Source organism: Patiria miniata, unplaced genomic scaffold (assembly GCF_015706575.1).
Source record: "Patiria miniata isolate m_02_andy unplaced genomic scaffold, ASM1570657v1 HiC_scaffold_20, whole genome shotgun sequence".
Lineage (NCBI taxonomy): Eukaryota > Metazoa > Echinodermata > Asteroidea > Valvatida > Asterinidae > Patiria > Patiria miniata.
The window spans coordinates 10,449,260-10,510,172 of record NW_024037059.1 but is presented as its reverse complement, the minus strand read 5'-3'; the positions used below and the strand labels follow the sequence as shown (position 1 = coordinate 10,510,172).

The following is a 60,913-nucleotide window of genomic DNA, read 5'->3' as shown; positions in this document are numbered from 1 at the left end:
CTTAAACAATTGCTAAGAAATCAACCGTGAGAGATATAATCAAGATGTGGCTATATACAGCAGAGTAAATATAGCTCTGGAGGTTTCTGGCGATGACGTCACAATGACATCATCACAATGACGTCATCACAATGACGTCATCAAGTGTCATATTACAAGCAAATAAATATTTCCATATTTAATCTTTGAAAATCAATATAAAATCAACTGCTACAGATTTGATTTTGTTTTTTATGGCAATCGATAAAATATTGCAGGGTCTTCATTTTTGGTTTGAATTGCAAAATCACGTGACCCTTCCTTCTGGTCAAAACCGGAAGTGCCTTATTAATTGAAATTGGCAGAAGATGCGAACTTGCTTTCAACGATTCGAGTGTCTGCCTAGGCAGTACTGTACAACAATTTTACAGGTGACGTCATCAAATGTTAGAGCGCCCTCTGGCGGCATGTTGAAAAGTCAAACATGGATTTAAACATGCATATTTTGAGTTGATGTGTGTGGCAAAGTTTGCGGTAATCCATGGCCCAACACCGTGTTGTTGTTCCTACAACCTCTAGTTTTTGTAAGATTTTACTGTTTGTATTCTTCTCAGCATATTCTCAGGAATTCGTTTCCGGAACTGTTTGGAGAAATGGAAACATATCTGAACTTCATTTGTCAATACATGAATGCCCAATCCACCGCAGATGGTCTTTTTTGTAATTACGTCATCATGACGTCATCATAGGTCACGTGACGTCACTCGAAAGTTTAATCAATTTAATCTTTGAAATTCCATATAAAATCAACCGTGAGAGACCGGAACCTGAAATTTGCAGGAATCGACATGGTAATACATGATCTTCATTTTATCCTGTGCGCGTAAAATCACGTGACCCTTCCTTCCGGTCGAAACCGGAAGTGCCTAATAATTTGAAAGTGGAAAAAGATATGAACTTGCTTTTAACGATTTAAGTGTCTGCCTGGATTGATCTTTCAAAAACAATAACGTGACGCCATGAAGTGTTGGAGCACCCTCTAGCGGCAGGTTAAAAAACGTCAAAAACGCATTTTCACTTGATGTCTGTGGCGAAGTTTGCGGTAATCGCTTCAAAATTAATGTTCATGATGCCCATAATGCAGACAACACCTGTGCGCGAAAAAAAATTGATTACGTCATCAAAACGGAAGTTACAATAAAAAGACCTTTAAACCTTAAAAAATTGCTAGAAAATACACCGTGATAGATATAATCAAGATTTGGCTGTATACAGCACAGTAAATATAGCTCTTAAGGTTTCTGGTAATGACGTCACAATGACGTCATCAAGTATCATATTACAAGCAATCAAAGATTTCTAGATTTAATCTTTGAAAAGCAATGTAAAATCAACTGCTACAGATTTGATTTTGTTTTTTATGGCAATCGATACAATATTGCAGGGTCTTCAGTTTTGGTATTAAGTGCAAAATCACGTGACCCTTCCTTCCGGTCGAAACCGGAAGTGCCTTATTATTTGAAATTGGCAGAAGATGCGCACTTGCTTTCAACGATGTGAGTGTCTGCCTAGGCAGTACTGTACAAACATATTACAGGTGACGTAATCAACTGTTAGAGCGCCCTCTAGCGGCAGTTTAAAAAACGTCGAAAACGCATTATCACTTGATGTATGTGACGAAATTTGCGGTGATCGCTTCCAATCTAACATACATGATGAACTTAATGCAGAAAAGACCTGTGCGGGAAAAAAATGGATGACGTCATCAGACCGGAACTTATAAAGAAAAGACCTTTAAACCTTAAACAATTGCTAAAACATCAACCGTGAGAGATATAATCAAGATGTGGCTATATATAGCAGAGTAAATTAGCTCTGGAGTTTTCTGGCGATGACGTCACAATCATCAAGTGTTATATTACAGGCAAATAAATATTTCCATATTTAATCTTTGAAAATCAATATGAAATCAACTGCTACAGATTTGAATTTGTTTTTTATGGCAATCGATACAATATTGCAGGGTCTTCAGTTTTGGTATTAAGTGCAAAATCACGTGACCCTTCCTGCCGGTCGAAACCGGAAGTGCCTTATTATTTAGATTGGCAGAAGATGCGCACTTGCTTTCAACGATGTGAGTGTCTGCCTAGGCAGTACTGTACAAACATATTACAGGTGACGTCATCAAATGTTAGAGCGCCCTCTAGCGGCAGTTTAAAAAACGTCGAAAACGCATTATCACTTGATGTATGTGACGAAATTTGCGGTGATCGCTTCCAACCTAACATACATGATGAACTTAATGCAGAAAAGACCTGTGCGGGAAAAAAATGGATGACGTCATCAGACCGGAACTTATAAAGAAAAGACCTTTAAACCTTAAACAATTGCTAAAACATCAACCGTGAGAGATATAATCAAGATGTGGCTATATATAGCAGGGTAAATTAGCTCTGGAGGTTTCTGGCGATGACGTCACAATCATCAAGTGTCATGTTACAGGCAAATAAATATTTCCATATTTAATCTTTGAAAATCAATATGAAATCAACTGCTACAGATTTGAATTTGTTTTTTATGGCAATCGATACAATATTGCAGGGTCTTCATTTTTGGTTTTAAGTGCAAAATCACGTGACCCTTCCTTCCGGTCAAAACCGGAAGTGCCTTATTAATTGAAATTGGCAGAAGATGCGAACTTGCTTTCAACGATGTGAGTGTCTGCCTAGGCAGTACTGTACAACAATTTTACAGGTGACGTCGTCAAATGTTAGAGTGCTCTCTGGCGGCATGTTGAAAAGTCAAACATGGATTTAAACATGCACATTTTGAGTTGATGTGTGTGGCAAAGTTTGCGGTAATCCATGGCCCAACACCGTGTGGTTGTTCCTACAACCTCTAGTTTTTAATGAATTTCTATGAATTTTTTTTTTGGACAGAACTTGGGGTTGACCCCCCTCCCCCCCCCTCCCCGATCCGCGCCTGCACTCGTGTCTATAAAGTCGTGTGGTCCTTGTGTTGCGTGTATGTATAAGTCTATCTAGTATAAAGCGTGTAAACGAAAAGCAAAATTGTATGTACATGTATACTGTATATGGAACAAGCACGGTATCACTTCGATGACGAATTTGATCTTGTACCATAATTTGGGGCAAAATCGGGGCCCCCTTTTTAAAGTGAGTTCTCAATAAAGGCAGACACTGCGTACAGCACCATCTTTTCCTTAAAAAAGATGGTCAAAGTGGTTAGAAATTGCCTCAGATCGCACCACAGAGCATCTACAATCCAAAAACTAAATTTGGACCCACTTTCTGGGGGATCTAAACTTTTTTAGCCCACCTCCACGGGCGCAGTAAACGGTTAGGCAGTGTAACTTGTACACGTGTGTATTACACGCGGATTATTGGTGTCAGGCTCGCAGCCTTCAATCGTGGAAAAAAGGCACTCGTGAAAAAAGAACACGCGTACAAAAAGGGCGAAGTAACTTAACTGTAGAATTCAATACGCCGCACCTATAACCAGTTGTATGAGGTCGGGTTAATGTTGACAAGAACGGACCAAGGCACGGGTTTAATCAGACGCATCCGTCAATGTGTTCGACTCCAAATCCCTTGATCTCCTTCGAAGTAGCGGGCAGACACTCAAGACACGAAAAGCTACTTCCAGAGTATTTGCCTACGGTATAAATACACCCCTACCAGTGCTAGGTGTTATCGAAGCCGAAGTAAGAGTCGGTCCCAACTCTTGCTCTACCGAGTTTCACATTGTCAACACGCACAGTTGCAACCTGCTATCTTTCGCAACTGCCACACAACTCGAGCTGATCTCCCTCAATGCGGACCATGTAACCTGCAACCTCCAACCAGATCAGCCACAGTGACCACCAACCGCGACTGCCATGACATATGATCAGATAATGCAACAGTATGGCGACTTGGTTTCTGGCATTGGGAAAATCAAAGATGTCAAGATCTCTCTCCACATCAACCCCGACGTGAAACCGAAGCAACAAAAGCATCGTCGTATACCCTTCCACACACGCAAAGATGTCGAGCGTGAGCTCCAGTGACTGGAAGATGCAGACATCATAGAGGGAATTGATGGTCCTACCCCATGGGTGAGCCCAATCCTTGTTGTTCCAAAGCCCTCAGGTGAAATCAGAATCTGCGTCGACATGAGAGAAGCCAAACGCGCAGTCCAACGAGAACGACACCCCATGCCTACCCTTGATGACATCATCACTGACCTCAATGGGTGTACAGTCTTCAGCACACTAGACATGATAGCATGCTACCACCAGTTTGAACTGGAAGAAGAATGCCGCAACATCACAACCTTCAGCACCCATGTCGGTCTCTTCCGCTACAAGCGTTTGATGTTTGGTATCAACGCTGCCTCTGAGATATTCCAGTCAGCCGTGGCACAACTTCTTACTGGCCTGAGTGGATGCAGGAATGTATCAGACGACATTATTGTCTACGGCAAAGATCAACAAAGAACACGATAGAAACCTGAAAGCTGTTCTTGACAGACTCCAGAGCCACAACGCCAGACTGAACAAGAGCAAATACAAGTTCGCACAACCCGAAGTTAAGTTCTACGGACACACGTTCAGCGGAGATGGCGTCGCACCAGACCCAAAGAAAATTGGCCCTCATCAATGCAACATCCCCAAGAATGCCAAAGAAGTCAAGTCTTTCCTCGGGCTAGCATCATATGTCTCACGATTCATCCCCAACTATGCAACGGTCACTAACCCCCTTCGCGCCCTTACCCATCAAGACTCCAAGTGGAAGTGGGAGAAAGAGAAAATCTCAGCATTCAACGAACTGAAAAGTATCCTGACAAACAACAAATGTCATGGTGTACTTTGACCCTCGCAAACCGACAGATATCATCGTGGATGCAAGTCCAGTTGGACTAGGCGCAATGCTGTCACAAGATGGAAAGATTGTCTCGTACCCCAGTCGTTCATTGTCAGATGTAGAATCAAGATATTCCCAAACAGAGCGTGAGATGCTAGGAGTGGTACGGGCCGTCGAGCGTTTTCATCTCTACGTCTTCGGTGCCCATTTCCGCATAATCACAGACCACAAGCCTCTCCTTGAAAGAGCAGCAAGCCAACTTTTGCCAGAATTGATCGCTGGCGACTGCGTACAATGTCATACAACTGTGACATTGTGTACAAGCCGGGAAAAGATGATGAAAACCCAGCTGATTTCATCAGTAGACACCCCGGATCCCAAGCTCCTAACAAGTCAGATGCAGAAGACTACATAAACTACATCTGTAACAGTGCAGTCCCAAAAGTTCTAACTCTAGAGGACGTCCGTGCAGAAACAGCAAAAGATGGCATCATGCAGAAACTGATGACAACCATCCAATCCGGAAAGTCACACGATTGGGATGATGTAGACATGCGTCCATACAAACCAGTTCGAAGCGAGCTTACAATCTGCAATGGTGCAATCCTGAGAGGAAACCGTTTAACGATTCCCACATCCCTGCAGCCCACCATTATCAAGTTGGCACATGCCAGTTACCAAGGAATCGTCAAGACTAAGAGCCTCATCAGAGAGAAGCTTTGGTTTCCAGGTATTGACAGAATGGTTGAAGACAAAGTGAAGCAATGCCTACCATGCCAAGCAACAACGACAAACAGCGCAGAACGTCCTGAGCCACTGAAGATGACACCGTTACCTTTCGCTCCATGAAAAGAAGTTGTTGTAGATTTCACTGGCCCATACGCATCCGGTGAATACTTACTTGTTGTCGTTGACGAGTATGGCAGATTCCCAGAAGTTTAGATTGTGAGTTCTACTTCAGCCAGAGCAACCATTCCGAAGCTGGATGCAATCTTTGCTCGGCAAGGGATTCCTGATATAGTCAAGACAGACAACGGGCCTCCATTTCATGGACATGAGTTTGCAAAATTCGCATCATATCTTGGTTTTACCCATCGACGAGTCACCCCACTATGGCCAAGAGCCAACGGAGAAGAAGAGCGACTAAACAGAACACTAGGAAAAGTCATACGCATCGCCGAGACTGAAGGTGTAAGCTGGAAACAACAGTTACACAAATTCCTTCGCCAGTACAGAGCGACTCCTCATTCCTCAACAAACCTATCCCCTAGCGAATCACTCAACTCTAGAAAGGTGAAATGTGAGATACCAGAGGTCCAGTCTCCCTTGCGCCCATACAGTCGCGATGACTCCTTGCGAGAACGAGATGCCCAGCAGAAATCGAAAATGAAAACACTTGCTGACACTCGCCTCTTTGCCAAACCGTCAAACATCCAAACAATCCAAACAATCCAAACACACCTCACCATTCAACCCCAAACCCTTCCAAGTCACGATGAGAAGAGGAAACATGGTGGAAGCCACAAGAGGAGACAAAGTAACCAGACGAAACGTCTTCCACTTCAAAAAGGTCCAAGCCCCACCCCTGACCCCCACACCCCAGAAGATGACAACAGTGATGACCCCACAGACGACATACCTGTAGTCACTGATCCACAGCCATCCCAAGGTCCTCAATCTCTCGTCAAACCTCCAGCAGTTCTTGAGGATAGTCCTAAACTGAAGTCCAGTCTTCGTCAATCCACACGAGTTCGCAGGCTTCCTGTGCGATTCAAGGACTATGTTCAGTGAACTCTATGCAGACCGCAATTTATTTGCTTATGCATCAAATATATACTAACTAGCCAATTACAATAATATAGCCAAATCACACTCTCAGTCAATTTTAGACAAAACCTTCTGAAGTTTCAAGGTTTCAAAGTTTGACAGTTTTAAAGTTCAAAATTTTAAAGTTAAAAGTTTCCAAGAAAAAAAAGGAATTTTGAGTTGTGTTTCAAAAAAAATAAAAAATAATAATAAGTTTGTTCGTGTTAAAAAAAAAGAACAAGAAGAGAAAGTTCCAAGTTCTACAAGTTTGTTAAAAAAAGAGAGAAAAGAAAACTTTATTTTGATCCTTTCAAGCACTCAAATTAAAGGAGACGACTTATTCTTATTTTGAAAATTTTATTTCATTTTATTTCTTCCAAACCTATCTCACTCGACCTTCAGTGCTCAACATAAAAACAATCTTAAATGTTTTAACAGACTCAGTTACTTCAAGCAGAAACCCTATTTTGCGACTTTTCATTTAAATCATCCACTGGCACACTTTTCCAAGTTTAAGTGTTATACCACTTATCTAAAGAAAGAGGGTAAATGTAGTGTAGTTGAACAGCGCCCTCTGTTGTTGTATGTCTTAGACCAGGCAACTGTATCACATGCGATCCTGAATAAAACAGTTACTCTCAAATCCGTGTCCATATTCCGTTCCAAACATCACAGAGGTAACTCCTAATTCGAGAGATTGATTTGGATCCAAATGAAAAAACAAAAAATGCCGATTATAATCAACCAATTAGTGAAACGTAACACACAACTTATAATGTATCTTATTAAATGACTCATCTTAAGTTTACTAATACATGTGCATACAAACCAGTAAGGATTGGAATAAAATAATCATTGACATCATAAATATAATTTAAAATTGTATGTCAATAAAAACTATCTGACTACATGCAAAATAAAATCAGAGTTGATTCCTCAAGTCAATAATCTTTATTAAAAAATACAAAAAGGGGTGGAAGTAAGTCAAACCACTGTTTATCTGGATACAGTGCTGAATACGCCCTTGGCATTTCAACATGAGCTAAAACTGAAATTAATTTACAACAAACCATCAAGAAACCATACAAAAGTTTGCAGTTAAACTTAAGCTCAAGACAAGCTAGACCGAATAAAAACCAAAAATGCACCGATTTACACCAATTTCAATCAATCTGTTTGCGCTTTCTGCAAGGCTACTCAATCGCATACAAATCAATGTATTTCCATAAAATAATATGACATTTAAGGGGAAATTAATTCAGACTAAACTTTTTCAAATTAATATCCAAACTGTTTCAATTTCAAAATGTAATTTCTTTTCCCATCATTGGGAATTTAATTGTGAATAATATGCATTTCTGGCCAATTAAACATTACGTGAAATCATTTGGAAAGAAAGACTTAGCATTATACACATGCATGATATATTCCACGTTTCAGTGATTTGGTGCAATTTTAATAAGGTTCTGAATTCATGGAGAGAATGACACGATTCACAGGTGAATTCGGCCAGTTCAGGATTGACATTTTTTCGTCGTATTTCGTGGAAAGAATTTCATTGTTATTAAATATAATTGTTAAAGGTCTAATATTTTGTTTTGATATATTTTTTTTGTAAACCGCGGCTGTGATGGATTTGCCTTAGCCTTTTTTTGGGGGGGGGGGGGGGGAATCATTGTTTGATGCGTTAAGTGTCTTCTGTGAGTGATGCCCGGACGGTGTTTGAGTTTTTGTCAGTGTTTCGATTGGGGTTTAGACTCGAGACTCCGGCATTCTGTCCCAGCTGCTTCGTCCTAGCTTGGGCCGTGTTACGCGCTGCTACCAAGCCCCACTGTGGATGCCTGGTCCGCTTACAAGGCATCGCGGCAACCTGGTGAGAGGCAAGAAATAAGAAAATCAGACCTGTTTAATTCGTTGTCTCCAGGCATAGCTTAAATGTCGTCTAAGAGGAAGGTATGACCAAACCAGTCCTTAAACAAGAAATCAATGCGCTGAGCACGCTGCAAAGGAAGATGTATAGAGACCTGCGCAATCAATATTGTAGGCCTACCACTTGCTCTGTGGTAAGTACATGTATATGCGAGACCGCGTCGTTGGGATGTTGGTTTGAGTATGTAAACACCGGCAATCGTGGACAAAATTGGGGCGCAAACAGTACGTACACGATTGACCGAACGTCCACGATCTCAAATCGTGTACAAAACCAATGAGAGCTGTCGCTAAAAAGTTAAGAGTACAAACAAAGGAAAGAGGATTAGGGACAATGGGGCGTCCACGATTGCCGGCATTTACACACGGGCGTGTGTGTGTTGGTGTAATATACCATTCCTCGTGTGCTTGGCCCAGGATGCAACCAGCCTGCAGCAATGCCTGCCTCATACCAGCGATCCTCTCTATATCAGCGCCCCTGACAGCGTCCTCAATCAACATAGTCCGGTAGCCAAGACTCTGAGCATCCGTAGCAGTCTGACCTACGCAGAAGTCGTAAGCCAGACCACAGACGTAAACGTCAGTGATGTCTCGCTTTGTCAAGTCAGCCATCAGTGCGGTGTTGATGCGTTTGGTTTCGTCCTTAAATATCGAATAGCTCTCTACCTCAGGATTAGTGCCTTTCAGGTGAATCAGATGGTTCTCTGCTATCTGTGGATGATAGACAGTTCAGAGGATTTTGTTAGTAGAATCTTAATTCGATAACAACTAAGTTTTGTAAGAAAGGAAAAGTGGATTTTTTTTTCTTTTTAATACTATTGTTTATAGGTACATTCCCGTAGGCCAACATGTAAAGTGGACACTGCCATTTTTTGCGTAGTTACGTTAGAAAATTACCCTCAATTAACTATGATTTACCTTTTCTGAAAAGTTTTCGAATTCACTTAAAGCGTCAGTGTTTTTTTGTATTGAGCACCCCGAAAAATCAGCTCTTTCACTGTGACGTCGCAGAGAAATCCCTCCCAGATCAGATCAGATCAGCAAATTTGTTTTCGAATTATGGCCGTCCCACTTCTCAATTCCAACGGTGTCAATGTGTATCATTTTTCTCACATACTCTTACTTTTCTCTGCGCAACACATGAAATAATGTGCTGACCTCGACATCTTGCTAATGATTGGTCAATACTGTGATATTAATATTCATGAGTAACAAAACTGGTCCCTCACATGGATTCCCCGAAACTGTCTTCATTCGAATAGGCTCTAAAGAATAATTTTTAAAACGATCATATGTCAAATAACCAGTGCAACAACGTGTAAAAAATTCCTGAAATAAAATGAGGAGGACTTAAATGAAAGTTGCAACTGGTAAATTTGCCCAAAAGGTTTGCGCACAAATTGCCTGGGTTGTTTGTCATCCAATCCCAAGATGCATTGCGAATATCGAAAAGGTTTCGACACGAGATCAAAATATTGCACACGACCAAACTATTGTGACAGAAAAACCCAGTTAAGCTAAAATGCTCACGTCAAATCTAATTAGAACCGGCCAGCCGACCCCAGCAAGCTCGGTGCCGGGTCCAGTGGTTTTATCACATCTGCACTAGTGAGTATAGAAGGTCATAGTTCGAATCCCACCCGAACAAGCATATCTATGAATGTTTGTCTTGAATTGATTCTACCATGGCTATGCATACATTCCAGCGATCATGTTCATGAGGAAGGCTGACATTTACCTTGGCCTTTGACCGTATATATAGTCGTTGCTATGCCGACAAAATATGGTATCAAGCCAGAGACATTCGCATTTACATACAATGAGCTGATCGGCGTTGCACAATGCATCCCTTATTATTTTACGTCAAAACACATGCAGGAAGGTTCCACACACTGACACAATAGCTTTGCCCTATAATATAATACAAATAACAACATCATCGCAATCGGTTAGGCTTTTCTGCAGGCCTATATGCACGTTCGCTGCAACGACAGGTCACGATATTTCTTTGTCAATGTAATTCAGTGTAATTCATTTAACCATCTTTAAGAGTTGTAAATTTTGAGGAGTCACTATTTCTGATATGTACTTTAATAAGTATACGTTTAGAGATAATCTTTAAATGTAAATCAGATTTGATTTTCTGAATCTTTAACTAATCCTGTTGTAATTTCAATGAGGAGGCTTTAATCAGATGCTATTGTATATTGTGTATTGATTGTTCACCCTTGTAAACTTCTAAAGCACCATCATGGGGCGTATGGTGTTAAAGTAGGGAACTTGTGGGGATCTGCCCCTTGTAGCTAATACGCTCTATAGTTTATTCTAGAGCACGTTGTCGCATAGCAACAGGAGTTGTCGGTTCACTCCGTACTTTTATGTAGTGTTCCCGCGCCTTTGCAGGGAGCTAGTTCTTGCAATTTTTGTAAGGTTAATATTATTCTGCACATTTGGGTGGGGATAATTATGTAGTATTATTCTACAAATTAGTTGGAATCTTTTTCATAATATTGATTAGATTAAAAAATCACCTTATTGAAATAATGATTATTTGTGCATTTTAACGCGCATTGATATGTAATGTAGTCTACCGTGCGATTGGGTTCCAAGGTGTCTGTCCTTTTCCATTTTGGAACGAATGAAGCTGCATTGGTGATACGATACTTCGCCAGAAAAATGTGTGTGGCCTGCGCACATGGTACAGTGGTGCCTGTAGCAATTTGTTCGCGCGTAGTGCGTGTGATTGCGAGGATGCTCGCAAGGCAGTCGTACGTGTTCTCAATATTCGAGCACTTGCGAAACACTCGCGAAACACTCGCGCTTGGACTCTCTGTATACATGTACTTTACATAATAGTGATTATTGTAGTTATTATTTTAATCATTGTAATTATTATTCTACGATAAAATATTGTATTTCTGTAATTTCTAAGGATTCTTATATTCTGTTTAATTACAGGGTGTTTGTTTTGTTCATCTAAACTGATAAATAAAGCCGAAGTGAAGCTAAGACAAAGCCTCTAGTCTGGTTACACCTGGCCTACCCCTTACCAGGGATTCACTTCCCAAGCCTACGAGGTCCAGGCCTTGTACCCCAAGGCGGCGTGCAAACGCCCCCACTACATTCATATTTACCACGTTTTACCATGGGCTAAGTTCTCTGCAAGTTACCGTCTGATGCTGCACTATAAAAAAAAATAGCACTATGTATATGCTCGAATCTATTTTTAATTGATAAGAGTCAGCCGAATGTAATGCAAAATAAAGGAACTCTCGCAAAAAAAACACACCAAAGATTGTTCAGAAAATTGTACAAACTTATAGTTTGCCTGTTGTTTTCACAACTGAGATTTCCAGTACTCGGCCTCTATCGTCTCATGTGTCATTTGCCATAAAATTATGGCCACATGAATTATAGACGAAACTGTTACACGAGAAGCACTGGGTGTGTTTTGTGTTACACCCAGTAGCGTAACTAGGGGAGGGGGGGGCACGTGCCCCCAGCCGCGGATGTTCAGCCCCCACCCCCTGGTGCCCCTCTCCCATTTGAAATCTTGCATTGAGCAAAACTTGCCTTCAGGGGCACCCCTTGAAAAATATTTCCACCCCGGATGCCCCCTCAGAATGTTAACCCTAGTTACGCCCTTGGCCACACCAAGCATTCTGACAATTAGACCATGCTTTTTGACACATAGACTAGTCGCGAGCAGATTTAAGACATGTACAGGCTCATGATGATTACGAGGCTTACCTGTCGCGGTCGAAGTGGTTAAAACAGGCATTTCTCTCATGATTATTCTGCAGATGATAATCTTCGAAGCTGTTCCAACGCGCCATGCATCCTGCAGGCGATTTGTGATCAAAGAGCAAACTTGATGTATGTTGCTGCCGGCCACAAGTCGACTTCCTTCGTCATTGCGAAAGCGTCAATAACAGCTGAGCATACGCATACACTAAGTTATGGTATTAAAAATGTAACCCAGTGCATTCTAATAACAAGACATATAGCCATGCAGGGGACCAAGTTGGTCAAGTCTGCGACTTCAGATTGCCACAGTAGTGCGCAAAGGCATAACAGGTAGCCATAGCCACGACTGCATGAGAGAAAGAGAGAGAGAGGGGGGGGGGGGGGGGGAGAGGCTTGGTCTTCCGCTCTCTGACTAATGCTACGTTCCCATACGCTTTTCAAACTTTCCAAGGCCAACACAAGCCCCCCTCAAAAAAAAAAAAAAAACATGTGCCAGTGAATGTTTTATTTGTTCAAACGTGAAAACAGTTCTATTGTGACAAGAAAGCTGCATTTTGTTCACAGAGTACAGCCAACTTGTCAAGGTTTTCCAATGCATTAAAATTTGAAAGAAAGTTTTCCAAAGAAGAGGACAAAGGTGAAATAGTTATTGTGTGACAAGCACGTATGCATGTAGACCGTGAAATAGTCGCCTGACACGCGAAGAAAAGGCACAATCTGTCAACTCATGTCTGCACGCGGAGTTCAAAGCCAATTGGTTTACCGGGCGCGTTTGGACTCGTAGTTTTCAGACCCGTAGAGAAAAACTGGGATGACACAAGTCCTGTATTGCTATTCTGGTAGCGAGTTTGAACCTCCTCAACTTCCACACTCTGTGTATAGGCTGTTCATGGCTGATGAGGCGAGACCTAATCTCCTTAGAGTGTCAGGCTCACCACATTCTGTGTTAGAGATCTTGCTGCCAAGGTAGATGAAGTCGTTGACAGCTTTAGTGGATTGTCCGTGCAGGACTATGTTTGCAGGTATGTTTTCCCCGGGTATGTCTTGGAGATTGGTTTTCTGCCATGAAATCTTGAGGCCAAGGTAGGATATCTCTTGCCGAAACAGATCGAGCGTGATGGAGTTGGTTGTATGGTCGGTTAGAGCAACGTCGTCTGCATAGGTGAGGTCATAGAAGTTGAACTGACCGATGGAGATTTCCGCATTTGCCGTTGCTCGCTCAAGGATCCTATCCATGGCACAGCAAAAGGGGGATGGAGCCAAGATACATCCCTGTCTTACCCTTGATCTTAAAGGAAACTCGGTGAGGTGCTACTTCCTTGGCGGACCTTCGCGGTGGTGTTATTATGGAGATCTTTAATGAGGTTAAGAAGATGTCCAGGAACCCCGTTGCCTTGAAGAGCTATCCAGAGGGCATTTCTGTCAACCAAGTCAAATGCTTCAGATCGACGTAAGCCACATACAGGGGTTGATTGAATTCCCGATGCAGTTCATACAACAAACGAAGGGCAAGAATGGCGTTGACCGTGGAGCGCCCAGCAGTGAAACCGGAGGGTGCTCACCTGTAAATAGGCCTAAACCCATCCGCCGAGCTCATGAATAAAAGTTATACCCTCCAAATATTCTAAATTAGAGAGTTCTGAGAGCCATAACATTGGGGTATTGAAGAGATATGGCAATGAACCTCTGGCCCGGACTCGGGACTTCCAATTCTGAGCATTTTGGATACAAATGGGCTCGAAAGTGGCGCTATTTTGCCATGTTGTGGAGGGATCGTTTTCAAGATGGCTACCGTTCCGCTTTGGGGAAAATAGGGGTCGTCTTCTTTGGGCGAGAATTTCTCGAAAAGTCAATGGTCAACCCACCAAAGAATGAAAAGAAATTGAAAGATGACATGTCGATCATCATTTTTCTGTGCAGCTTAAATACCTGTGAGAGTTCTGAGTATTTTAAAAAGAATTTTGAAGTATGGGCATTTGGCACTAGCGGCTATGGGAATTTTTTTTGCACTTCTGCACCCCGGACTGCCAAGGTCATCTGTGTTTTGTGAGCAGAGGGTCAAGCTAGACGTGCCAGTAATACATGAGCAAAGACTTTCTCGGGGACAGAGAGAAGTGTGATAGGTCTGTAGCTGCTGCATTCGGTGCGGTGGCCTTTCCCTTTATATAGGGTGATGATGTAATATTCTCGAACGTAATATTACTATAATCGATTCAGAAGATGTATGTATTCTTGAAGATATCTTCAAGTTGTCTTGACAAACCTCAGGTTTGATGAGCTTCAAATCCACGAAGTTGCTTACTGGCACAGTTACCCTATTAAAATGTTATGGAAAAATCATGTGAACAATGATAACGTTGTGATATTTAGCCCAGCAATTTCTTTTCAATAATTCTGGGAATTTCCTTGAACTTTTTCAAGTCTCCCACGTTAGGCAACCCTTCACTAATTAGGCCAATTAACAGACACCTCGTTTCCCCCGGTTTTTATTTGCTGGGCTAAATATCACAATGTTATCATTGTTCACATGATTTTCAATAAGGTTTCAATAGAGTAACTGTGCCAGTAAGCAACTTGGTGAATTTGAAGCTCATCAATTCTCAGGTTTGGCAAGACTACTTGATGATATCAGGAGACAAGGTAAATGCACCCAATTTTGGGGTAAAATAGTAGCCATTTTGGATCGTTAATATTTCCTCATAATTATTCGGTCACTTATGTACTGAAGAAAATCTTATTTAAGTAAAGGTGTGTAAGCAGAATCATCAAAATAAACTTTTCAAAAAATAAAGAAATAAAGAATATACCTTAAGATGGGAATAAATATATTACACGGCAGGAATTAACAAATATTAATGTGCCCCTCGAGCATAAAATGTGCCCCCTCGAGATGAAAACAAAACTGGCCCTAAAATTTCGGATAATTTGTTTTCAGTAATCATTTCCCTAAATGGTATAGAGAGTTCTGCTATGAACGAGGAATATGAAAACCAAGCCCCAAAACCCTTACAGTGTGCCCTGAAAATGGGCACATAATGCGTAGTTTGCATACTGGCCGGTTTTGAAGAGTGCCCCCTATTTTGGAAGATGGTAACCCCCCCCCCCCCCCCCCGCACGGATGCGCCAAAAAAAAAAAAAAAAAAAAAAGACTGGATACGCTGCTGGACTGACGGACGATGCCTTTTAGTGAGCAAGTGCCCCTTTTTGATGATGCCCCCCCCCCCCCCCGCTGCATTTCTCGGCTCTTACCCACCCAATATAGTCAGAAGTCCATCTCTTTAGAAAGGCGATCTTTCTCCCACTGTACCTCTACTCTGGAGAGATCAGCTAATCAAGAACAGAATACTTTAGAGGCTGTCAGAGAAGGGGCGCAGCCGAAAAGTGATAGTGAGGTTACCCCTAAGGGTAGGGATATATTATGTACGAGTTGGCCATTTTTGTCGAATTCCCTTTGTTAACTGTTGAATGGGATGGCGCCAGAATATTTATGCAGCCTATTTTACTGTCTTTTTTTTTTAAATCCGGCTTAAAACATTAGGGAATGTTTAATTACAAATTTTAAATTATTCATTGAAGCGGACTTGAATTAATTAGTAATTTACTTGCTTTCAGTTCTCTTCGCAAGTTCCGAAAATGAAGATTTTATCTCACTTTCAATTCAATATGACCGACTCGTGCAAAAGGCCCATAGTCGGACAGCAAGAACTCTCTATGCCAAATTTTTGGTTTTTTTTTTACTGACACATGCAGTTATTGTGGTTTTTTTTAGGGACATAGGGATATCGAGTTTGGCCATTTTCACTTTCCTTTAGGCGCTCCATGATATTAGCCCTAGTAGCCATCATTTGTGAGTGTAAGATCTGTGCAATATTCCTTTTCATTTTTACAAGGTCCCTAGTTTGGCTTGAATTTGAGCATCACATAAGGCCCTTGAATGTGCAATTTTTCCTAGCTATAACATGCTGTTATATCGGGCCATTTGTTTTGTTTTTTTAGAATTTTTTTCTCTCTTTTTTTCCTCCCGATGGTGGGGTTTTATGTGTTAATTGCTAGCATTCTGTGTATTTACATGTTAAATTTCTCCCTTTTTAATACATGTTCCACCCACATTGCCCTCTTTATAGCTTTTTCCTCCGTCCTGTTGGCTGAAATTTCCCTTTTTTTTTTTCTTTTTTTTTTACCTTGCCAGGCCCTTTCAGGTCTCCCCCTGTTCCTACGCCTGAGTCCTAGGTCCCCCTCCTTCCTCTTTACTACTGCAACATTGGTGTATGTAAATGTATGTGTTCGGAATGTGTACATGTTTGACATTTTCTGTGTGATAATGTAAAAAATTTAAATGTTTTATTAAGGGAATAAATGTGTGCTCGAGAAGTTTTAATTACTCTGTTTCAGACCGCTTAGAGTCTGGGTGCTGATAAATACCCGCGCCCGCAACTGTGTTGCGTACGCGCGCGTCAGTCTCACGCGATGGGGGTTGAGCGCATGTGCAGTGCTCAATTGTTAAAAGCTACCGCGGCAGCACCCGATTTCACCAAACTCTTCGTAACTAACGATGCATCGCAGCGCTGCGACGCGTCGTAACTCTACGATGCGTCGCAGCTGCGACGCGTCCTGCGATCCATTTCACTAAACACGTCGTAAGTGCGACGCGTCGTAGGTGTATTTATAGCACAACTCGGTGACTGTTTTATGTCTTTAGTCAGCGTACAGTAAATAGTCGTCTGATATTCAACAAAGAGTTGTCGGATCCCAGCTCTTTAGCTTCTTTGAAATTTCAACTCTAATATTCCGGTCTAATTCATAATTATTCAATGAATTTTCTATTTACAACTTTACACACACTGCCTCGGTATTATAATCTCGTTAATGTAATGTTTGTGGCATAAAACTGGCTTAGAAAAGCCTCTTTAAAATTTCGCGATGACCACTAGACACATCGTAACTTGCGACGTGTTTTAAGCCGTTGTCAAGGAACTTACGACGCGTTCAACACATCGCAACTTTCGTGAAATGGAAGATACGACGAGTTGCGACTCGTAACTCGAGTTGCGACTTGTCGCAGCGCTTCGTGAAATCGGGTGCAGGTCATAGGTCAAGACCGCCTGCCGTGTCTGTCAGACAGAGGCTCTATGCCCTATACCGAGGCTACCTTGATGGAGGTCTACCGGTACGGTGTATCAGCGCCGGTTGGATTACCCAAATCGACAACAAGGGACATGACCTTTCGTAAGTGAAACTACTCAATTCATGATTAAAAATGCAAAATGGTCGAAGGTTCCTGAAAGTTATTATTTAAATCTCGTCTTTTACATATTTTAGGTATGTAGCATTCACGAAGTCATTTCAGCGCCTATCGTTGTACGAATAAAGATACAACGATTTGTATTTGTTTAAATTGTTGACCTATTCCCTTTTCTTTTATCTTTTAGGCGGATTTAAGATCCCAAAGAATACCATGGTTATGGTCAACCAGTGGGCTGTTCATTACAACCAGGATCATTGGGACGAACCTTTCAAGATCAAACCAGGTGAGGAGTTTAAGTAGGCCTAAGACAGAGGCGGATTCCAGGTTTGGTTGAAGAGGGAGGTTTACCTGTCTGGGAAGGGGGGGGGGGGCGGGGGGGGGGGGTTAGCAGGCATGTGCTATTTAGTTCATTTTTATATCTTTTGGCACCAAAGGGGCTGGGTCAAACCTGTAAGAGTTGAGGTCAGGAGCCCTATACCTACTAGTCTTGATTCCATTCATACGCCCCTTTTCGAAAACGCCGTTTAAAAATAAATGCCCTCATTGTTGCTTTCTCACACCAAATTGTCACATGCTTTGTATGCATTGTATGTGGTGCTAGCTAGTCTGATTTCGACGGGCGTATATGCCTCCGAAATTAGTTCCCACGGAACACTATACAGGTTTTCATGGAAGAGTTGTGTGCACTCTTGAATATATACTCAGCCAAAAAGAAAGTCCCCCCTTAATACCCTTTTGTCTAACTCAAAAACTACTGGGAACATCTTGCTCAAATTACGACTGATCAGTACAGATATTCCTTAGCAATCCAGCCTTTATTTGGCCCAAAACAGTGATAATGTGTACAAAATTATGCAATTTATGACGAATAGTGCCAAAAAAAGTTGTACTTTTCTATATGTGCAGAGTGAGTGGGAACCACAAACTGCACGTAAACAAAAGTGCAGCTATTTTTGGTGTCATTTGTCATAAATATTGCATAAAATGTGTACACATTATCACTGTTTTGGGCCAAATAAAGAGTATGGCTGGATTGCTAAGGAATTTCTGTACTGATTACTTGTTATTTGAGCGAGATGTGCCCAGTATTCTTTTAATTAGATAAAAAAGTATTGGAGGGGGGGGGGAGGACTTTCTTTTTTGGTTGAGTGTAAGTGGGTTCTGAGCACCTGTGGTTTGTTTCATGAGGTCCTGATGGTGTTGACTGTGTCGCTAAGGATACTGCAAGAAGTCATGTTATTTTTTAATTATGTCTCAACAAACCAAATTCGTCCCGGATTGTAAGCAGAACGTTTCTTAGACGCCAGCGGTCTGCAGTTGATCAAGCCCACAGAGAGCTACATGCCCTTCGGCCTCGGTCGTCGCTCATGTCTTGGAGAGAACTTCGCCAAGGGTGAGATCTTCATTCTGTTCTGTTGGCTCTTCGGTCGCTACTCCTTCACCAAGGTGCCTGGCAGGGAGGGAGAGTCACTCATAAGGAAGGATGAGTCTCAAGGGCTGACACAATATCATCCATATCCCTATGAGGTTATAGTGCGGAAATTGTAAATATATGACGCAATACCAGATCTTGTCGCACGGTCCCGTTTTCCGATCATATTAAAAACAACTGACAGTACACGAAAAAGGTGTAATTTCTTCAGTCGGACATTATGGCAAACAAACAAAAATAAAGCGATTTCCCTTAAAATAAGTTTATAACATGATTTAGAGCAGGCTTAGTCCCCGAATTACAAATAATGCAATGTTGTGGAAATGTGGTGTATAATGCAACTGATGTATCTCAATAAACTGCTAGCCTATCTAGATAATAAAATATTCGTTTTTCGTGTGATTAAAGATGTACTCCTCATGCTATATCGAATTCTCCCCGAAAGATAGATTCGTTTTTAATTGCTTTTTTTACTTGCAATATAAATGTTATTTACTTTGAATGAGAAATGGAACGAAAAAAAATAACTAAAGATTAGTCATTGAATTATTTCTGTATTAAATTCGAATTATTTGCGGCCCAACAGCAAAAACAGGGTTCTTTTGCGCACAACATGAAAGCCTTTTTTTGGAGGCTTACAGACTCCCCAAATCAAAGAATTTTATTTTGTTAAAGCTATAGTCCATCATTTGCAGCCATCCGAAAAGTAACTGGCGTAATTATTGTTGAAAAACAAACTTGATTGAAAGATAGTAAGGGGACTAAACTCTCTGTGAAATTATTCTTTCTGGGAAGCTGTCATTTTGAAGTAATTAACGAAAGAAGGCATTTCCAACGGTGACTCTTAAGAAGCACCGTAGGAAAATTTAAATTAGTAGCTCGTTTTGTTATTCAGCGCAGCGCGCACAAGTATTGGAACGACGCACATCCGCGCGCGGTTGTTATAATTCGTCGGATCAGTGCGCTACGTCGCGTATAGCTGCAATTCAAAACATGATTCAGTAACTTTTTATTGGAAATTGAGATCTTAGAATGCTGTTTTTCTAGGAATGTACAGCTGAAGCTTAGCTGAAACGTCATCAGGTTAGTTGCTTAGTATCCTTCATTAGATTTTGAACTCTTTTGTTGCTTCAAACGAACAAAATGCACAAATTACAAATGATGGACTGTAGCTTTAAGACAAAACAAACACATTGGCAATGGACCGATTCAGTAAGCCCCGCCCACTGCGCACTGGGCAAATGAACAAGTGCTCCTCTCCAATGCCACGCTGCATTTTCCTGCCGCGTGCATCATACGCGCGTACGTGCACGCATGTCGGACTTTTGTGCACGCACGTCGGGCCTAAATCACGGCTGTGATTGGTCTAAACACCATGGGGCAGTGCTTACTGGATCGGTCTATTCATTGAGAGAAAACAAATGTGTTTGAAGAGCGCACCACTAAAAGGAGGAATTGTGAAACAGTTTGATTACAGAATAATTGTTTCTGTGAAGAAGAAAAAAATCGACCAAAATACAAAAGTGGTTAAAGACGTGTCCCCCGTCACCATGTTTATTTCCACAGGACCAATTATAATCAAACTGTTTCACAATGCCTCCTTTTAGTGGTGCGAAGAATTCTTTACAACTGTAAAAAAAATATATATATAGATGAAGATGTTTTTAATGTCTTAATAGGCTATGTTAAATAGATTTGTCATAGTGGTAGAGTTTAAGAAGAAAAAGAATATAGTTCTTGCTGCTGAGAGAATATTTTGGTAGAGGACTGAGAGAGATAAACAAGGAAAAGCGAAGAAAAATCCTGTGGTAGGAATTGTGGTCTTTTTTAGTGGAGTAGGAATTTTTCTGGACAGTGCCCCGGCGAAGTCTACGAAAATAATGTAATAAAATTGAACCTAGTGCAGCGGTAAATTTTGTAAAAACAAAACAAAACAATTGAAACAGTTTCATAAGGGGGGGGGGGTCAGTGGTGGTAATCCCCAATATACCTTTCCTTTTGGACTTCTTATTACAAACTAAACTAGAGATTCGCGTTTGTTGTTACAAACGCAGAGTGGTCGGGTAGACAACAATTTTATGAAACACTGTCCAGTTAAGTAATGAATATTTCTATCTCAGAAAAAAAATGAGTATCAGGAAATTCAATCCTTTCCAGGATAATCAATTTAATTTCAGTAAACATTCAATGTACACATACAAGTTATTTCTGGCTTGATAACGTCATTAGTCAAAAACGGGAAGGAAATACTGATTTAGTTCGGAGTGGATGTTCATTGTGAAGTTAAATAACGTGTGAACATTTGGAAAATGTAAATGTATGTATTTGTAACACCGAACTTCCGGTTTGATGACGTCACAGTTTTGAGAGCAAAAGGTGAACATTGTAATGGTATCGTTATTTGGGCTTACCAATAATATATATGTCTGTAGTAAAATGCTTCCGCTTTGAGTTATATTCAGTTTTTATTGCACTACCGGTAACACCGGAAGTAAAGGTCAAGCGGTTTTGTGTCTGGGACAAGAAATGTTTCTCATGGCATAGTCTACAACCTCACGAAAAAATGAACACGAAACTCTATTTAGTTCAAAAGATATAGCGCAAACTATTTTGTCAAATTTTGCCCTTAAATCACTTGTATTTTGATACCTGATGACGTCATGATGACGTAACAAAATTTATAAATCTTCGTAACATGGAACAAGTTCACAGTATGTTTTATGATCATACCATAAACCGTTCGGAAGAAATTTTGCTTTGTTTTGATTTTAAGCTAACGTCTTCATTTTGAATTCACCTTACTTTGACCTTCCGGTAGCCCCGAAAGGAAAGGTCAAACGACTTTGACTCAATCAAAAATGTTTATCAAGGTATTGTCCATCAGATCATAAAGTATGAACGTGATCGTTCATTTTGTTCATGAGTTATAATTGACAGAAAATTGTCATATTTTGACCAAAAATCGCTTGTAATTTGACACCCGGTGACGTCATCGTGACGTCAGAGTAATATGCACCACTTGGGATGAGAGTCGATATATATTGAAAGTTACAAGTTCATATCATAAACCGTCTAGGAAAAAACCCGCGGAGAAGTATTGTCCGGAAAAAAAAAGAAACAAAGATTAACCGGAACAACTCCAAAGAGTGGTCGGGTTGTGCCCGACCACTCAATGACAGTTTTTCTAAGATGGATGCGCCAAGACAAAGTACAGGTCGGGTTCCAACAATACACATGTTTTTTAATTTATATTTGCGACCATTCCTACAGGTTGTTAAGGCTACAGGTCAAAATGGCATCGTTCGAATTACCCGGGATTACCCCCAGATTACCTCTCACCTGCAGTTCTGAGGGTAATCCCGAACAGTAAAAGTAGCACCGATGAACATAAGAAAAAAAAAATTCTAATTTTTATTCTTGGTCTGACATATGCATTATTTCAACCGAAATATGTATTCTAAAATATTTTTTTATTTATTATTTATTCCTTATGTTATCTGGGTGGCCCATTCAGTGGAATCTACTGGTCTCCTTTGGAATGTTAAAAGTATTTAAAAGACAGTATGGGAACACCATGGGGCTATTCTGGACAACATGTGTATGCCATTGAAACCATAATAGACCCATTGCACTCCAACAAGATGGGATTTATTGTCTTAATCGGCCTTTACGATTTGATTAAATGCGTTATCATGATTAAATGGTTATCATGATTTTTTATGCTGACCACGGAAAACTCATGGGAACACTATTGCGACCACAAAAACACTATGCGGAATTTCACCAAGGGAACACCATGGGGGTAAACATTATTGGATACCATGGGAACACCATGAGAACACCATAGGATATTTTTCGAGGAAGGTGTTAATTATGAGTGTTCTAATTGCAATTTTTAATTTTTTCTCTGTTTATAAGTGAAGTCAAATGAAGCATAGGCCTACAGTGTTTTTTTTATGTGGAAAATATGCAGATTAAAGAAATGTGGATAATTTTAATTCAGTTGTTATTATGACTGGAAACATTTATGAAAATTGGGAACATGGTGATAATAAATGGTACAACTGAAAAGTGGTATAGGAGCAATAATGTTGACATTGGTCATTGAGTGCTTAAGAGTTAAGACACTTCCTACGTGAGACAATCCCCATCAAAGTCTCGTGATGGGCGCTGATCGATCCCATTAGGTGAATAGTATAAATCACATGGGCTAAAAATGTAATTAACAATTGTGGACTGCTGTGATATGTGAGATATGTGGTTTTAAACACCCGAGGGTGCTATGTGCCCCGAGGGTGTTAAAAACGTCATATTCCACATCACAACAGTCAACAATTGTTTTGTTATACCTTTTGGATTCTTTGGATTTTGATGTAAAAATCACGAAAGCAAACAGCAGTAAACACAACAAACATGACAATCGAAACTCACAATCATGTCGCGTGCTCGAAACAGATGATCGTCTGCTAGTTCACTGCTCCCACTCGTGTGAAAACATGGTGAAAATAGTGCGAGTGGGTACCAACGATAGAAGCGTTTCACACCGTACGTACCCTACACACAAAGTCATGGCACAGTGTGCCATGACTGTTTATAAACTTAACACGTGATTGTTCTAGGCCAATGAAAATACTGTAGTAAAGACAGAGGTATAACAATTGTAAATATCTTATAGGAAAGTTGCTAAGGAAAAGCACAGTGGGAAAGTTTTTGAATCCTTTGGGCAATGACGTGGGATTCTGAAACCTTTCATGGGTCCCATGTGAAAAAAAGGCCATTGAAAAAATCATAGAAAAAAATCCCATGCTACGAGGTGGCCAATTCACCATGAAATTCCCATGGGCTCCCATGGGAATATATCCCGTGGGAAGTACATGGAAGATTTTTGCAAGGGAATGTACTCTGTGAGAACCACGAGGCAGGGACCTTCATAGAGGGGTATTTTGATATCGTTAAATTTGAAATGTGAAATGTCGTATTGTCTTTCTGATCGATTATTTGTGAGGTGTCCCCATCAAACATCAGTCTGTACAGGCAGATAGCCTGACAAGTTACTAGTTTCCGCCTGTATAGGCAACCAGAATGGTGCTGGTCGGTGCACAATGAATCAAGGACATCAAGGTGGCTTCCGTGCAGGCATTGTGTGGTTGATTATTTATATCCAAACTGCAGGGATTCGCTCGTATACCCATCGTACCAACCGAGGGTGCATTGAATGGACCTTTTTACTAATACACTGTACATGTACATTTAAGGAGCGAAAGCGGTCCCGTGCGCACGAGGGCGAGGAAATCAGCTGTAGCCCGAAGCACACGGTTATTTTTTCCACTCGTGTGGGAAGGAGCCCAGTGCTGATTTCCTTAGCCCTCCTCCTGCGCACGGGACGAAAGCAATTTTTAAAGTTTTTATTTGTGTGCCCCAAAAAATCCACTTGGGCCAGAAAGTAATGCCTATGACGATTTAAGGGGCTTTTCCCAAGCAAAAACAGCGAAACAAATCCTGGCGAAATGGAGAGAAAATGACCCGAATATGTGGACCCCTTACATGACATGCCGCTTTCGCGTCTTGCCGCCAGACCCATTTATGTGCAGGCTCACAGTTTTGAATTTGTTAGTGAAAAAAGGTCCATTATAGTTGAAAAAGTTACATGAAGAAAACGCGAAGTTACGCAAATGTAATTCTTTTGAATACAATCATTGAAGTGCATCCTAATGTGTTCAATTAACTTTTAAGGCAGATGCTTCAGTATTACAGATGCCTCAGCACCAAAAGTGTCCAGAGTTGTTTCTGTGGCCATCTTTCCGTTTTGGAGTGTCATAGTTTATCCATAGTCTAACAGTCAGTTGTTATTGAATTCTCGATACAATGTTCCATAATTATGCCTACTTTGTTATAGGTTTTCCCTGTTATTTTAACACTTACGTCTCGATAGTCCTTAGTACCATTGGTCCGAAATCCCATTGGTCCGACTTCCCATTGGTCCGCAGTCCCATTGGTCCGACGAAACATAATACTGTGAAGTTCCACTGGTTCAGGTTGACTGACCCTAACCCCAACCCTAACCTTTACCCTAACCCTAATCATGTGGGGTGTAGGACCAATGGGACTTCGGACCAATGGGACGTCGGACCAATGGGATGTTTATACCAATGGAACGCATCTACAGCAATTGGCCGTCGAACCAATGGGACGTCGGACCAGTGGGACGTCGGACCAGTGGGACGTCGGACCAGTGGGACGTCGGACCAGTGGGACGTCGGACCAGTGGGACGTCGGACCAATGAGACTTCGGACTTCAGAGACGTCCCCCATGCACAAACGGGTATCCTGTCTTCTGAGGCACTCCCTGTACCCCCAGCCTTGTCTTCTGTGATGTACCTGCATCGCAGGATCCGCAATCTTTTGGTGAACTGTTCTTGTCCCCGTCGCCTTCACCAATGGTCTGAAAGTCAATGTCACTGCCTGGGGCTGCTTTCGCCGGGAGATAGTGCCGCTCCGGCTCGGTTGCCACCACCTGAACATGAAGGTCAGTGTCTTGCAGTCGATTGTTCGTGGTCTGAGTTGCTGTCCCGGCAGTACGGCGGTCCATGCTCCGGCTGATCGGAATGTTCATTTTGAATGTTTTAACGTGTATACTGTAAGTTTATATATTTAACTTTCTGTATTGTAGGTATTTGGAATTTTATGTGCAAAGCGAGAAGGAGAATTTCATGCTGACATGATGAATAAATTGAATTGCATTGAATTGAATTATACCGGCGGAGCAGTCAACGACGATGAAGCAGAACACATCGATGGCGATGTCCGCAATGATGGAGCTTTCGATGTACAGCTGGTGTTCTCAATCGCAGTTGGATCAGGACTGGAAAAACACCCCCAGGACAGCCGCCATGCTCGGCGGTATCACAGGACGGGGCTCCACATCAACAGTAGGGCTATCATCGCTTGCAGCGGCCTCCCTGCTTGCGGGTCGCCCCATTCACGCAACAACCCGGCCTTACATCAACTTCTGTCCCCGGACCACTGAAACGGGCTTGCTCGTTGTTCAAGGCTTCATCATGATTCGCACTGGTAGGTAAAGGTCGAGTAAAACGCAAGAAAAGGGGACATACCGACGGTATTTCTAACTCTGTATGAAGATGTCGAACGTCATGGTCCAGTGATTACGTTGTTTGCCTCATGTACAAAGGTGCGTGGGTTCGAAACCTGCCGGGAACATGGTATTTGTGCCCTTGGGCAAGACACTTAAGGCAAATAAAAAAAAAACATGTTTAGCGTCCTGCCTCTTTGACAAAAAGGAAGGAGGAGGCCCTTTTTTTTTTTTTTTTTTTTTCAAAATGGCCGCCCGACACATTTTTCAAGACAACGCGGCCGGGCTATTTTTCAAGATGGTTACCAGCTTTTTTCAAAATGGCCGCCACTTGGACTCATTGACTATTTCCAAAGCTTTCTACATGGTATAAAAGTCTAAAAATATGATTTTTTTCGTCAGAGATCGTTAAAATGTATCAATTTTTGTCTTTAAAAAAAAAAAAAAAAAAAAAAAAAAAGGAGGCGGCCTCTAAAAAGGAAGCGGGCGGGGACGCTAAACATGTTTTTTTTTTTACTTCGCCTAACTACAATTGCCTCTCTCCACCCAGGTGTATAAATGGGTACCTGTGAGGGTCGAGGACCGATTGAGCGCTGATATCGGCTGCCCCGTGGTCCCATGGCCTGATGAACGGGGCAATAATTGTAAAGCGCTTTGAGATTGTTTATAAGATGGAAAGCGCTATATAAGCACAATTATTATTTATTTATTATTATGTCTGGAGCCACATCAAAAGTTCTACACAAACTGTCCGTTACAATATGTAGCACCTAAAATTATAATGACTGGAAAGCCAATTTCATAAGCTACGTTTAGATGAAAATATATTGAAATTGCTCAATCCGTTCATAGAACATCGCCATTTTAAACACAATGACCCTAAAACCTCAATGACCCTAAAATCGTCGTCACAACAGTCTATAAACATCTCCAGCGATTAAAACTCAGTTTTAAAAGTTAAAAATATTCAACAAGTCCTTTTGAAGGCCCTTCTTTTTAAAAACAGATGGATTTTATAAATCATATTGTTTGCCTATTTTAAACCAGGGTTGTCAATAAAAATATTGTGTACTACTGTTGATTACAGTTGATGAAACAAGTATTCTGTGTCATTCTCTTTGTTGTTCCGAACAGTCAGAATACATAGTAAATTGATTTTTTTTTAACGAAACAGGTTATAGTGTCAGTGCGTTTAAATGGTGACTGAACAGATTGAGCAATTTCAGTAATTTGTTCATCTAAAGGTAGCTTATGAAATTCGCTTTCCAGACAATACTTTTGGTGCTACCTATTTTTTTTTTAATATGAAATATATTTTGGGGGGTTTGGGTTCCGCTTTTTTTGACTCACCCTGTACGTCATGTCGTCGCGGAATTGTCAGGTGTGGGAACCAGACTACACTAACATATCAAAATACATGAAATCCATCTTGGACTGACACATGAGGGCGCGCGTCATAAAGAGTGTATTCTGATGATAGTTGTTGCGTATACATACGGCACAGACCGATCACCGAACCCGACTTGAGCCCTAAACGCATACAGGAATGGGGCCTAGGTCTCTGTTTGCTGGAGAATGGCACGTTGGAGTGGCTTTGATGCTGTCTATCATCCTCAAAGCACAGATCTGAGAGACGCTTGCTTTAAACACTTCGATAAAGACAGGTATGATGGTATCCAACATGAAGTCACAATCTGAATTCCAAGCGTCCTTTATAAATAATTTGCACCGCAAATAAATTCTCGTGATAAATCGAAGCGCAAACTTTGAATATGCTGACCTGATTTTTAAATCAGGTAAATCAAGTAAAGTTTTCAAGATGCACTTTATACATTGCGTAATGGATATATTAGCATTCTGTATTCACGAGTGTTCTGAATTGTGAGAAGAATTAATTTTGAAAAATAGAATTAGCTGTTGCAAACTGCTTACCAACCAAAAGGACCTATGGTATAAATGCAAAAAAATAGTTAGTGGCCTGACGTTTCGACCCTAGCAGAGTCTTTCTCGAAGGCTAAATGACAAGACTATAAACATAAACAGGTACAAGTTACTGTGTACCTGTTTATGTTTATAGTCTTGTCATTTAGCCTTCGAGAAAGACTCTGCTAGGGTCGAAACGTCATACCACTAACTATTTTTTTGCAAGAATTAATTTTATCATTACAAGACGATCGAATGAATCTTTTCCGAGCCATTCTATCAGTATAAATTACAACATCCCACACAATTATGTACACAACAATCACACCGAAGCGTGCAACCTTCGGACCCTGTATCTATAGCAAACCTTATCTTTGCGAATGCATAGTCGTTCGATCTGCTGCGTCGATAAATGAAAAGAATAACATTGCCCCTACGGAGGCCGATTTTGGGTGCATCTGAGGAACTTTTTTCCAGCACCAATGTTTTTAGTAGCAATGATTTCAGTACATTGTATAATTATAATGCAACTGTGATAATGATGCAGGCATCAACTACATAAGTACAGTACGCCTTGAGCTATGGTAATTTAATCCTATGCATTGTCAAATGTCGACTAAAACCTCGTCGGGACACGTCCAAACCACGTACAATGTTAACCAAACCACGTATAATGTCGCCCAAAAAAACTATTGGAGGTTGTTCCCGAAGTTTACTAACTAGTTTTAATAAATAAATCCTCAATGACTGACAAACCTCCTCAGTACCTTTAAAGTAAAATGTGTTTGAGTAACGAGATTGCCTATAGCTGCAGGACCTCATGATATCAACTTCGTCCCCGTGGCACGAGCAGTACGTTGCTATATCGCTCTGGGGTGGTAGCTTGCAGTATTCTGTTTCGCTATCACAGTGGTTTGTATCCTGCACTTGGTGATTCTGATTTTTAACATGTACTACATTTGAATGTTTTTGGTGAATATCAATAATATGAATATCAATAATGCGATGGTGTTTACTAATAGTGAGGTGCTTATAAAATAGCGCTGTACCAAAGGTCTCAAATCGCTTCACAATTAGCCCTGTTCATCAGGCCACGAGACAATATTTTAACAGTACCTTGAGATCAGCGGAACGATGTCTATACCTTCACAGGTACGTATTTATACTCCTGGGTTGTAGTAAACTGCCTTGCCTTGAATGATACAAAATAATGTTTAAGTACCTGGAAAACCTAAATTGGTCGTCTCTTTGTCGCCATGCACGCCCTGGAGCAATGAAAAATGGGAAAAATGAAACTTTTTCAATTCAATGCCAATCTTCACATGAGACGAATTTCCCGAAAATAGCACGAATCAGAATGATACCTTCGCCATCTCCAATTCAGGGATGACGTCTTAAACGAAGATGAGTTCCACACACTTTGCAGCGATCTCTTCGTGGTGGACGGGAGGTCCAACGTTGTCTCCAAGTACGAGTCCATGGCTATGATGGATTTCTTGAGCTGTAGTAAGGTAATATTATCGGCATAGGGGCCTACGTAGTTGCTGCCCTTAAGGGGCAGTACAAGTGAATGTGAGTTGTACAATGTGACAAGAAATCTCTTTTGTAAAGTTCAGAATTTCAGTTGAAATTTGTGATTGTGAATAACAGTTAAACAATCGGATTTTTGAGTTGCCTTGATTTGATATTCCGAATATTGTACACACGAACTGTACGAATAGAGGCGGCACCAAAATCTCCTTGGGGGTGTTAAGGACAAGTGTATTAATGAGTGCCGAAGAAAATCAAACATGCTATCTAATATCCAGACGATTATTACAAGTATGACAACAGCGGGGTATAAAAATGAATCGCTTTTAATTGAATCAGACTGGCCAACTGAGTTTATGTACAAAACAAAGCTGGACGTGACCTACAGGGCATTCTGAAAAAAAGGTAATAGATTTAGCTTGAAAATACCGTTTGTTTTATTGAGATTGCTTTTGTAAATCTAAGTAAAAAACCCATTTTGTGCCACTTTCTGTGAAGCAGTTAAAATCAGTATAGTCCTAGTCTAAAACCAAATCACTTTACTGTTAGTGATTTCAACATTTTTAAGCAGAGTGTGCAATATTTATTTATATTTAATTGAACTCTTTCATTGAAGTTTTAAAGAAATGAACCTGTCTGTACAATTAAATTGTTTCAACATAAAAACAAAACCCTACATTGTTGTGTGAATGGAATGTTTGTCTTACACCCATGGGGATAATCTTATCAAAAGAGCCATACTGGCATTGTCTGACCTTTGAAGCACTCGCTTCCTAAAAGTGGCACAGAATGTTTTTTTTTCGGCTTTGCGGTTATTCAAACATATCTCTGGATTTACAAAAGCAATCTTAATTAAACAAACGATATTCTCAAGCTAAATCTGTAACCTTGAAGATCAAGTAAACATTTGCAGTAAATTCCGGTGGTAAATTGGCGAAAATGGCGGGGTTTACATGCACTATTATTTTCAGGACACCCTCTATAACTCAGGAAGTTGTAGGAAATGGAATTGTCCCTGTCTGCCCCCATCTCGACCCGCGCAGCGCCTATACTGCTCATGAACTACCTTGGTGATTAGGTCATGGGGATATTCTGATAATGTAGTCTTGTACAATGTACTATATAATAGTATACACCTACTGACCAAATGTTTCTGTTTGTGCCAATGTTATTGACAGAAAGGAGTAATAAACAAGGATGACTTTGAGATCTGCTGGGAGAACTGGTTTAATCAGGTAAACTGTAGGCCTGAGATGGTTTACGTGTTTTCTCCATTGGTTTTGCTCTTATATTTCCATTTACAATAAACAAAAAGGTTCACGTTCATCCGAAAGCAGAAGTCGTTTTTCAATTAACGATACATCTCAAATGGGAATATACAATTTATGACACTTTTTTGTTACACCCTTCTAGATATTGTGTCCCAAATCGGCCCTTGTTGTGATAGATGTTCAGAATGACTTCGTGGATGGTTCTATGGATCTGAAGTGCTGCCCAGCTTGCCAAGATGGCGCAGAGGTTTTACCTGTCATTAATAAGTATGTTGCTTAAGCTGACACATTGGTATGGAGTCCGTGCACCCCATATTACAGGTTTTCCCGCCCAAATTCCTCTTTTTTGATCGTACGTATTCTAGCCATTTTGATCATGCTGCCTATTCTTATTCATTTTCATGGCAATAGACATGCAAATTGCGTCAATCAATCAATTAGTGTCCAATCGTCATTCAATTTGAAAAACTTGATTATTGAGGTGTTCTCCTTGATTCCTTACTTTCCTTTCCGTTTATATGCAAACAATTCAGCACTTTGTGCATTGAAAATTATTCCCAAATGGACAAAAGTAGGCTAACCAACAAAAATGATGGAAATAAAAGGCTTTAATTAGACAGTGTTCACCTTTAGTTTCTGTACGTCGAAACTACATTCTCAGAACAGGTTCTTCGTAACCAAACGTAAGACAATGATGTTTTTGCAATTGATTTGGTGTAATTTGTAAACCTCAGTTGCAAACCTTGTTTGCTAACAGAATTCATAAGTAGAATAGTTGCAAACGTCCTTCCCAATGTGATTTTCATCCACGTTCTCAATAGTTTACCCCTGGATGGGAGACTTGTTTTTAATTACTCTGATTCGATCCCATAATTAGAGTTAGATTTCTGTCATGTAGGCATACATGTGCTTGGTAAACTAAATTTGCAACGTGTATTGCGTGTTTAACGTTAATTGTCAATATTATTTGGAATTCTCTCGTCCATTTTTATTATAAACATGTTCACTGCAATATAGTACAGATTACACGGTGTGATTTTCAAACTGCAACTGCACTTGTTTCCCGACCCGAGGCCACGTTGATTATGTTCAGCTCTTACTTTACTTCATTTACTTTAAACACCACATTCATTTTAACAACATTTACTTTCAATGCTGCAACACTGCAAGGCACCGCACTATTCAATACCTAATTACATTAGATTTTTGGTTAACAAATGATACAGTTGCAGGGTGGACGTGAGATCTCCTGTGACATGTTTCTTTTACAAAATATCCGCCCAGAGGGCCAGATGTCAGAGATAAAGTTGTTGGGATGTAGCTGTACCTGGATTCAAGTCATGCTCTCTTCAAACGTTTTTAAAAGTTCCCTCTGTATTTTTACACAAGGCATATCTGGGCCTTAACAAGAAACGTTACTGATTAATAGAGACTGCTGCTGATGGTGTGTCGCCCAGATAGCGATTCACCTCCCTACTAAAGCTGGCCAATTTCCTGATAGTGGGTTTGTGGGCAGGATGGTAGTTCCATATTTAAGCCGTAGATAGTAAACAAACAAACAAACAAACAAACAAACAAAAAAAGACTTCTGATGGCTGACTCGGTTTGATCCTGGTACCTCCATTGCCAGGTCGCGTGGACGGACAGACTGCTGACACCTTGGATCTGGAATATACCTGTTTGGCATCAGCTGAGACAGAAGTTCTGGAGCCTCCTGATAAAAAATACGATGGAATAGGGTTGTTGCTCCTACTGCCCTGCGGTGACTCAATGGATGGATACGATGGTCTAGGTATTCATCTCTAGAGAGTCCGATGATACACGCTTGGCTCTGTTCTGAATGAATCAAGTTGAGCAAGGGAAGTGGTGTTGCATGGAGCCAGGCAGTACTCGCATACTTCATCTTAAAGCGTATCGTAGCTTTGCAGATAATGGCTCTCTGAGCCGGCAAGATATAAGGAGAGACTCTTCTCAGAAGTCCCAGCCGCTGACCAGCAGACTTCATCATTTTGGTAACCAAGGGGTTCCAAGACGGGTTGTTGCTGAGGGTGAGGCACAGGAGATCCACTCTATCAACTTCCGCCAAGTGTAGTGTCGAAAGAGCTAAGGGGAGGATGAGTAACTAGCTGCAGGATTCCTGTCATGTTTGAATCTGATGAAGGACCTTATGGTCGCATCATATGCATACAGGATAGACTGGTTTGTCAGGTCTGATAAATAGCAGGGCATCCAGTACGGAGCCTTGAGGTACGCCAGCGTTCATCATCTTCTCACCAGATTCCTTTCCACTCAAGACTACCTTTAGTGATCGAATTAAGGTAGTCAGTCAGCCAGGCATGCAGTGTTCCAGAAAAGCTATATGCAGCAAGTTAGCGAGCTTTTTATTAGTATACTTCGTGACCATAAACGACCAGTAATGAACTACTATGTGCACCTGTCATAATTGTGGTTAAAATATCACGCATTTTACACTCACTCTACCTGATGGTTAACGAACTGTTCGTCAGTACAGCTGCTTGATTTATCTTTTCCCAGACTCGTGGATTTGAAATTTGACGTTGTCGTTTACACAAAAGACGATCATCCAACAACTCACTTGTCATTCTTCGACAACTTGAGCCTGAGGAAACTTCATTCGTCAAGCAAGGTAGTATAAATAACTTTAGAAAGCAAAAATTAAAGATTTAACATTACTTTGAAAGGTAGCGAGTAACAACTTTGCACTCGAAACCTGATCTAACGAAGAATTGGAAATATGTAGGGGTTGTTCCTTCCTACCAAAATTCTCTTGTATGGGTCTACATTTGGGTGGGACTAGACATAGAGCAGATTCTTCGATTCCAAATCACTGTGTCTATTGAATTATCCTGAGTATAATTTGTTCCATCGAAGGGTCTGATTTCACCGGGTGTTTTTACCGTCAACGTACAATAGTACCTGCGTCTGCATGCTGTTAGCAGATTTTTTTATCAGATTAAATAACCCTTTGGCTCCCAGGAGAATAAAGTACTCAGGAGTCTCGATTACCAGGAGCATTTGGAAACATCATTGTGTAGTGCCCTCGTACCTCATGCATGGAGGACAGAGCCCATTGCTTGCCCAGCAAATGTAAACAATATGTGAACTTCCAAACCGCCTGCATGTTTATTACCCTTGATGTGTTTACCAAGATTATGTAACCGGACACGCGCAAATACAATCTATGTATTTAGGATCTAGTTCAAGCCCCCCCCCCCCGTTCAATGTTGTTGGAAATCGGGCGTGCAGACAAACTGGCCACTTCCCCTAGCAACATTGCATTGGGGGTGGGGGCGGGAGGAATGCTTCAATCATAGAGTTAAATACACAACGCATAATGAGAGGGCGCTATTTACATTTTCGAAAAATGCAGAATGGCTTGGTGCCAATAGGTAGAAGTGGCGTTGGACTTTTGGAGCCCATGGGAGTGAGAGGGTTAATCATATATCTCAAAATGTACAAATGGTATGGGTAATGTTTTGCAAACAACACTGATTGTTTTAACTCGCGGTACAGTAGGCTATATACTTTGGTTTCGTCTAAGGAAAAGAGAATGCTCAGTGGATAACCACTAGAAGAAGTAATCTTTTTGCGTAGTCCACAGCTGTTACTGGTTCTTTGTTGTCCTAATAGTCTATGAAAGAACTTCAAATAAGTTTGGTTCATTGCTTCTGACGATGAATCTGTTATTGATTGTTGCATGTCTTAGTTCTACGGAAGAATCAAATATAATGTTTGTTTATAAAACTAGAACCTGTTCTTATAATGAACATTTATACTGCATGACGTTTAGTATCTATTATTGCTCCCATCCTTATTGCCCGTTGGATATTTCTTAATTCTTAAACGCAAGGTAAAGGCGGAAGAAGCCAAGTTATACGACCGTGTTGTCTTCGACATCCCGCCCTTACTCGACCAGATTCTGTGGCCAGCTCATTGTGTCCAGGGAACGAAAGGGGCGGACTTACATCCTGATCTGAAGGTAAGCAGACATATTTTTTTTGGAGGGGGGAAATTTAAACAATAATATTTCATCAGTTGCACAGAGAAAATTGATGTGAGAAAATTGATACACATTGACACCGTTGGAATTGGGAAGTGGGACGGCCATAATTCGAAAACAAATTTGCTGATCTGATCTGGGAGGGATTTCTCTGCGACGTCACAGTGAAAGAGCTGATTTTTCGGGGTGCTCAATACAATAAACACTGACGCTTTAAGTGAAATCGAAAACTTTTCGGAAAAGGTCAATCATAGTTCAAATGAGTGTAATTTTCTAACGTAATGAATATTTATCCAGCGAAAATTTTTTTGACTACGCAAAAAATGGCAGTGTCCACTTTACATGTCGGCCTACGGGAATGTATCTATAAACAATTGTATTTAAAAAGAAAAAAATCCACTTTTCCTTTCTTACAAAACTTAGTTGTTATCGAATTAAGATTCTACTAACAAAATCCTCTGAACTGTCTATCATCCACAGATAGCAGAGAACCATCTGATTCACCTGAAAGGTACTAATCCTGAGGTAGAGAGCTATTCGATATTTAAGGACGAAACCAAACGCATCAACACCGCATTGATGGCTGACTTGACAAAGCGAGACATCACTGACGTTTACGTCTGTGGTCTGGCTTACGACTTCTGCGTAGGTCAGACTGCTATGGATGCTCAGAGTCTTGGCTACCGGACTATGTTGATTGAGGACGCGGTCAGGGGCGCTGATATAGAGAGGATCGCTGGTATGAGGCAGGCATTGCTGCAGGCTGGTTGCATCCTGGGCCAAGCACACGAGGTATGGTATATTACACAAACACACACACAAAAACCAACATCCCAACGACGCGGCTTCGCATATACATGTACTTACCATTGAGCAAGTGGTACGCCTACAATATAGATAGCGCAGGTCTCTATACATCTTCCTTTGCAGCGTGTTCAGCGCATTTATTTCTTGTCTCGAGACTGGTTTGGTCATACCTTCCTCTTAGACGGCACTTTAGCTATGCCTGGAGACAACTTAAACAGGTCTGATTTGCTTATTTCTTGCCTGTCAACAGGTTGCCACGATGCTTTGTAAGCGGACCAGGCATCCACAGTGGGGCTTGGTAGCAGCGCGTAACACGGCCCAAGCTGGGACGAAGCAGCTGGGACAGAATGCCGGAGTCTCGAGTCTAAACACCAATCGAAACACTAACAGAAACTCAAACACCCTCCGGGCCTCACAAGTAGAAGACACTTAACGCATCAAACAATGATGTACGATTAATGGTCCTCGGAATCCCCCCCCCCCAAAAAAAAAGAATATGCAAATCCATCACAGCCGTGGTTTACAAAAAAGCAACAAAATATAAAAAAAAAACGAGGGAAAATGTCAATCCTGAACTGGCCGAATTCGCCTGTGAATGTTTCATTCTCTCAATGAATTCAGAACCTTGTTAAAATTGCACCAAGTGTATTATGCTAAGCCTTCCTTCCAAATGATGTCACGTAATGTTTTAATTGGCCAGAAATGCATATTATTCACAATTAAATTCCCAAAGATGGGAAAAGAAATTGAAATTGAAACAGTTTGGATATTAATTTGCAAAAGTTTAGTCTGAAATTAATTTCCCCTTAAAAGGCATATGGAAATACGTTGATTTGTATGCGATTGAGTAGCCTTGCAGTAAGCGGAAACAGATTGATTGAAATTGGTGTAAATCAGTGAGTGTTAAGTTTTCATTCGGTCGAGTTTGTCTTGAGATTATGTTTAACTGCAATTTTTTTATGGTTTCTTGATCGTTTGTTGTAAAGTAAGTTCAGTTTTAGCTCATTTTGAAATGCCAAGGGTGTATCCAGATAAACAGTGGTTTGACTTACTTCCACCCCTTTTTGTATTTTTTATTTTGCATGTAGTCAGATAAGATTTTTAACCTTTATTGACATACAATTTTAAATTATATGTATGGTGCTAATGTTAATTGTATTCCAATCCTTACTGGTTTGTATGCACATGTACATGTATTGGTAAACTTAAGGTAAGTCTTTTAATAAGATACACTACGCATAATTTTGGTGTTGATTTGGTGTTGCAATCGGTCGGTTTAAAGTTGTTGTTTCACTAATTGTTTCACTAATTGGTTGATTATAATCGGCTTTTTTTCATTTACATCCAAATCAATCTCTCGAATTAGGTGTTACCTCTATTTTTGTAATCATGTAATAGAATAATGATCTGTTTTAGTATACACTGACTTTCCATTGTTTAACTAACACTTCAAGTGAGTATTTCTGGAGGTGATAGCGTGGTTATTCTTTACATTTTACCGATTAATGAATGTGTATAAATGGTATTTGTCAATCACGTTCAGTCAGCTATAACTTGTCGGTTAGTTGTATTTAGTGTCTATATAATTTGGTTTTTCTGCTTAGTTAATCGGTTGTGTTAAGCACTGAGATATTTATTTTGGTCTGCTATACTGTTGTCAAACTGCTTTACCTTTCAATTTAACTTGAAATACAATCTGTACTATAAGTATTGATCAAATCGCACTGAAAAAAACCCCCAGTAGTTTGGGAGTTGATTGGTTTTATTTGATTTGGCTATTATCCTAGCCCTTCTATAAGTACGAATATTTTGTTATATACTTACTTATACGTCTAATGAATGATCGTTATTTTTTTCTCTTGCTTACATTTCATGTCTCTTTAAGTAACAAACATTCAGCCAGTAACACAATATTCAGAGCAGACGTAATTTATATTCCTATGCAATATTATAAATAAATATCATTAAACAAAATTGAGAGAAAAAAAATTCTGAAGGGAACATAGTCTGTCTCATCTTCAACTGATAGACAGCGGCGTAGCCAGGCTTCATCCTTTAGGGGCGTTGGGGGCTTGATGTTAAAATGGAGGTTTGACAAGTTTTTTCATCGGACATCTGCCCTCCGTGAAAACAAATAGGGGGGGGGGGGGATGGACACTATCTTCCCATGGGGGCGCTGTTCAAAACGTATATCATGGCTACATTAGACAATAACTACCGCTATTCGCTTTCCAAGGGACGTTACAGCCACTCGCGAAAAAGAAAGGTTTTGGTAAAAAATACGAACAACATCGCGGAAAAAGGGACTTTATGTTCTTCCAGCTAATCATGGTAACTCATAATGACTGTTCTTTCTTCAGATTCCAAATATTCAGGGGGGGGGGGGGCTTTTTATATGGGTCACAAAACTCACGATTTTTTTTCCATGAAAGCAACTTTCAAGCATTTCAATTGCATAGGTTGTAAATTTTTAACAGCAATATTTTCTCTCTTTATTGATATTTACCAGAGATACAGATGTGATCTCCTGCTTGAAGAATGACAAAGCCCCGGCATTGATAAGGCTCACTGGGCGTTTCTGAGCAACATGGGTCCTCACTCCTCAGGCCTAATTAAAAACGTTCTCTTCAAAATAAAGCAGAGTCAACAGGGGGAAATGTCGTACACTTCCAGGTGAAGATCAAGGATTTTTGGCGGGGGCGAGGGGGGCGGGGGGGTCATCAGCAAATCAATGCTGAAATATACAGAGATTTTTTGTCCTGACATTTGGCCTTCGTAAAATCAATAGGTGGGGGCAGCTCATGCCGTACTTTGCGCTGTTCAAGTCCGACGATGATTAACACTATAATCAGAATAAAAGCCGACCAAGGTCTATTAAACGTAAACAGATTCGGCAATTAATTATTCAACTAGACTGTGACTAAACTCGAGAAACTGACCAATCAACATGCACTTTCTATATGCGCGTAATTCAAGCTACACGCGTGCGTAAACATCACACCGATAACATCCGCGTGGATAATGGATGATATTCAGACTTCTGCTATCTGTCTCAGTAAAATGAACATGTTAAAAACTTTTTAAAAAAATTCGAGTTCACTTGTATTCCCAATGCTGCAGCAGTTGAGTGTAATGAAATTAAAGCAATGTCTTCGTGTTGAAGTTGTTGATGGAGGAAGGGTCTACTTAATGTTGTAGACTGATCGTACCAGGGTGTTCTTCACATTTTACAAGTTCAAATACTAATGAACTGTCTCCTGATAAAGTTGTCAGCTACCATGCGACATTTGTTTTATGTTGGTTGCTCTTTGGATTTTGTACATACATGTTACTTTGTGGCAACTGGCGAATGCCTCGTGTGTGGAACAAACTGCATGTGTGTGCTGGTTCCCACACATGCAGTTGATCTTTAAGCAAGATGATTGTACTCTAGTAAGTACAACCCGCGTTTGAAAGTCTGTTATGGCTGCAATGCATTCCAGAGTTGTATGACGAGTCACTGAGTTTTGTGACTTGAGTCAACTTGAGTCATTAGGTCAAGAAGGTCGAGTCGAGCCGAGCCGAGTTGAGTCGAATCACAGTGTGTAGTCAAATCGAGTCGAGTCAAATATTTAGCTCGGGTCAATTCGAGTCACAAATATTTTAACACTATATAATAAAGAAAATCACAATGTATCACTAACAGTTAACAGGAAGTGAAACTTCGGTCTCATATATCTGGTTTGGCTTCGGGTCTAGAATGTTTTTTTTTTCTCTGATCACTGCCAACATCAAACAAAAATGTTTTCTTTAAACGGATGGATATTAAAATGGATTTGTAGACATCAATATCTTAAAATGATCGAATTTATTCATTATACTTCTTACACTGAAGTTGGCAAATGAAAAATCACCTGCACTTTGGTTGTGGATGATGCCATATATTAATTCTAAATACAAAACTGTTTCTGATTATTTAAAAGTGGGCATGTATCTATTTAATTTTTAAAGGAGGGCAAAAATGTAGCCGGTGTGGCAGGTAATTCTGTCCCCCGGACAAATTTACCGGCTCGTGACCCGGTAAATCTGTCCGGGGGGACACATTTACCTAGGTAGATCTGTCCCCCTCCCTGGTAAATATGTCCCCCTGCCCAACGTTGAAAGTGTCCCCTTGGTAAATGTGTCCCCGTGCAAGTATCACCTATGCGATGAGTCGTGTTATGTTCGTGAGCGCGCATCGCCGCAAGTACATGCTGCAAGATTTGTGGCAGCGTTTATCGCATGTGTACATAATGTATCCTACTACACAAAGGAAATTCATCCAATAGGAAATTTCGTTACGCGCTACGATGGGAACGCAGACCAATCCAAGTAGGCGTTATATCAAGGAGGCGTCCGCCGTAGAATAGGGCTACACCGTACTCCGAATCGATCGAAACATTGTGTTCACATTTCACATCTAAGAAAGAGACCAAAAAGTTAAAAAAATTTCATCTTCATGAAGGGCAGACTAAAGAGTAAAAAAATGTATACCTTGTAGAGTGAATTCATCAAAACAATATGGAGAAATGGCCTTCTGCGTTGCAAAACTAGGGGGACAAAAAAAACCTGGAGGGGACAGAATTACCTGAAGGGGGAAAGAATTAACGGGCCGGGGAGGACACTTTTACCTAGGTAATTCTGTCCCCCCGGACACTTTTAATGGGGGACAGAATTACCGTCCACACCGGCGTTCGAATCCAAGAGCTTAATAAGAAATGGCCCAAAGCCAATGATGAAACCACAAATTGAAAAATGTGTTTAAAGTCAGGTTCCTTGATATAATTTGTGCGTGCCACAACCACAAGGTGAGGGTCTGTGACACACGTTTGTGTTTTCGACAAGCAGCCGCTGTACTGTACTGTATTCGCAAGGTGCCATGTTTATGAACATACACTTTGCACGGTAAGTCATTGCAAATATTTTTCGTAAAGTTTTGCTTTTATTTTTAGGAATCAAGTCCTATTAGCCTTCGCTCGAGTCGAGTCGAGTCTTCTGATGAGGGACTCGAGTCGAGTTGAGTCATGTGCTCACAGTGACTCGAGTTAAGTCGAGTCATTTACCCATAGGGACTCGAGTCCAGTCAACAAAAATTGTGATTCGAGTCGAGTCATGGACTCGAGACGTTACAACTCTGATGTATTCTTGCATCCTTCCTAGCTCTCACTCGTTCTGTTACCGTTGAGGGGGTACTTGAGTACACCGTTTATCCACATAATGCTCTGTTCAAGAGGCCAATCAGCAGCTTTTGGCCCTGTCTCAAATGTTTAGGGTAATTCTGATCTCTTCAAGCTGTACAATCATTCAGTGGCAAATTTTTCTCACTGATGAGATACTGCAAATGTCTATCATCACAAAAGTGAACACAATTTATATCACATTTAAATTTTCAGTTTTAAAGCTGCTAATTGCCCTTTCGTCAAATTCATGACTCATCAGTTAAACTTGCATTGAACTTAATTCTTTTTTAACATCATACATTTAAATTAAGTTATAAAAGTTAGAAGTATGAATGAATGAAGATTATGCTTTAAAAAAAAAAGTCTTTAAAAAGGCTTTTTATATGCGTGAATGGGAAAAAGTATAAAAATCTGTTTCTCATTCTTCTATGCTATAAGAATGGTGAAGACGTAGTAATGGAAGATAACTGTACATCTTCTGGCTCTGTATCATGTTTACCCCGGGTCATAGTGTTGCCAGTGGCAGCGCCAGACTCTAAATTTGGAGGGGGGGGGGGGCAATTGGGGAGCAAGGAAATATTTTTAGGGGGCAATCAAAATCACATCCTACACGTGCAAACGCACTCGTGCCCATTGTCAATAGTTCTAAAATAAGCCACTAGAGCATCTTAGAAGTGAAGTCTTTTTATGAACAAGAAATGTGTCAAACCGCAGAATGGTGTATAACAAATGTATTTATAACAAATGTACAATGACGTTGGATGCACACGAGGCATACGTAATACGTCATTACTAGGTTGTAATAATGCCCCCAAAGGAGAGGTTATAGCGAAAGCGGGATGAGGGGCTGAAACAGCAAGCCGCCAAGTGCCAGAATATCGCGACATTTTTTAAGCAAGTAATTTAAAGAATAAAACAAATTTTGTTTATCCTCTATAGCTTCAATAATATAATGTCATTCATGCTGGTGGCCTGAGTGTGCCCTCACTGGAAATTGTAGTGCCCTGTGCCCCAATTGAAAAATATAAATGCCCCCTGTGCCCTACTGAACTATGTTTGTGCCCCATGTGCCCTTATGTTAGTGCCTCCAATGCCTTCACTGAAAAATATTAGTGCCCTCACTGGAAATATTAGTGCCCCCTGTGCCCCCACTGAAAAATATTGGTGCCCCCTGAAAACTTGTAGTGCCCCCTGTGCCCCCATTGAAAAATATTAGTGCCCCCGTGCCCTCACTGAAAAATGTTGGTGCCCCCTGAAAACTTGTAGTGCCCCATGTGCCCCCATTAAAAAATATGAGTGCCCCCGTTCCCTCACTGAAAAATGTTGGAGCCCCCTGAAGACTATGAACAAGAAATGTGTCAAACCGCAGAATGGTGTATAACAAATGTATTTATAACAAATGTACAATGACGTTGGATGCACACGAGGCATACGTAATACGTCATTACTAGGTTGTAATAATGCCCCCAAAGGAGAGGTTATAGCGAAAGCGGGATGAGGGGCTGAAACAGCAAGCCGCCAAGTGCCAGAATATCGCGACATTTTTTAAGCAAGTAATTTAAAGAATAAAACAAATTTTGTTTATCCTCTATAGCTTCAATAATATAATGTCATTCATGCTGGTGGCCTGAGTGTGCCCTCACTGGAAATTGTAGTGCCCTGTGCCCCAATTGAAAAATATAAATGCCCCCTGTGCCCTACTGAACTATGTTTGTGCCCCATGTGCCCTTATGTTAGTGCCTCCAATGCCTTCACTGAAAAATATTAGTGCCCTCACTGGAAATATTAGTGCCCCCTGTGCCCCCACTGAAAAATATTGGTGCCCCCTGAAAACTTGTAGTGCCCCCTGTGCCCCCATTGAAAAATATTAGTGCCCCCGTGCCCTCACTGAAAAATGTTGGTGCCCCCTGAAAACTTGTAGTGCCCCCTGTGCCCTCAATGAAAAATATAAGTGCCCCCTGTGCCCCTACTGAACTATGTTTGTGCCCCCTGTGCCCTAATGTTAGTGCCTCCAATGCCCCCACTGAAAAATATTAGTGCCCTCACTGGAAATATTAGTGCCCCCTGTGCCCCCACTGAAAAATGTTGGTGCCCCCTGGAAACTTGTAGTTCCCCCGTGCCCCCATTGAAAAATACTAGTGCTCTCTGTACCCTCACTGCAAAATGTTGGTGCCCCCTGAAAACTTTTAGTGCCCCCTGTGCCCCCATTGAAAAATATAAGTGCCCCCTGTGCCCCTACTGAACTATGTTTGTGCCCCCTGTGCCCTAATGTTAGTGCCCCCAGTTCCCTAACTGAAAAATATTGGTGCCCCTGTGCCTCAACTGAAACAAAATGTTAGTGCCCTCTGTGCCCTCACAAAACATTCTGTGCCCTCACTTGTCCCTTCTAAAAATGTCGGTGCCCCTTGGCCCAAGACAGCTGTGAATGCTGGTGCCCCGGGTCTTTACTCAAACAACAAAAGTCGGAGTTCCACAGAACTGCTGTTGCTATGTTTGAGACAGTTACATCAACAAGCAATGTAGGTGAACAGCTGTCGGTGCAACATCTAGATGAAAAGGAGCAAAGAAGGAACGCTCTCCTGATGATTCTATCAACCGTTCGATTTCTTGCACGGTAGGACTTAACGCTACGTGGACATGACAATGATGCACAGTCTATTTTCATTCAGCTCCTCAAATTGAGGTCAAGCGATGTTGTAGAGATTGTAGATTGGCTGGATAGAAAGAAGGAGAAATACACATCTCCTCAAATACAAAACGAATGATCGATCTACTAGCGAAGCAAGTGCTTAGAGAAGTTGCTCAAAAAGTACAACAGGCGAACTTTTATGCGATTATTGCAGATGAGACAACAGATTCATCTAGTCGTGAGCAATTGGTAATTTGCCTACGCTGGGTGGATGACGATTTGATTACCCACGAGAATTTTATTGGATTGTATCAGATTGACAGAACAGACGCCAAGACCATCACAACTATGATCAAGGATGTCCTTACCCGGTTGAATTTATCACTGGCTAGGTGCAGAGGCCAATGCTATAATGGGTACGATGACTGGAGCTAGAAGTGGTGTTGCAACATCAATTAAGTCAATCAAATCCAGAGCTCTCTTTACGCACTGCCACGGACATGCCCTCAATCTAGCATGCGCTGACACGATCAAACAATCAAAGCCGATGAGGGAGGCCCTGGAAACCACTCACGAAATCACAAAACTTGTAAAGTTGTCGCCAAAGCGTGATGTCCAGCTTGAAAAGATTCGGAATGCTATGGGCGGGGACACAAGCAAAATACGCCTTCTCTGTCCAACGAGATGGACCATGCGTTCCTCGGCAATTCACAGTATTCTACAGAGTACTTGATTTGTGGATATGGTGCCTTGAGGAGTATAAGGACACAGAAACCAAAGCGAGAGTTCAGGGCGTCGCCTCCCAGATGCAGAAATTTGAATTCTTCTTCGGGCTGTCATTGGTAGCTGTCGTACTAGCAAATGCAGACAGTCTTAGCACGACACTTCAGAAGAGAGAGCTATCAGCCTGTGAATCACAACGAATCGCTTCAATGACCGTAAATGCTCTCAGAAGCATTCGATCCGATGACTCCTTTAAAATGTTCTGGGCAAAGGTGCTTCGAGAGTCCAAACAAAATGATGTTGGGGCGCCTGTACTTCCACGGCGTCGTAGTACCCCAAAGAAACTTGAAGAGTGCTACGGTGGTGTAGCAGCCCCAGAGTATCCATCGACGCCACATGCATACTTCAGGCAGATTTATTACCAAGCTCTTGACCTAGCAGTCACATCGATAACAGACAGATTTGAGCAACCGGATTTCAAGATATACTCGCACTGTGAGCAGCTCTTGCTTTTGGCAATGTCAGGAGCAGATTACCAGACCGAGTTAACCACTGTCGTCCAGTTTTTCAATGAAGACTTCACAGAAGAGATGCTCAAAGCCCATCTTCAGCTCCTAAAGGGTAGTGTCAGCTCCTGCCAAATGATAAGCGAACTTGTCAAGGAATGCCAGCAACTTCACCCTGGCCAAAGGGACTTGATGAGTGAGGTAATAAAACTCATCAAATTGCTACCGACAGCACCTGCGACTAACGCTACCAGTGAAAGGTCCTTCAGCACTCTCAGACGGATAAAAACGTACCTGCGATCAACGATGAAGCAAACACGTCTAAACCATTTGATGATCGCAGACGTGTACAATGAGAAAATGGATGCTATCGGCCTCCAAAAGGTGGCCAATGAATTCGTACAAGGACATCACAACCGAATGGCCCGAATGGCCCTCTTTGCTTTGTTCAAATAAATTCACGTAAGTGTAAAAAAAAACCAGTGTAAAACCAACATAAATAATCATGTTATGACAATGTTCTGCCATGAAGAGCTTCACCTATTATTTCATGATAGTGAACATGGTTATCTATGTGCGCCCAATTTGAACAGTACGAAAATTATGTCCCCGCTCCCTTTTTATCTGTAAAAAAAGAACCTGTCTTTCTCTCAGCATAGATATATCGAGTGCCCTTTTTCACGTCTACCCCCCAATATAAATGACTTTGCTACGCCTATGAAAGATATGTCTTTGTTTTTTCACACAGACTCTACATGTATGACCCAGCCCCAACCTGGTAGCTGAGACTGCATGATGTGATTTTTAAACAACAGGATGACAACTCACAAGCCGCAAACCCATTTACATCTAGAAACTCTTCTCCTGTCATGGACAATTCTACTTTCTTTAACGCTGCTGGATGTCACTACAACATGCTGCCCAGTGAACTGTTACCTACTGCCAATCAACATTGGATCTGATGAGCTACGTGCACCTACACTTAGTTTCAGTCACAGTAAATGTGAGAAATGTGATATTACAGCAACTGATTCCTGAAACCAAACAAGGAAGCAGTTTGGGATGCATTGGACGTCCCTCTTGTCAGATGCGGTTCAACCAAATGATATCACTTCAAAGGTGCTCCCTGGCATTGAATGGATGGAATGTGTGAGCTACAGGTAGACCAGCACCAGCAGGAGTCATTCAGGAATTGCTCCAGAATGACTTCCTCCTGTACAAATCTCTCCCGCTGGACACAAAACTGATTCTAAGGATACATGTGGCTCACATCCAGCCATATATGAATGGACCTTGCAAATCACACAAACTGTTTGAAGAACTGTTGAAATATGATGGGAGAGATATATGCACAGTTCTGCCTACAATACGCAGATTTATGTTTACCGCTGGAAGCCTGATATAAATGGGCCAAGAAATCACTGGCCAATATAAGCCATTCAACCGCTAAATATAAGGTCCATGGTGTAATGTTATGTGCTGTGGAACAACAGGATGTACAGTGAAAGGACTGACCATGGAGTGTGGTATTGGGAAGGTATCATGGTTCAGCTATTATGCCTTCTAACACTTATTCATTCTGAACTGATAATGAATTACTTTATCAACATATGCATGTACTCTGCAACATAATTTATTCGCCTATTCATGTTTTTTTATTAATAAATAAGGACAAATGTGTGAGTGGGACAAATCATCTCAAAACAAAACAAGTGCACTGAAGCAAATATAAAGAGTTTGGTTAAGGACCATGGCATAGTAGCTGTCCCCTACTTTCCAACGTGCCATTAAGTAGAAGCACTTCAAATGCTCGCTTCTTTCCTCAACCTCGCAGATTCAATCCTTGGGCAAATTGGTTCTACAGGAGGTTGGGTGCTGTTCTCCGTATACAATCGTCACTGTTGTTTCCTCCATTCGTACCCAAGAACGACACCTGCAAATACATGAAAGATGGATGAAAGTATTACCAGCAACATAATTGCATACACATTCTTGGAGATTGCACTTTCCCTACATCGACATCAGTCAACTGTGTGAACACTCTTTTAGATTTGAGCAACTACATGCAAGGGATGTAGTTCCTTTTTGCAATTCGCATGGATTTTAATACTCACCAGTTGCTCATTGAAGGTGTCCAAGTCTGTTCAGAGTGCGTTTTCGATCTCTTTGCCTTCCTCAATCGACTGCAGTGGCAGACTGAAATCCTCATGTTGGCAACCGCTTCATCAAGCACTTCGAGCCTCTTGCACTACTGCAAAAAAGTTACCATTATCACTGTCTGTTAAACCTTCAACAACGGCCACGATGCCCTCGTAACCTATCACAGCCATCATCAATTATATCAATTACAGGTACACTGGCAGGTGTCTGCTCTATGTTATCACACCCCTATATGGTGTTCTAAAGACGACAAATGTGCGTCGCGTCGTGCTGTCGCTTCGCCTGTACCGTCGCCCATCGCGTCGTGCCGTCGCCTGTCGCGTCGCCTAATTTCCCCATTGATTTTTGCAGTGGTTATGGGTGCCCTTGTCCGTTGCATCGTGCCGTCGCCCTCCGTCGCGTCCGTCACCTGTCGCGTCTTGCTGTCACCTGTCGCATCGCCGCCCGCACCGTCGTGTCGCCCGTCACGTCAGCCCTTGCAATGCCACTTGCATCGTCTAGGTGGCGCTTTTGTGCCTCTGGATGGCGCTGTTCAGTTGTGCCTCTTCTGAAGATGGAAGATATTTTAGCTTCTCTTGAATTGCATCATTTAGTTGACACTTTTCTGTTGGCAATCAGGGGAGGAGGAATTCAAAAACTCGACCTACCCCGGGACGCATCTTTTGAGATTGTCAAAGATAGCTTCTGTGAAGCATTTTTCCCGAAATGCATGGTGGCGGCCAAACTCCATTCTATTTAACTTAACATGTAGTGGCGACATGTATGTATGATTACGCCCTTTCCTATTAAACACATTGATTCCCGGATCCTCTCCCCCGACCACCCGGTCAGCAGTCGAAGGGGCGCGCATTTGTATCTTTGGAATCGAACCTAGACTCCAAATATTCCATGTCAGCCTACAAACACACTACGTCATTAAGTCACATGTGGAGTAGGAGGCCAATCAAATTATCATACGGCTGTGCATCCCATACATGATTATTAACAAACCGGGCTTAATCTCCTGCCTATCGCAGTTTGTATACTAAACCTCAAAATAAGTCAGGGGTTGAGACATACAACAAGAACGGTATAAAAGCGATAGTTTGAGAATTTTAGCCTCATATCTCAAGACAAGCTCCAAATGTAAGATGGACAATCTACTAGAACTTGTCTGCCCTCCCACCCCCGGCTCAAGAAACGATGAGGCCAATCAAGATTTGCTGATGTTCATTGACACCAACGACGATTAAATACTGTTCCGCCTCCGCCAGCCGCCCCCTCCGCCTCCACCCCGTCTAAGAAGACAAGAAAGGCAAGAAAGAGACAGGCAAATCAGGCCCACTCTAGATGCACTAAAGGTGGTACACCCTGCCAAATTAGAAGTAATCCGCCTGGCCAGCCTGAGAAATTGGGTTCGGAAACAGGCAACAAAACTAGAACAAACCCTCACGCGCGGCGAGACTCCGTACTGGCTCAGAGTCAATAAAATCATACCTACCCTTCCACTTGGCAGCTTTTGCCCTCCCAAGATGATTGTCTCGTGGAAAAGAAAACTGGCAGAATGCTCAGTGGAATTGGGGAACGTGACTCTGAACGCATACAGTTTGAAGCTCGCCTCGCTGGAGGACCTACTAGCATTAGTCAAAACAGCAGGTTTCAGCCTGATTGATGCCAAGATCCAGGACCGTACGGAGTGGTGGAGAGCACACCGAGTCTTCAACATCATCGCAGAGTTTGCAGGGCAGAAGGAGGGCCTGTTTCCAGCTTCACAGGGTGGGAGACGCAGATAGTTCATCTGTCAAACTTACAAACCAAACGGCTCTTTTCAGAGCCACCTAAACTTCACAGAAGAGATTAGAGCTTTCTTGTCTGAACCAGAAAACCCCTCTGTTTTATATAACCCTCTTACTTTCTTTCCACTCCTCCAAATTTCTTACTATTACTTTTCCTCTCCTATGCATTCTACAAACATATTGAATAGCCTATTCTCCTCTGTTTGAAGAGTCTAAAAAGTGCGATAGAACAATCCACTTTCTGAAGACGATCAGAGCATACTGACCGGAACGTCGAGTTTATAACTCTGGTTCTTTTCAGAACCATTCTCTTAGTTGAGAAATTATTCGCACATGGTGTTTCCGCAAACCTTTCATTATTTAGTATCTCTATCATGCAAAGCCTCAAATCTTACTTAACAATTCACTTATCTACTTGCGAGCATTCTTTGAATCATTCATTTTGTTAAATTCCTTTCATGTAATAAATAATGCGAGTCTGGACTAGCCCTTTTCCACATACAAATATAAATAAAGATAAGGTAGAAATTACAGAAGGCGGATTTGTTGATGATATGGATACCACTGAAAGTTCAGAAGCTGGCCTTGAAGATGCAGATGAATTTGAAGAAATTGCTGGTTCTGAAGTTAGCATCACTGACGGGAAGTCCGAGTTGACTGGAGAGACTGGTCCTGAAGATGCAGATGAATTTGAAGAAATTGCTGGTTCTGAAGATAGCATCACTGACGGGAAGTCCAAGTTATCTGGAGTGACTGGCTCTGATGCTACAGAGATGACCGAGCTACAATCGCTTCGTCGAGAATACATTGTGTATGCAAGACAGCTGATGACACTCTCAATTAAGTCATCTAAAGATCCTGCCATAGTGGATCACACCATCGCTGGGCCAGAGGAATTTCAATCGGCTCCTGCTCATTGGATGAAAGTTAGAGACATCATCTTGACACAGTCTGATAAGGATTGTACTGCGGGTGATAAGGGGTGGCTCAACGATAATGTCATTAATGCAGCCCTACAAGGCTACAACCCATCCTTCAATATCTCTCATCCTTTTGTTCAGGTGGTGCACCACAAAAACCACTGGCTTACAGTCTCATCTCTAGGAGCACAGAACAAACACACCAAAGTATTTGATTCTTTGTGTAGTACCAATGCTGATGCATTCCTACAGGCCTCCATCGTGTCAACCAAGAATGAGGAGTTCCTCATCAAATTCGAGATGGTACAGAGGCAACCTGATTGATCGAGCTGTGGAGTGTTTGCGTTTGCCTTTGCGTATGACATATGCGCAAAGAGAGATTCACGTGAAGTATGATACAAATGAGGCGCCATCTTCTTCATTGTTTGGATACAGGTGTCTTTACGCTATTTCCTATAGTGAGCGTGCGTCGCGTTCCTGTGGGAAAAATCGAAGTTGTTTCCGTGTATTGTCACTGCAGACTTCCTTGTAATGAAGGAGCGGTAAATGTCAGCATGGCCGAGTGTAGTCATTGCTTTGAATGGTTTCACTACCCATCCTGTGAAGAGCCTCCAAGCCGAGGTGAATGGCATTGTAAAACATGCTTGCCTATCATTCAGAGTGTGCGGAAGGGAACCTGGCGTGTTTAGTCGGTACATCTGCAACTGAACTGAAGGCGTAAGTTAGGTCATTGGAGAACAGATTTAACCAACTGAAAATAACGTCGAGAAATAAATAACATGCCAGTTATATCATAACTATAACAGTCCTCAACTAAGGGATTAAGCTACATGCCAAGAATACATTTCGTACCTTTACACAATTTCCGAATATTCAAATTTAAAAAAAATTGTGTTTGGTGTAATATTCACTTTACTTTTTCAATGCACCTTTGTCATTAGCAACAAAACGACCGTAACGCAACTGATTATGTTGAACATGGGGTAAACAATCAAACAAGTAATTTTTCGCCACTAAAATTTGTTTTGCTTTTTCTGCATCTAATTGATTGTGCAATTAACATATTAACATGACAACCTTTAAATGTTAAGATATTTTATAACTACAAGTATAATTTTGGGAAGAACCCCAAATGACATTGTATTTTCTGCCGTGGGCTCCGTGGTTCATTCAAGTTATTGCTCAAGAGAAGAAAAGTGTGCACGTACTTTACTGATGACTGCACACAAAGCACAAAATCAACACTGCGCCGGGAGCTTATTAGTCTGAGTATCACCCGTTATCCATGGAGCCAAGACCCGTATAGCATTCAGATATGTCTAGACATGCAGATATATGCAAGCCGCACGCCAGGCAATCAGAGTCGACTGTAAATCGTGACGTCATTTCATTCCTAAATCAGGACTACATGGTTTGATTGGTCAATTCGAGTGCAGTGTTTTTTAATAGCCGGGCACGATAACGCGTAACACGATACAGAGTGTGTGACACATTTTTTTTTAATCCAGTGTCTATGACGCGACGCGCAACAGGTGAATGACCCCACTGTTTTTTTAATAACCCCTGCCCAAGTTTTTTGACCCTGAATAAAAATTGCAGCCCGCATTTGATTGTATAGCTCAGAATTGGCAAATCATTCTAAACTCAAAACCAATGTGGAAATGATTAACTTTTCCTTAAAGAAAAATGGTGAAAGTGTTCAGAAATTCCTTCAGATCACACCACAGAGATCCACTCTAGGATCGAAAAAAAATTGAGTCTCTTTAAAGATGCATGCCCCGTCCCGAAAGTTTTGGGGCCCCTGAATCCCAGGCTTGCGTAGGGGCTTCGTGTACCCTGCTCATTTATAGTCTGATTAAAGTCTGCATGCCCTCCCCACCTTCGAGAAGTGATTGACGCCTTCAACAATATTGACTGATTTGAAGTTAAACTTCCTTTATGAAACGAACTCAACTTTTTTTATATTGCAAACAAAAAGACCTGGACTCATATTGCCATTTGTTCCCCCTATCCGATTTGCAAGGACACGTAAAAGGCCCTTTCCCCCTAACTGCATTTTATTTATTTATTTATTTATTTTTTTTTTTTGCCAAAAACTTTGAATCAAATTGTACAGTTAGGACCACATGTCTATTTTGAATGTATAGCTGTTGATCATGGCTGTTTTATAACTGCCAAGTTTGTGTATGGTGACTTTGAAGGGAAAACAATGTACATGAATTAACAGTATATTCTTTCCAACGGCTTCTTTAAAAGAAGAGCTGGGGAGCTGTACAGGTACTTCACCTACAACCTTGTTTACCTGAGGGAAGGCAAGTACAAGCAGGCTGGACAGCTGGTGCGTTGGAGTATAATCCACGGGGGGCCTGGGATAAATGGGATGAATGCAGCATTATGGAATATGATGACGCATTCCACCACGGAAGTTGGACGGTTGGAAAGCGCACCATACCCGGATCTTCAGGAGAACCTGCACAAGGTATACATTGTACATTTATAATATACAAACGGTTTTGAAATTTTCTTGTAAATTTAATTGAAACTTCTAGGTCTGGGCACTTAGCAAAACTGTTGGATCCCAGTGAATAATAAGTATACATCTACCTCCATGGTTTAACGAACTACTAGCTGACATCTGAACTGTCATTTGAGAAACCAAAGAAGAAGATCCACATGTAAATGATGTCAACAACTTTGAAATGCAGTCAGAACTTTTGCTTTGTCTCCAAAATTCTCATCTTGCTCATTTGCTTCTGTAGATCATAATGAGCTATACCCTGAACACTTTCTCATATGCTCCAAATTATTAAAATGTATAACTTCCAATTTCCATCTTTCAGATAATGACTTCATCCAAGGAGAAGTTTGGAGATGTAATTGCGAAATTAACCGACTGGTAAATTGACCAAGGCGCCACCAATATCCAAATGTGCACCTTCGAACAGTGTGAAATGCTACAAAGAGATCTGTTGACACACAACCTGTACTACAGGTAAAATTATATTATCCATTGATAAAGAGTTGATAGCTTCTGATTGGTCAAGACTCGATCATTTGGGGTGTGTTTATAAGCGATGAGGTCACTTCCTACCGATTGCCAGTATGCGCATCAGCAATTTCCAAATCCCATTTTTGTGACATGCATTGATTGCACCATATATTTTTTTTTTTTAATTCCAGCACCAAAGAACACCATACCTCAGTGACATTTACCTATATTATTTTTCTGAAACAGGGTACAACCTGCCATCCAACAGTTTGTGGAGGGACAGTCTATGGGCTGATGTTATGCAGCATCCAGCAAGGTTCAGACAACTGTTTGTATTCAATGCACAGCCAAAGCTGACTGCTTCTGTTCTGAGGAAACTTTGCAGGATTGACAATTCCCCAGCTGCATCCAACAAGACGGCGCTTGAGGAAGATACGGTGTACTGCTGGGAAGTGCTCTTGGAGAATGCTTGTAGTGAGTAAATTGTATTCAATGCACAAGTCTGCTGATGTGAGTTTGTTTCTGCATTAAATATGGGATGTTGAACAATAGAGGATAATGGGGTCCCTAAATCCCGAAGGTCCCCAATTTGGCGATGTGTACAAAACATATGGGAGGTCTTCCTAAAAAGTTAATACAAACAAAAGGGTGACAATGGGGGTCCCCAATTGCAGGCCAATTCACATTGTGTGAGTGGGTGTCTAGAAACTGAGAGCTGCAGATATTCATGTTCAAAGTGTTCTTCAGCAATTTTTGGGATGAAAAAGCCAGTGAGAAAATGTGTGTTTTGATTATTGAAATTACATGTCTTGCTGTTGTTGGGATAGTGGGGAAGTTACATGTAGTTACATTTGTAAAAACTGAAAATGTAATTTCTAAGTGCATGGACATACACAAAAAATAACAGCGTTGCTGTTGAAACCCCTCAGCCAGAGTCAGGTTATCATCCGGGAACCATTAACATTTAACTCACCATGGTGACCTTGACCTTTGACCTTTTGACCCCAAAACCAATCCCAACTTGCCTACTCCCAAGGGCAACCCCCTACCAAAGTTAGACATCAAAATCTTATTTCTAACTCAAGTTATCATCCGGAAACCATTTACCTTTAACTCACCATGCTGACCTTGACCTTTGACCTTTTGACCCCAAAACCAATCCCAACTTGCCTACTCCCAAGGGTAACCCTCTACAAAAGTTAGACACCAAAATCTCATTTCTAACTCAAGTTATCATCCGGAAACCATTTACCTTTAACTCACCATGCTGACCTTGACCTTTGACCTTTTGACCCCAAAACCAATCCCAACTTGCCTACTCCCAAGGGCAACCCTCTACCAAAGTTAGACACCAAAATATCATTTCTAACTCAAGTTATCATCCGGAAACCATTTACCTTCAACTCACCACGGTGACCTTGACCTTTGACCTTTTGACCTCAAAACCAATCCCAACTTGCCTACTCCCAAGGGCAACCCCCTACCGAAGTTACAACCCCAAACGACATTTCTAACTCAAGTTATCATCCGGAAACCAAGCTACCCGGACGGACGGACGTCCGTACGCCCGGACGGACGCCCTAGGTGATGACAATACCCCTCGAGCCTCTCGGCTGAGGGGTAAAAACTAGGATTAAGGAATCACTTGGTTTTCATTGGTATTTGCTTTAATTTTTTTTGGGGGGGGGAATTAGAATAGCAGGTTGATTTTTTTCAGAAATGAAAACCTTTTGATTGATGTAGATGCTACAACCATGACCAGACTAATCACTCCAATAGTTTGGGAGTATAAGGTGTTGTGGCATTTACATTATATTGCCACATTTCTTTAACATTATTGGATTATACAATTAACCAAGGGCGGATCCAGAACACATTTTTGGTCCCCCAAAAAGGGGGTCCCAAAAATTATGGCGTTACAGAATTACAACGTTATGAAAACTTTTGCTTACAGTTGATTTCTTCCATACATGTAGGTGCAGTTTGTCAAAGACAGCAGAGATGAGGGGAAATATTCCCAAGTCTTGGTCAGTAGAAAAAAGCTTACAGATTTGGTGAGCAAGGCTCATAATGCCAAGGATAATGGCAGCTTTCTGCTAAATGGCATTATTGGCCTTGTTTTCACCAACTCGCAGCTCGCCGAGTCATCTGGACTGGGGATAAAAGGAGCAAATAAGGACAATGCACTGGACTGTGTCAAAGTTCGTGCCATCAGAGGTGAGCCATAATTCTTTATTTCACAAAGATCAATGGCTAAACAAATTTTGTTTTTTGTCAGTGAAACAACGTGCATAAATGGAACAGTTATGTTGTATGATAAATAATAAACATTTTGTGTGGTTCATTTGCAGAGTATGCACACAGTATTTGTAAGAAAAACGGATGGCTTCCTCCTAGTGAGCAACAGATCCGAAAGAGGTTCACTAACAAAATTGGAAACGCCAGGAGGGATCTAAAAAAACCAAGTTATTATGTAAAATTGTAATTAGTACCTATAATCACATTCAAAAATCTGCAGCCTGTACATTGCACACCTTTCTCCGATTTCAACAGATCACCGGACGCCAGGTAGGAGAGATGTACGCTGAAAAATTGGACCAACCTTACCGGGCAACCGGAGGAAGTCAAACATAATTGCTTTTTATTTCGTACCCGATAATCCGGTTGACCTGTTAAATTGGAAAGGTGTGCCGTGGTTAACAGTGCCTAAAGATTTATTATTACTGGTGGGAAGAGTCAAACTTCATTTGTAGCCATTCTATCATGTATAACTTCCGAGAAAAGAGAAAGATAATCAGAATTTTAACTACAAAATGTAACTTACATAGCTGGCAATCCCTGCCTTCAATTATAAAATAATGATTTCATTGTCATGTTAGACAGGTACATATATCAAGATTGTAAAGAGCTGCATTGTAAATACTTTAATGTTTGACCCAGAAGAGAACACTTGTTACAGGAGCTAGGGCAATTAAATGTTCTTTTGCCAAAATTTAAAAAACTTGCCATTTTTCCAAAACTTAATAAAGTTATTCATGGCTGATAATGGTACCGGTAGGTCACAACAGGGAAAAATATTGTTTGGGGCTCATTCCCATGAATACCGTGGAGGACGGTAAATATTTTAAACTGTGTTATTGTTTCTTCCATAGGGAGGTGTGTATTGCTGCAAGAGAGTTTCAAACTGGCAAAATGACTGGAGAGTTTTATTGACATATGATGGAGAGTGCATACCAGCAGCTGAAGGTGAAAGAAGGGATGGTATTGAAATGACAGGATTCCGTTTCTCTTATTACAAGGAAGGAAAAATCATGAAGATGTGGTAAGTCACTGTTTTGTTTCAATCTCAATACTTCACGCAAGATCTTTTCCTTGGAACCAAGAGATGATTTATTTAGCATAGATTTATACACTCAAATAAGGAACACACATGCAAAAGAAATTATTTTGCAGCATTTGCCACAGCCAAACATTTTTATTGCCGGACACTGATTAATGGCAACTCGGTTGAATCTTGGGCTGTTAAATTCGGTTACCCTCTTAATCATTCAAAACAGCTTTTATTCATTTTTCTGACAGGGTCAATCAAAAATAAATGACTGTGAAGATACATGGCAGTTTTGCTGCTTTGTTTACAGGCTACACGTACATGTACCTGTATGCGAGCATGGAAACATGGCACAGTGCAAATTATGCATATTTGATCGGGGTTTCAAGGCAGTGTGCTGGTTTATTTAGACCATAGAATCAAAACTGTTCATCCTCAAACGTCGCTGGTGAACCTGGGACTATAATATGCTGAATATTTTCTTTTACCATACTTATTGGTAAAATGTGTTAAATTTAAAATTTACTCATAGTAAATAGTGGATGATTTTGGAGGATTGAGGCTGAATGCAAGTTTTTTTCATGGTGGCAATTGAAGGAGTTTGCAGGATTGAGGCAGCATTCTAGCCAGAGGGCCTAGGGGGTAAGGGTTATACTACGGCAATTACTTAATGACAAACAGTTGTTGGTTTGATCAAATTCTTAACTCTGTCCTGAATAAAATGAATAAGCTTACACCAACCACCATTCACTTTAATAATGTAATAAAAAGAAACAAACAAGAATGAACAAACACCTATTTTTTGAAAATCAAAATACAATGTAAGTCACCAATCTTCAAAGGTTTTCATAGATCATAGGCGGGCGCAGTGTTACACCATTACAAAGGTGCGTGTCAAAAATGAAATGTCGTGCAAAACAAGTAAAAGGCAAGGGTACATAATGTACCTGGAAGAAAAATGCAAACAAAATGGAAACAAGAAAAATGCCTTAGAACATTAAGCAAAGGGTCTTAAGAATAGAAGCTGATGAAAAAGATAAAGCTGATGAAGAAAGTGGTGGCATGACACTGTCTAAATCAAATGCAATGAGATATCGTTTGAAAGAAAAAGATCAGATGATATAGAAAGTGGTGATACAGATTAATGGGAAGTACCGGGTAAGAAGAACAGTAAAAATAAACCGTACAAGAAAAACTACAACCGCAAGTTGTTACAGATTTGAACCATTGTGCTTGGTACTGGAGTAGACAATGGTGGCTGACATGACTCACAACCATTGACAACTGACTTTGCAGCCAAGAACTGACTTGTCCATAATTGCATAATTTTAATGAAACTTACATTAAAAAATGAACTTCAACTTTCTTCTAATACCACCCAACACCAAAACTTGCTAGTGCCTGTGTTAGTGCACTCTACTTAGCAAGCAAGTGTTTTTTGTCTGAATGTTTTAAGGTTGTTTTGGTTAAGAAATGGCCAACAACAAATTGTAACAGTTGTGTTAATTAAATTGAAAGTGACACTTTTTAGAGAGTTATGCCTTGTCTGTATAAACACATGTATATTGTTTAAAATTCAATGATGTCAAAAATCACTTGTCAATCAGGCTGTTCTAGGGCAAAAAGGGTCATGGAAAAATCAATAAGGTGTATAAACTCCTTTGATAAAAAAGGTTTGGGAACTGGCTTGTGCTAGATACATGTATTTTATCTGACAGAATTGAAGGAGTTGAAGATGTTGGATACAAAGGTGCATGTAAAACAAATAAAGTTGCTAATCATGCGCTGATTTTCACTGTAAGAAGGATGCTTTACAATTTGAAGCAACCCATCGGCTCTTTACTCTCTAGGGATTCTACCCTGGGCCAGTACAATGTAGATGCTCTAGCAGATCTACTCAACGAGTGCTTTAAGTATCATCAAGGAAATAGCTTTAATCCCATAATTTGTTATGTGATACTTCAATTACAAATGTCTTGTTGCATCTACATCACTTAGCAATGAGATTGTCAATTAAACAAATTGTCAAAAAATTTGATTTAAAACGGCATGATTAAAATGATGCATTGCCTCTTTTTCTTGATGTCATGCTCTCAGATTCAAAATTTCTGATGTCAACAAAAATTGAAATATCTCTCGCATGTTCACTACAATTCAGTCTCAATTATTGAGTTAATCATCAAGTCTTCTTTGAAAATGATTCATTTGAAATCAACTTTCTGAATCCTCCAAAGTAAACCATTGTAAAGGAATATATATACAAATGTACCCACTCTTTGTGTGTGCTTTAACAGTAAAGGGAATATTTAAACATTCTTTAAACTTTGGAAAAATCTGGAAGGTTAAGGGATAAAGAAAGAGTTATAAATCAATTTCAACAAAGGAACTGTCAACGAACAATGTTTAATAAAAAAATAATAACAACTGGGTTATTTGAATGTAATTTACACTTCTACATAAGTATAAAGAGTTTCCTTGGACTATCCAAATGAGCTACACATGTATGAAACTCTTCTCTGAGCCATACAAATCTATTAGATTTTGGCAACACAAGTATACAAGTCTAACTGCCTTAGATTGATTCCTTTAGATTAAGAGTTGATTCTTAAAAAAAAAAAAAAAAGAAGTCATGATTCCAATTCTTAGTTTGAAATTTTTCAAATTTTGATTCAGTTTTCCAAGCTTACATTTATGATATCTGTAACACCTCAAACTTGTAGGGAAATGTAAACACCCCCCCCCCCCTTTACGGTATAAAGTAGATCATTTGCAGCTATCCAAAAAGTACATGTAACTGACCAAATTATTGTTAAAAAGCTTTGACAATAATTGACAAAACCCTTGACACAAAGCACATGGGCGTGATTGCTACTTTTTGTCGGTTAAATGCATGGCATCGCGTAGCTGCATTCGACTGAAGGAGAAGGTGTCCTGGATGCTAATTTTGGGTCCAATTCCAAATATGACAAGGCAACTTTTGAATTGAAATTGAGATCCTAAAATATTGTTTTCTCAGAATGTACATTGTTCACAGATTTAAAACTTCATCAGGTTACTTGTAAAGCACCTGTTTTGAACACTATTGCTGCTTCAAACAAACAAAAATGTACAAATGACAAATGATCTACTCTTCTGGGTTACTGAATGCATGTATTTGCGTCCCTGCATTCTTACATTCCATGATATAACATCTACCTTCAAAACGTTTTGTCAGTGTACACTGTCTCCGTCAGCTAGGAATTATCTCCCAACTAACACCCTGATGTGAGGCCATTCCAGGAAGCCAGTGAACACTTTCTGTATATATTCTGTACATATTCTGTTCATGTATGCATGTAATTAACCAAATACATTGTACCCATGTACAGCATCTCCCCTTAATACTAATCATCCCACCTTGCTCCAACCTGATTTTTGAGAGAAAAAAGATTAAGTACTGACATGGCCAATCTGTCAACTTTCATTGGTCCTTATAGAAACCATATTTTACTTTGTCATTTGTTAATTAAAGCTACAATCTTATTGTTGTGGTTACTGCAAAATAGAAGACCTTTCAGAGTTTACAGAGATCTCTAATTGGTACTCCCATGGAAAGATGTAATTCTGATGAACTGTCTTCAGTTAATGGTGGATGGCTGTCGTTGAGATACATGTAGTTGTCCCTTCTGGTTGGACTGATGACAGTGTGATAACCGTCAAAATTTCAATTTGCCTCCAGGCTGAAAGCTCTTTTGAGGTCTCTATTAATACTGGGTAAGGGAGATGTCATTGTGAAGAGCTGCCTTGGTCATGTGTATACATGTGTTGATCTGCTCATTAGTAGCCAGGTGATATCATAACTTGTACAGCATTCATAGGTAAACTTCCTTTTGCTGGGTAGTAAGAGTTCATCTGCAAGGATTCTTGAGCAGGGGGATGCAGCCAGTTTGCGAAGGGTGTGTTACCCTGACTAACTGTTACAACAGCTGCTGGGTGAACAGATGACATTGTCTTCATTTGTGACAGGTTTCCTTTTACTGCTGGATGAATGACATTGTGGTGACCTGCCATGGCTCTGGGTTTGCTACTGATGACTGCGTAGAGACATGTCACTGCAACAAAGTGTCACAGATCTCCATTTGAAGCTGGGTGAAAGATTTCACCGTAACAAACTGTCCATTGCTCTGGATGTTCTGCTTGGTAGAGGGATGTCAATTTAAAGAACTGCCCAATTCTGCTGATACGTGCTACTAATTTTCTGGATAGGTACATGTAACTACTGTATCACATGTTTCCTTGTGCTGCTGAATGGAAAGAGCTGATCACGATGAACTGTCACAGCTCTGGGTAGAGATGTTCCAGGTTTTACATAGGTGAAGAGATGTTACTGTGACAAATTGTCACAGGTCTCCATTTGCTGCTGGGTGTAAGATCTCATCATGATGCTCTGGATGTTGTACTACATGTAAGTTGGGAGATGTCAACTTGAAGAACTGTCAAATGTTGCTGGGTGGACTAATATCTACTGATAACTATGGTACACCTCGGGCTGCTGAATGGATGGAGCTCTGGGTAGAGATGTCACAGGTTTACATGGTGAACAGATGCTCCTTTGACAACCTGTCACATCATTTGAGAAGCCTTCTATCTGGACAGACGACTTTGCGATAAACAGTTTTTCTTGTGCTGGTAGATGGAAAAGGCTCACCATGAAGAACTGTTATACACTTACATGTAGCTCTGGACAGATATGTCACTGTGAAGAACTGTCACACCAGGTGTACTTGAGATGTTATTGTGATAAACTGTCACAGGTCTCCATTTGCTACTAGATGGATGGTTGCTCTTCAGCCATCTCCATGTACCATTTTGATGCTCCTGGGTAAAAAGATTTTACATCTTCCAACACAATTGTCAGAGAGAACTGTCAAGCATCTCTGCTTCATCCTTGAGGGAAATCACCAAGTGTAATAAAATACTCAACTGCTTCAAGGAACAGATGCGTTTGTTTGGACCGGTCCATGGAGTGGTCCATGCTTGGCACTTTGCCACTGTGTTTCA

At 40.9% G+C, this 60,913-nt stretch overlaps 4 protein-coding genes and 1 long non-coding RNA gene across 5 annotated transcripts; 3 read left to right on the top strand and 2 right to left on the bottom strand.

Annotated features, from left to right (window-relative positions):
- Positions 1-8,321: 8,321 nt before the first annotated feature.
- Positions 8,322-12,533, bottom strand: LOC119727295 (nicotinamidase-like). The gene is made up of 3 exons (XM_038199149.1): positions 12,330-12,533; positions 8,974-9,290; positions 8,322-8,520 (listed from the first exon to the last, which is right to left on the bottom strand). Exons 2-3 carry the CDS (start codon positions 9,189-9,191, stop codon positions 8,469-8,471), a joined length of 270 nt encoding a protein of 89 aa, XP_038055077.1. The 5' UTR covers positions 9,192-9,290; positions 12,330-12,533; the 3' UTR covers positions 8,322-8,468.
- Positions 12,534-17,455: 4,922 nt separating this feature from the next.
- On the top strand, positions 17,456-19,119 carry LOC119727387 (cytochrome P450 2U1-like). Its single transcript, XM_038199257.1, has 3 exons — positions 17,456-17,552; positions 17,756-17,854; positions 18,860-19,119. Exons 1-3 carry the CDS (start codon positions 17,456-17,458, stop codon positions 19,117-19,119), a joined length of 456 nt encoding a protein of 151 aa, XP_038055185.1.
- An 8,447-nt stretch (positions 19,120-27,566) lies between these two features.
- On the top strand, positions 27,567-37,500 carry LOC119728710. The gene is made up of 8 exons (XM_038201048.1): positions 27,567-27,757; positions 29,401-29,527; positions 30,725-30,781; positions 30,960-31,084; positions 33,353-33,464; positions 34,689-34,817; positions 35,319-35,630; positions 35,896-37,500. Exons 1-8 carry the CDS (start codon positions 27,669-27,671, stop codon positions 36,076-36,078), a joined length of 1,134 nt encoding a protein of 377 aa, XP_038056976.1. The 5' UTR covers positions 27,567-27,668; the 3' UTR covers positions 36,079-37,500.
- A 6,607-nt stretch (positions 37,501-44,107) lies between these two features.
- On the top strand, positions 44,108-45,157 carry LOC119727383. The gene has a single exon (XM_038199251.1). It carries the CDS (start codon positions 44,108-44,110, stop codon positions 45,155-45,157), a length of 1,050 nt encoding a protein of 349 aa, XP_038055179.1.
- Positions 45,158-46,318: 1,161 nt separating this feature from the next.
- LOC119727112 lies at positions 46,319-47,607 on the bottom strand. The gene is made up of 2 exons (XR_005270896.1): positions 46,816-47,607; positions 46,319-46,634 (listed from the first exon to the last, which is right to left on the bottom strand). It is a non-coding gene; the product is annotated as an uncharacterized LOC119727112 (long non-coding RNA).
- Positions 47,608-60,913: the final 13,306 nt, after the last annotated feature.

Bases quoted from the DNA above. Each gene is read 5' to 3' on its own strand.
- LOC119727387 (XM_038199257.1), top strand. From the start codon at position 17,456: ATGCCCTATACCGAGGCTACCTTGATGGAGGTCTACCGGTACGGTGTA. The intron at 17,553-17,755 runs GTAAGTGAAACT...TTTATCTTTTAG, and splicing joins AACAAGGGACATGACCTTTC to GCGGATTTAAGATCCCAAAG. The intron at 17,855-18,859 runs GTGAGGAGTTTA...GATTGTAAGCAG, and splicing joins ACCTTTCAAGATCAAACCAG to AACGTTTCTTAGACGCCAGC.
- LOC119727295 (XM_038199149.1), bottom strand. From the start codon at position 9,191: ATGGCTGACTTGACAAAGCGAGACATCACTGACGTTTACGTCTGTGGT. The intron at 8,521-8,973 runs GTATATTACACC...GCCTCTCACCAG, and splicing joins GGCCAAGCACACGAGGAATG to GTTGCCGCGATGCCTTGTAA.
- LOC119727383 (XM_038199251.1), top strand. From the start codon at position 44,108: ATGCTATGGGCGGGGACACAAGCAAAATACGCCTTCTCTGTCCAACGA.
- LOC119728710 (XM_038201048.1), top strand. From the start codon at position 27,669: ATGGCACGTTGGAGTGGCTTTGATGCTGTCTATCATCCTCAAAGCACA. The intron at 27,758-29,400 runs GTATGATGGTAT...TCTCCAATTCAG, and splicing joins AAACACTTCGATAAAGACAG to GGATGACGTCTTAAACGAAG. The intron at 29,528-30,724 runs GTAATATTATCG...TGTTATTGACAG, and splicing joins ATTTCTTGAGCTGTAGTAAG to AAAGGAGTAATAAACAAGGA.